Below are 72,089 nucleotides of genomic sequence, written 5' to 3' on the forward strand. Positions count from 1 at the left end.
AGAAATCTTGAGGAGTCCAGTGAATGATTCATCTCAACGAGGTCTTCAAGAGAAGTCATTCTTGTATGTAGAGAGCAGAAGTTGGATATGTCATCAGCTGATAAAGTTGGAGTGTCCTGAATAGAATTGAGCTTTGGTATTACAGTGGTCTTTAGATCTGAGATGTCATTCCTTATGATTGCAAGCTGATTGTTGACAGAGGTGGAAGAAGAAGACCGTTCAACCACTTGTGCTTTGAATGCTTGAGCTTCAGCTTGGCTTTTAGCAAGTTCTTCTTTTAGGGCAGCAATCTGAGCTAACAGGTTTACAGTATCAGTGTTTGTGTGTGCTCTCACCTGAATTTCACTCGTGTTTGGTTCACTCACCTCACGTGCATGTGTTTCTCTCAATATAATTGCTCGTGAGGAGTCTTCCTGTTGCTGTTCTTCTGTACCTGCATTAAAAATCACCTTAGCCTCTTCAAGAGAGGTCAGTGGTGGTGCAATGGGAATTCGCGAGTCCCGATCCTCAGTCAATACTATCAAATCTTTTGGAATAGATGTCTGAATTGCTTCAGGGATAGATTGACCGAGTTGCCCTCCACTTTCTCCAGATAAATCTGCGAGTGGAGAATCCCATACGGGAGCCAGAGGTGTTGGATCTGGGAGGGGAGAAAATGACTCTATTAAAGATGGCGGAGAGTCAGATTTTCCCTCTGAAGCATGTGACTGCTCTTCTGCCGTAACTATGGCAGGCACTGTAACCGACTCTACGTGCAATCCTCGCTGTGTGTCTTGAGTATGATCTGGGGAAGTGTATGGTTCCATTGTGAGTAATGGAATTGTGCTTGACTCAGTACAAGATGCCATGGCCCTGTGGCGAATTTCAATAGATGCATCCTGTTGAGAGAATGCCTCTAGTAACTGTTCATTGGCCATTTCAAAGTCCATGTCCTGTTGGGAGGACAAGGATGGGCTTTCAGATGCCTCAGAATATGTTCTTCTTTTCTTAGGAGGAGGCAGAGCTGAGGGTTCACTCATATTTAACAATGTACTACTTCCTAGTAATCTCCTGGGTAACATTTTAGACAGTGGGGGAGAGGTTGAGATAGAATGAGACTCTGTGTTTGGCTCTATGACCTGGGATTGAAGCTGTGGTTCTACAACTTCATGGTCAGCCCTATCAACCACTGGGGGTCTTTCAACAGAAGTAGGAAGAGAGTGAGAGTGAGGAATTACTACCTGTAATGGAAGAGCCTGGGTGGCTTGAACCACTGGAGGTTGAGGTTGCTGTTCATGGCCGGGAAGATTGAAAATAGGTAAAGGAATATAAGTGGCCATGAAAGCAGATACAAGTACCGGAACTTGCATGAATTTGAAGGTTGTGTCTTGGCGAGTGTAAATCTTTTTGCTAACTGGAGGGGGTTCGGTTACCGCAGAGTTAGCAAAAAGGGCTTTGTATTCAGGTGAGAGAAGATGATCTGCTATAAGCATGAGAAAACGAGCATAGTAACATGATACCCTACGATTTGTAGAATGATCACGTAAAGCAGAAGTTAGACCTCTCAAGAGAATGGGAAAAAGTAGTTTGCCAAAATTGATCCTTTGATTGAAAACAACCGCAAGACCAATATACTGCAGAGTGGAAGTGATGTTATGAAAATTGGATTTTGTGCAGTTGGCAAACACTTTGGAAAGTGTATCGAAGAAAATATCCCATTCAGACACCAAATTTGATTTAGAAAGTTTGGTTAAATTGATCACCCCCTGATAGTGAATAGCATGGAAAAAATTTGTGATATCATTTTCAGAGGATAAATTACAGAAATTGTCAAGTGGAAAATTTAGCGCACGATTGACGACTGTTTCATCAACTACATACTGTGTGTTTGCCACGGTGAATGAAAAAGATTTTGAATCATCGGCCACAGTAGAGGTTGTGCAAATCAGTCTAAGAAGATCGATATTTAAAATCACATTTGATTTAATAGCAGAGCTAACAATCGAATGGTCATTTAAAAATCTAATCCAAGGCTTAAATTTTTCAACATCACATTTTTCCGGATTAAAATAACCAACCTGATTATGCGCGACAAGTTGGAAATTGAGAGCCATTTTAAAATAATAATAAGACACACACTTTCAGAATTTTAAGAATAATATTAAGAAAATTCGAATTAATTAAATTAATTTAATAATTCGAATTAAATTAATTATAATCGAATAATTTAGACAGGAATGTATCTCGTTAAAATCTATAACTCACAAATCCAGATGACACAAGCCAAACGACACAAATCAGAAATAAAAATAAAACAAAAAAAGTTTCAAAATCAACCAACACAAATGGAATTTGAAGGGGCAAACTGATTAATCACAGATTTTGAAAATTTGGACAGCACTCCTGTATGTATATATATGTAAGTATATATCACAGGAGTGAAGATTAAGTTTGCTGAGTAAAAACTCGAGCAAGAAAAGGGACAGGTCTATTGATTTGGTTCGAAGAGAGAGAAGAGAGAAAGTGAAGAGAGACTGATTGTTTGAATGGGAAAAAAAATTGAACTGCTTAAATGGAATTAACTGCTGAAACAAAACAAACGCCTTTATATATAACAGCTGGTATGACAATCCGGGATTGTCATACCGATTGTCATACCAGTATAAAATGAAATAGAATATATATATACATATTGTTTATAACTGGCAAGACAATTGATAGTCATACCGATTGTCTTGCCAGTATAAACTATACCGACATATACAAACATATACTGAAATGACTTTCAGCAAGACAATTCAATTGTCTTGCCGATTGTCATTGCTGTAGAAAATAAAATAAAATAAAAAAGAACAGACTTCTATATATGTACTGAAACTATATTACAAAATAGTAAAACTGAAATAAAAACTTATAATTTTTACAGAAACAAAGACAATATATCAGAATTTATTATTTTTATTCCAAAAATAGATTTCTATTGAATTTTAGCAAATAAAATTCATAGAAAAATATTTTTAGAGGAAATAAAATATTCTGAGGTATTTTAAATTAACAAGTAGGGAAAATAAAAATAGATAAGATAATATATATTACATAGAAATAAGCAAGAAATATGATAAAATGATAAAATAAATTTGCAAATGAATTTTTCATTTATGAAAAATTCATTTGTAAATTCATTCAAGAACAGATCTCAGATATTAACTAAATTAATCACTAAAACTATTCAACATGCCCAATTTACCAACTAATCTGGTAAATGTGGATTCGTCAAGTGGTTTAGTGAAAATATATGCTATTTGTTCTTCTGTTGGAACAAAAAATAGTTCAACAGTACCATTCATGACGTGCTCTCTAATAAAATGATACCTGATGTCAATGTGCTTTGTCCTCGAGTGCTGCACAGGGTTGTTGGTGATGGCTATTGCACTTGTATTGTCACATAAAATAGGAATCTTGTTCAATACAGAGCCATAGTCTCGTAGTTGGTTCCTAATCCACAAGATCTGAGCACAGCAGCTTCCAGCAGCAATGTATTCAGCCTCGGCCGTTGAGTTGGAAACTGTTTGTTGTTTCTTGCTGTACCATGAGACTAGTCTACTGCCTAGGAATTGACAACTCCCTGAGGTGCTTTTCCTATCAACAACACTTCCTGCATAATCTGAATCTGTATATCCGACAAGGTTAAACCCAGATTCTTTAGGGTACCAAATACCTAGATTTGGTGTTCCCTTAAGATATCTTAAGATTCGTTTAACAGCAACGAGATGAATATCTCTAGGATCCGCTTGGAACCTTGCACATAAGCATGTAGCATACATAATATCTGGTCTACTTGCAGTAAGATAGAGTAACGAGCCAATCATACCTCTGTAGCTTGTGACATCTACCTTAATGGAGTTTTCACATGGTCCAAGCTTGACAGCTGTAGTTGATGGAGTCCTTGCTGATGCAGAATCCTCTAGATTGTACTTTTTGAGGAGTTCCTTGAGATACTTGGATTGACAAATAAATATTCCATCTAACCTTTGATTTACTTGTAATCCAAGAAAGAACTTTAGCTCTCCCATCATGCTCATTTCAAACTTGCTGTGCATTAACTTAGCAAATCTCTTACAGAGATTATCATTAGTAGACCCAAATATTATATCATCCACATAGACTTGGACTAATATAGTATCATTCTTATGTTTTTTAGAAAAGAGAGTTTTGTCTATGACACCTCTAATAAAGCTATTTTCAATAAGAAATTCAGAGAGAGTGTCATACCATTTTCTTGGAGACTGTTTTAGCCCATAGATAGCCTTGAAAAGAAAGAAGACAAAATCCAAATGATCTGGATCTTCAAAACCAGGAGGTTGCTCTACATATACCTCTTCATCCAGCTTTCCATTCAGAAAGGCGCTCTTGACATCCATTTGATAAACTTTAAAGTTTGAAAATGCTGCGAATGCCAGAAATATCCTGATGGCCTCAAGTCTAGCCACTGGAGCATAGGTTTCATCATAATCAATGCCTTCAGCTTGAGAATACCCTTTAGCTACCAGTCTTGCCTTGTTTCTTGTAACCACACCATCTTCATCTAGTTTATTCCTGAATACCCACCTAGTACCAACAGCTTTCTTGTGTACAGACCTAGGTACCAGTTTCCAGACTTGTTGACTTTCAAACTGATTGAGTTCATCTTGCATAGCAATCACCCAATCTGGATCAGTCAGTGCTTCTTCAATTTTCTTAGGTTCCATCTCAGAAAGAAATCCTGAGAACAGACACTCATTTTGAGTAGCACGTCTAGTTCTGACTCCAACATCTGGATCACCAATAATCAACTCAAAAGGGTGAGCTTTATTCCAGACAGTCTGTCTTGGAAGATTTGATCTTGATGATTCGCCTTGAAATTCATTGTGATGTTGTGTCCTACTAGATGATCCTTCAGCATCTCCCCCTGAGTTGTTGCCATGTTGACTTGAAGATTCTCCGTCAGTAGCAGTGGTATCTCCATTGTTGCCAAAGTTTCCATCACTATTACCTTGAGTATCATCAGGATTAACAGGATCTTCACCAGCAACAACCTCAGGTTCTTGACCATGTTTTGATTCTGAATCTGACGTATCATCAAACTTCAGTTTCTCAGAAGGATCTTCAGTTTGGATACTAGGGAGTTTAGTGTCATCAAATGTAACATTGACACTTTCAGTTACTTTGTGTTGATCAATGATATACAGTCTATATGATCTTCTTCCATATCCAACAAAAATACCCTCATATGCCTTTGCCTCGAACTTACCACGACGATCATCTCCATCCTTGAGCACGAAGCATCTGGCACCAAATACATGAAAGTATTTGATAGAAGGTTTCTGTTCATTCAAAATCTCATAAGGAGTTTTCATGAAGTCTTTGTTGATTAGAGTTCGATTCTGAGTATAACATGCAGTATTGACAGCTTCAGCCCAAAAGTACATTGGAAGACCTGATTCATTTAACATCGTTCTTGTAGCTTCAATCAATGTACGATTCTTCCTTTCTACCACTCCATTTTGCTGAGGGGTTCTAGGAGCTGAAAATTGTCTGGTAATCCCTTTGTCTGTACAGAATCCATTGAGAAGTGTATTCTTGAATTCTGTCCCATTATCTGACCTTATTGCTCTAACAGGGACGTTAGAATCTAACTCAATCATCTTGATATGATCAATCACAACTTGTGGTGTTTCATCCTTAGAGTGAAGAAATAAAACCCACGTATACTTGGAATAGTCATCAACTATCACAAGACAGTAACACTTCTTTGACATAGAAAGGATATTAACTGGACCAAATAAATCCATGTGCAATAATTGCAGAACACCAGTTATGGAAGATGTGTCAGTGCCTTTGTGACTTGCTTTCTTTGACTTTTCTTTCTGGCAAGCCTCACATAGTCCTTCTGGAGAGAATTCCAGCTGAGGCAGACCTCTTACCAATTCTCTTTTGACAAGAGAATTCATTGTTTTGAAATTGAGATGGGAAAGTCTCTTGTGCCATAGCCAACTCTCATCTGACGATGCCTTTGCATAGAAACAATTGACTTCAAGATTGCTTCCAGAGTTCATGTCAGCTACGAACAGATTTCCTTTCCGGATTCCCATTAAGGAGGGTTTTTCACTTTTCTTGTGCAGAATCTGACAGTTCAGCTTGTCGAATAAAACATTGTAGCCGTTGTCACAGAACTGACTAATGCTAAGCAGATTGTGTTCAAGTCCTTGCACAACATATACATTTTCAATGATAACATTTCCAGCTTGCAAACAGCCATATCCCTCCGTTAAACCTTTGCTGTTATCTCCAAAGGTAACCACTGGGCCAGCTTTCTCAACCACATTTGATAGCAGGGCTCTATCTCCGGTCATATGTCTTGACGATCCGCTGTCAAGAATCCACACTACCGGTTGTACCTGTTTAATGCCCTGCAATACAAATGGATTAGAACTTCTTCGGAACCCAAGCTTGGCTGGGTGCGGCATACTTGTAAAATTGGCCTTTATCAGGCAAAACAACATTCTTAATTTCAATATTCTCAACGTTCTCAATGACTGAACATTTGACCTTGTGAACAGCCTTGACAAATTTCTGGTTAGGCTTAGGCACAAATGTCTCCTTTCTAGCTTTAGGAGGACTAGCAGTCTTAGACCTATCATGCTTTCTATTATTCACATGCTGACGAGGAGTAGTCTTATCATTAGAAACATGCTTACCATTAAAATAAGCAAACAACAGATTAAAAGCACAAGACATACAATCAGGAACACCACATGCTTTATGAGAAGGATTAACAATAGGCAACTTATGCATGGTAGACATGGCATTTGTGTTATCCAACTCATGTGTGTCTGAGTTAGTCTCAGTTGCTTTCACAACCTTGACTGGAACTTTTGACACACTTGACTTGGAGACAGCTTTCCCATTAGCATTATCTTCAGCACGGATTTCTTCTTGAATAATAAAAGAGGTCTCATCAAATGGTTCAGCAATTGATTCTTTATAGAGGGGTTCATCAACACCCTTAAGCACATGTGGTACTTCCCTGCCTTTAGCACATACATGAGGAGGGGAGTTTATGCCTAATTTTCCAATAGCAGCATTGTAATCATAACCTATTCCATGTGTTTGATTAACAGCTTGCTTATTGTAAAACTCTTTGGACTTCGAACAAGAATTAAAGTAAGCTATAACCTTAGCCTCAAGACCGGTGATCTTGTCTTTGAGAATAGTTTCGAGTTGTCTATAACAGTCAACTCTAGTCTCTAGAAAAGATACTTGTTCTTTTAGTTTATCTTGATTAATGTGCACAAGTCTTAATTCATTGACCTCTTTCTCAAGGTCTTTGATTTGTTGATTTAACAATTCATTATCACGACGAGCACAATCTAAGGAACCTCCTAGATGATAAACTAATTCAGCATCAGTAAATTTTACCTCTTTTCTTGACGATGAGGTGCTTGCATTACTAGCCATGAGAGCAAGATTCCCAACTTCTTCATCTTCACTGTCAGTATCATCCCAGCTTCTTCCCTTTGCCAGGTACGCCCTTTCAGATTTACTCTTTTGATTAGAATCGTAAGAGTTCTTCCTAGCTTGTTTTGGCTTCCTGCATTCTGTGGCAAAGTGTCCCAACTCATTACAGTTGAAGCATCGAATGGTGCTTCGATCAACCATCCCTGTTTTATACCCACCACTGTTGGTGTTAGAGGATGAAGATCCACCTTTCTGGAATCTGTTGTAGTTGGACTTGTACTTGAACTTGGGATTCCTTTTGAATCTGACATTTGAGAATCTCTTGACAATCAGGGCCATTGACTCATCCTCCAATTGCTCCAGTTCTTCCAAGGAATAATAATCATCTCCTGATTGATTTGTAGTAGGAGAATCAAATTCTGCTACTATCACATTATCTTCAACCTTGGAAGACTGTACCATTCTTTCTGACTATTGAGATTGTTGTTGATATTGTGGTTGTTGTTGTTGTTCATCAGCTACTAGAGCAGTAGACATGCTGACCACTCTTCCTTTCCCATAAACTTCCTTCTGCTGAATCTGCTCCAACTCATAAGTCTTTAACACACCATAGAGCCTTTCCAAAGAAATCTCACTCAGATCTCTTGCTTCTCTTATGGCAGTGATTCTATGTTCGAGATGAGTTGGCAGTGTTAAAAGGAACTTTTTGTTGACCTCCCTGATGGAATAGTATTTACCATTAATGTTCAGGTTGTTGATCAATGCATTGTACCTCTCAAACACTTCAGTGATTCCTTCTCCTGGATTGGATTTAAAGTATTCATACTCAGAGGTTAGGATTTCTAGTTTTTTCTCCCTAACTTCCTCTGTGCCTTCATTAATAATCTCAATAGTTTCCCAGATATGTTTGGAATCTTTACAATTCATCACATGTCTATTCATCAGGGGATTAAGGGAATCTACTAAGATTAATTGAAGGCTAGCATCCAGGGAAGCTTCTTCTATTTCAGCAGGAGAGAAGTCCTCAGGATCCTTCACATAAGTTCTCGCTTTGGTGATCACCACATCATTTTCTATTACCTCTGGTTCCATAACCATAGGAATTTTTGGACCCTTCTTCAACACTTGCAAATATTTGGGATTAGCAACCTGTAAAAACAGTAGCATCTTCTTCTTCCACATAACATAATTTTCTTTATCGAAAAGTGGAATTTTAACGGTTCCAACTTTTTGTGTAGTCATTATGAATTTTTTGAGTGAATAAAAAATTCAAGAAGTGAAAGAAACACAAAAGTCTAGGATCTAGATTTGTACGTTAATCAGAAGGCTCTGATACCAATTGTTAGGTCCCAATTTGTTTGTAGAAGGGGGGGTTGAATGCAAACAATACCGTTTAATAGAGAATAAAATGCGGAATAAAATTGTGAAACAAAATTCAAGTTAAATAAAACTTTTATTAAACTTGAAAGGTGTTACAACTACGGTATCGGTTACATGGGATTAATCTCAAATCAATTATTATAAATCTAGAATAAATTCGACATGAACTTTTTCTATTTTTGTAATTAAAAGATCAAATGCTAAATGCGATTTGAGATTAAGTTCTAGGGATTTTAATCCGCTAGATAGATACACAAGAACAAGATAAGTATTTCTAGTTGATTGGATTTAACTTTACAATCTAGAAATTGATCTTGAAGTTGCAGATGAGATGTAATGTTTTTCTGCTGCTTTTATCTTTTGTTCTTGTATTGTGTTCTGTTAGATTGGTTTTTGTAAGTGAGAATGAATTGGATGCTTCTGCTTCTTTTAATCAACACAGCCGAGATTAATGAACTGGTATGACAATCCTTTGTCCAATAAGACTTTCGGTGTGACAATCTTTAGAGCTAGCAAGACAATTAAAATGAACTAGCAAGACTTTCGGTATGACAATCAATTCTCATACCGATTGTCATAGTAGTACAAATGAAATTGTCTTACTGAATTAATAAGTGATTTTAATCTAAATAATAATTCCATCAAGACAGTCAACTGAATTAGCATGACTTTCGGTATGACTATCAATTGTCATACCGATTGTCATACTAGTACAATTAGTTGTCTTTTTAGAATTAAAACAGATTTTAACCAATTAAAATTCTGTAAATCCTTAATATTAATTCTAAATTAATTAATCAATTTAATTCAATTAATCAATAAATTAATCCTTGCAGATATAATTTATTTTCTTAATTAAATTATATGACTTAATTAATTAATAGAGAATTAATACTAACCCTGAGCAGCATCCATTCTTCTGACAATCTTCTGAAAGTCACTGAGACTTATGAATCAATTCCGCCACTTCAATGCTGACACTCGATGTACTGTCTGGTTCATGAGTGACTAACTTTGGTGACGTTTCTTCATGTCTTGACTTTGATATTCTGATTGAATCCTTGTAATAAATGATACCTTGACGAGATCTCTGTCACTTGATTAAATCCACGATCTTGATTTATATCACTGAGGCATGATCAAATTCTTGAACTTCTTCCAGTGAATCTTCAAGTCTGCAGATGAACAATGTTTCTTTATTCTTTGACAGATGTTACTTTGTGAGATCTCTCTGATGATTAATCCACTATTTACTTATTACATTCTTATTTGAGTTGAGTTAAATACTCGAATAAACGAGTAGGCTATGACATATGCCTTTCACATCCTTACTCAAATTGAGGTCAATCCATATGGCCTCCAAAAGATAACAATGGTTATCCGCTTGTCTTGCCTAATTTGGTAACGATAACAAGGATGTTCTGGAAGATATTGGTCGTGTTCAACGTGAACTTCTTCTTAATAATTCCTTATTTACTTTTGTTGCTTATCTCAACAGTCACCTCAATGTTGGGATATCTTTCATACCTGGCGTCTCCCTTTCTGGGTATCAAGCCACCGGTCTTACATTTCACCTTCTTGAAGGTCACTTCCTTCATCCAATTTTTCCTAATTTCTTACTTCCTTATCCCCTTAGTCTATCCGCGTCTCATTATTTATCCTTTCTCTTATCATTATTTCATGAACCAACACAACATAAGCATTGATTTCAAACATCCCGTCATTCTGGATTCGTGCCCTTAGAACGAATCTTGACAACTTTTACAACTTAAATTCACAATTCATCATACTCGTCTGCCTTTGTTCTGGCTCTAAAGCTTTTACACTCTCTCCATAACCTTGGGAATTACTTTCCCGAAAACAATTGGCTGAACTTTAATCAGTTTATCATAATCTCTTGCTTCGTGCCTTCCTTGGCCTTTCACCGGCGGGTGGCCTCTCTCTTAGGAGGGTAAGTGACAAAAACAGTCTTTTGTGATTCGTCAATCATTTAGAATCTCAAATAATTCCTATATTTCCTTTAGCCAGGCTCTTGCCTCGACTGGGTCAACCTGTTCCTTGGAACTCTGAGAGCTTAGCGACTTAAAGGTCATGAAAGAATTTCCTACCGCATTGTTTCCTCAAGGTGGTGGTTGGGAATAAAATATAAGTTCTGTTTAGACAGGTTCATGAATTTCCGTATAGGAGTACCGTCTCGGGTCTCCTTATTTCGCTCGACTTCTGCTGTCTTAGTCTAAATATTTCTTCCTACTCCCCACAATTGGGGTCATCTTTTAATTTAAAATCTTCATTTTTCACTTTATTATATTATGGGTTCCTTCTATCTTGATGGCGTCCTCCCTGACTATCACATTCAGGGTTTGCCCTTAATCTTATTCCTTGAACTATGACTTTCATCTAAGATCTCATCTTTAAGCTCTTGAACATTTGGAATCCAAATTCTATAGGAATACCTCATTATTCCCTTATCATCTTTCTCGGTATTAATCTTATATCTATTTGTTGGCTCTCTGCCTTCATTCATCACCTTTCTCTGGCACCGTATGCTCTTTTCCAATAATTCGGTCTCTATTGCAATCTCAAACAGCTTTTCGGTACCGGCTCCGGTTACCTTCACTAATATTTCCAAAATCTCTTATAAACTCTCCCAAAGACATTATCATCTTGAGTCTCTCCTTTTTACTAAGGGCATCAGCCACCACATTGGCTTTCCCTCGAATGATAAAGAATCTCATAATCGTAGTCCTTGATTAGTTCTAACCATCTCCTCTGGCGCATGTTGAGCTTTTTCTTCGGGAAAATATACTAGAGCACTTATGGCTTGTGCAAATCTCGCACTTCTCTCCATACAAGTAGTGCCTCAAATCTTTTAGGGCAAAACTATTGCCACGAGCCCAAGCTCATGGGTGGGGATATCAATTTCATATTACCTTAATTGTCCTGACGCAGACGCGATTATCTTGCTGTGCTAAGAAGCACCCTAATTCCTTATACGAAGCGTCAATACAAATCACAAAATCTTATTTTCCATCCGGCGATGCCATCATAGGGGCCGTCACAAATCTTTGCTTCAGTTCTTGAAAGCTGTTCTCGCATTTCTCTGTCCATTCGAACTTCTCAGTCTTACGAGTAAGCCGCGTTAAAGGGGGCTACTATCTTTACAAACTTGAACGAACCTCTGGTAGTGACCGGCCAATCCTACCTCTGGTAGTTGCCCTAACCATGGTCATTAATTCCTCAGTGGTCCTTTATTCATTCTTGTCAGGATCTTCCATGGGATCCTCCTCAGCAACTATCCCTTCTAGGACAACATCCTCAACCGCTATATCCTCAATATGAACATCATCTGATCCCGCGTTAGGACGCTCTATCGGATCCATAATCTGATCTCTAATAAGTAATAAACATCATCGCATTGTTGCTCCTCAACCTCAGGGTTCGGAATCCCGCTACCATATACGATAACAAACTACGCTACTATCACGATATTTATAAGGGTTCCCATAAGGGTTTTAACTGTCAGTACTACGTTAGGTAGCCCGACTATGAACTTGGCAAGAGTTGTTATTATCTTAGTGAACTTATTATCTTAACGTCACATCATCTCTGAGGTTTATAACGCTTAGCTCTGATACCATTTCTGTAACACCCCCAAATCCGGGGTCGGGGATCCGGGTTGTCACGAGTTCCATTTCCCTTAACAACACCCAATCCTAATAAATAATCAACTACTCTGTACTGTGACCCCACAATAAACACACACACCACAAGTTATAGTCTCAGAGATGAATATCCAAAAATAATCACAAGTCATTTTATTCCACAATTATATGCCAATACACCTTAAACAGGTTTCTGAATAAATTTACATTTCTTTTCCATTATTACAATTCATAAATATACATAATCTGATACATCAAAAGTTGAAAGCCTAGCCTATTGGTAGTTCCTACCTCAGCTATGGCGGCATCAGTGCTTCTAGAAAACTGCGGAACGTCTCCTAACCTCTTGCGAATCGGGAGATTGGTCCGGTTCATCTTGTCTATCTAATGTTGTGTGATGAAAGAAGAACGCAAGGGTGAGCAGCAAGCCCACCAAAATAATATGTATAATGATTAACAATATATGAGCCTTCTCATAGTACTCATGAAAGTCTTGGTCAAAAGAAATGAACCAAGTTGATATCTTAATGCGATGAAGTCGCAAAATATTCAGTATATATATATACGTATATACTTTTCAAAATATTGGAAGTCCTCTTCCATGCATAATACACACAGAGTTCCAGTGTATAACTGTATAAAAATACCGTTGCAAGGTGATCTCATATATCTAACCTTGTCTCAACGTTTTTCTGAAAATCTTTGTCATGCATAAGATAATCATTTACTAGATATAAGTTTAAAAAAAAATGAAGTTACAAGATACTCCAATATACTTTATATCCAAATACTACTTGAACTACCACCGTTCAAGTTATAATCAGTTTCAAAGTTCATCACCCAGATGAGACTACATGATAAGACTTGAATAGATTCAATCTTTGAAATATCATTATAAATAATGAAGTTACGAGATACTTCATTAAGTCCTGATATATATATCCATATATATATATATATCTCATACATTTCCTGAAAATCTCTGTCTTGTAAAGTATGAACAGAGTTATAATATCCAATGAATTTTGGAAAGGAAAAGAATTTTGGCATAAAACAGATATCTTGTTGATCAGGCAAAGATACCAATAAGTAACCTTTTCTACTGTAGATGGATGAATTCCTCACCGGTCATCACCCTGGCCGCATTAGGACCTCGCGCTAGACCGTTACCCGGCCACTCACGCGTTGATGGACTGCCACCCAGCCACTTACACTTTGATAGACCGTACCCCGGCCTGTCGCTTATGCCGACTCAATTAGATGGGCTTACTTCCCGAACATTGGGCAAGTAATCAATTCATTTATCAAAACAGCAACCTTGTTGCGAATATAAAATACACCATAGAGCCGGATCCCTCAGGTTTTGAACGAGTATTTAAATCCCCTTTAAAAGGAAGATCTTAAATATAAAAATGAGTTTTGGGATCCGCTCTAACTTTTAAAAATCATTTTGAAGACTCGAAAACACTTTATAGAGTGTTTGGAGTAATGCTGATTTAATGAAATAAATCAGTCCCAATATATTAGAAAATATCTGAATATTATTATTTAAATAATATTCCCATAAAGAATAATCTTTATAAAAATAATTGAAGTAGAAGTTTTAAAACTTATACTTGAAATGAGTATTAAATAACCAAAGATATACTTATACGAAAGTACTATCTTTATTTGAATAATCAAAGATAAGTTTGATTATCGACACCTTATTCTTTAATAAAATAAAGAATATATCTCAGAAAATAATCGGAGTCATAGATCCTCAAATGAATATTCAAATAATATTCAATAATAATATAAACTGAGTCATAAGCCCTCGAATGAATATTCAAATAATATTCAAATAATAAAATAAACTTAAAGTTATCGAATAAACCTTATTCGATTAATAGTTTTGAAAACTATAACCATATATATATAAATATATATATATATAAATATATATATAAATATATATATATATAAATATATATATATATATATCCATATCCATATATACAAAATCTACTCGGGATCCTCGACTCCCGGTTTTAGAAAATATTTTCACCTTTGGGTCCCTATACTAAGGGTATATGCAAGTTACCGCTATCCTCTAGCATAGGTATTATGCAACTATAAGCATTTGAACCAACAGATATATAACTCAAGAATATGAGACATGCATGCATATATACCATATCACATGCTACAATATAACGCAAGAATTTGCTAATAACCAATATGCATTTATCGCAAGATCATGCAAATACATATATACATCACAACAACAGTATAACGGGTAGAAAACTTGCCTGAGCGACTTGGGGTGATAAAAGGCTCGGGACGAGTCTGGTAACCTATAAACAACAAGTAAGTTAGAATTAAACCAAAGTCACTTGTAAATCTATACTTTAACTAACTTAGACTCTAACACTTGTTTTGCGCTTACTGATTTGCTTAAGTCACCTGGGTACCCTCGGCTCCACCATTTTTAATAATTTAATCCTTTACGAGTTTTAAGGCGATTCCTTCGCGAGTGTCTTACCAACTGCCTAACACACTTACCATAAATGTTTCACGCATTAATTAACCCTTTTTGGTCTTTAACCTATGTTTCAAAGTAAGGCGAGGGGAAAAGTTTCGTTCGCGAAACGCCGTTACTTGAAACGGTCGTTTCTCCTAAACCGTGCATCGGAATCGAACGAACTATATATCAAAACGAAGCTCGTAACATGAGCTATCTAAACATGGCAGTGGTCATAATCTAGCAGGGGGTTCTCGGGTCCTAATGCTATGCACAAAAACAGTCCAAAGAAAATCGGACGTTACGACGGCTATGTTTACGCGATTTCCAATATTTTAAACCATTCAAAACCCTCCCAATTCAACCTCAAATCCAACATACAACCAACATCCATCCTTATCACATCATAACAACCTCAACCAATTCAATTTTAACATTCATACTTATGCCTAAGCTTAACTTTAACCATACTTAAGTTCTTTTAATCAAAACCACAACATTTACCATTCCATTTCACTACCATTCCAATTCCCAAACTCTAATCACAACAACAACCTACAATATCATTCTACTAATCAAAATCATCTTATAATACATAGGAATCTAGGGTTTGGAGATGGTATACCTTCCTTGAAGTGGTGGGAGGAGCTAGGAAGCCTTAAGAAGCTTTGAGAAGTCTTAGGAATGCTTGGATTTTCAAGGAAAACAAGAAAAACTTCAAGTTAAAAACTTGAAAACACTATTCATAGCCTTCTTCTTTGATTAAATGGAGAAGATGGAGAAGGAATTGATGGCTTAAACTCATGATATAGCCCTAACTAAGCATGAAGATGATTAGGGAATTAACTCACCAATTTAGGAAGTTTGGATCTTTGATTTTGAATTTCTTGCTCTTTTGAATAGTAAAAAGCCGAGAGCTTCTTCAAGAACAAGCCTTGGTTCTTTTTGATTTTGATGAAAATGATTTTACTTGGCTTGGTTGCTTTGTTTTTGTGTTTGATTTAGTCAATTACCTTGTTGCCCTTGAATTTGTGTGGTTCTCATTCAACCACACCTCCTTCCTTCCCATGTCATGCTTGTGTCATCCTCATGATGTCATCCTCCCCTCCTTGTCCTCTTTCTATTGGTTGGATGACATCATCCCCACTAATCCCCTTGATTAACTTCCTAATCGTTTGCCTAATGACCGTTGATCTGTTATACGGTTCGCTTAACTTTCGTTTTCGTTTATCGTTTGAGGGATCATACCCGGGATCTTATTACTTAGGTTCCCTTAACCTTTCTCAATATATTGTATTCCTTTTATGATCCTCTCTTATAATCCTTTAATTTAAATCCTTTTTATCCTGTTACCTTATACTCAATTCTTTCCGTATCTATTGGATTTCCGGGAAAATCAAAGTGTTCGGAATTGGATTCTGACGATCTTTACATACACTTATATACCACATAGAGTACTAATAATATTCCATAAGATCAATAACAGAACCCCTACATAGCGTGGCATGAAAATTTTTCTCATTCAGCAAAAACACTATTCATAAGGGTTTCAAAAATTTCCAAAAATTGGGGTTATTACACCAAGTCTCCTATACCAAGTCCAATTCAAGGACTCTCAACATCTATATAAGGGGTCTCGCCCCACAAATCAGAACTACGTTTTTTGGCTTGATTCTCTAATTGACAGAGATACGTAGGCATCTCGTAAAGGCAGAATTAAGCTACGAAACACGAGAGCAGCCATTAAAGGCCTTGAGCTCCCGAATCTTAGTAATAAATACAGCAAATAATAACCTTAGTTTTTTATCCTTAACATTTGGCGCCGTCTGTGGGAAGTGAATAACAACCATGGCGAGAACACGGAGAACAACTAGCGCTCTGGAGGAGGGAACACCATCAGGGACAACTCAGGTGATTTCGTCAACCGTGGAGATTCCTCCCCACTCAACTTATGCATCTACTCAAGCGGAAACCCAGATAGGGGCAACTCAATCTCAGCCACAAGGGACGACTCCCCCGACTATTCAAGGTACGAATCCTCAAGTTCAACAAGTACATATACCTGTGAATTCTCGACCCGTCGAGTATGAATATTCAACTGTTGTTACCACTAACCCCCCTTATGGGATGCCCCTTTACCCCGAGGTTGGAGGAAGTGGATATGCTGGGCGAAGTGAAGCACGAGGGCAATCGCCCCCTTATATACGAGGTTTGGCTCCTATCCCCGAGGATCGGGAATTTTCTGGTCCTTACACTGAGATAGATTCCGAATCTTCGGATGATGAAGTGGCCCCAAGAAAGAGACGTCCAGGCAAGGAGCCGATGGCCGATGGAAGGCAACGTCCTCGAAGCACCCAAGGGGCGAATCCCCAGGAAGTGCAGGAAAGGATAAGGGCTCATGAGGCTGAGATCCAAAGGCTGAGGTGTGATTTGGAAGCTCTCCAGGCCACCAGACCCCAGATGCCTCCTAGGGGGAGAAATCCTCCTCCCGTCATAGACCTGGATGGTCTGGTACGAAGAAGGGTTGTCTTCCCAAGAACTGATCCAAGCAATCTCCTTCCCCTTGGAGACCCTGATGATCCAACTCCACCCTTCACAGAAGAAATAATGAATGCCCATATCTCAAGGAAATTTAAGATGCCCACTATCAAAGCCTATGATGGCACCGGAGATCCCGCTAACCATGTCAGGACATTCTCTAATGCACTACTGCTGCAACCCATGAATGACGCTATTAAGTGTCGGGCCTTCCCTCAAACCCTATCGGGTATGGCTCAAAGATGGTACAGTCGCTTACCCCCAAACTCTATTGGATCGTTCAGAGAGTTAAGTCAGGCTTTTATTAAGCAATTCATCAGTGGGAGAGTCCATGAGAAAAGTTCAGCATCTCTTATGAGTATTGTGCAGGGAGCTAAGGAATCCTTGAGAGATTACCTGAATCGTTTCACAAAAGAGGCTTTAAAAGTCCCGGACCTTGATGATAAGGTAGCCATGATAGCACTGCAACAAGGAACTAGGGACAAATTTTTTAAGATGTCCTTGGCCAAACGTCCCCCTGAAAGCATGTTGCAGCTCCAAGAGAGGGCAGAGAAGTATATCAAGGTTGAAGAAAGTATGAGGAAGACCGTAATAAGTAATGAGCCCCTGGAGGCAAGAAGCGGAAAACTGATCTAGAATATATTGCAAAGGACAAATATCCTAGAACCGAACAAAACCCTGATTCAACCCCCAAGAAGGGAGGACCCGGGCAAAAGTTCACTGAATACGCTAAGCTGAATGCTCCTAGAAGTCAAATTTTGATGGAGATTGAGAAAGATAGAGATATTCGCTGGCCTAAGCCTTTGAAGGCTGATCCCGCCAAGCTAGATAAGAGCAAGTATTGCAGGTTTCACAAGGATGTTGGCCATGACACCGATGAGTGTAGGCAATTGAAAGATGAAATTGAGTTTTCGATTCGAAAAGGAAGATTGAACAAGTATACTGGAGATGGAGGGGACATAAATAATAGTGGAAGGAAGAATTTTTAAGATCGTAGGAGGGACCAAGGCGATCAGGGGCGGAATCCCCAACCTAGAGGGCCGGTTATAAATGCAATTTTTGGAGGACCACGACGCCCTCGAGGACCTGTGATAAACACGATCTTTGGAGGTCCGAGTGCTGCTGGATTGTCCAAAAATTCAAGAAAGGCATATACTAGAGAGGTTATGCATATTGTTGGAGAAGCCCCGAAGAGGGCCAGGACAGAAGTAATATTGGCTTTTGATGATTCTGACCTAGAGGGCGTAAAGTTTCCTCATGACGACCCGTTGGTCATAACACCAATAATAGGAAATAGCCCGGTTAAGAGGGTTCTTGTGGATAATGGTGCTTCTATGGATATATTGCTCCACGACGCCTTTCTAAGGATGGGGTATAACAATTCCCAGTTGACACCAACCGACATGCTGATATATGGATTTGCTGGAGTAAAATGTCCTGTGGAAGGAATAATCAAACTGCCAACCACCATAGGTACGGAACCAAGACAAGCAACGCAGATGTTGGATTTCATGGTAGTAAAGGCTAGTTCAACTTATAATGCTATCATGGGGAGAACAGGGATACATGCCTTTAAGGCAGTCCCCTCTTCCTACCATTTAGTTATGAAGTTTCCCACCCGAAACGGGATTGGAGAAGAGAAAGGAGATCAAAAAATGGCTAGAAGCTGTTATGTGGCCTCTTTGAGGGAAGATGGAGTCGGAGGGCAGGTTCTTCCTATTGAAGATATGGATGTCTGAGAAAATGACGAGAAGAGAAGAAAGCCAGCAGAAGACTTGGTTTCGGTTCCTTTAGACCCCAAGAATCCTGAGAAGATGACTTTCATTGGAGCCACACTAGAGGAGCCCCTTAGAGGGAAGTTGGTGAAATTTTTGCAAGAAATAGTGATGTATTTGCATGGTCAGCAGCTGATATGCCAGGCATAGACCCGGAGTTGATTACTCACAAGCTAAACATGGATCCAAGCCGGAAGACAGTGAAACAAAAGAAAAGAAATTTTTCCCCAGAAAGATAAGAGGCTATAAAACAGGAAGTAGAGAAGCTCCTAGAGGCTGGTTTCATTGAGGAGATTCAATTTCCGGAGTGGTTAGCAAACCCTGTAATGGTGAAGAAGGCTAATGGAAAGTGGAGGATGTGTATAGACTTCACTGATCAGAATGATGCATGCCCTAAAGACTGTTTTCCATTGCCAAGGATTGATACTTTGATTGATGCCACTGCTGGGCATGAGATGCTGAGTTTCATGGATGGATTTAGTGGATATAATCAGATTAAGATGCACAAGGATGACATTCCAAAGGTATCATTTATCACTGACTTTGGTGTTTATTGTTATCTTGTTATGGCGTTTGGTCTTAAGAATGCGGGAGCCACCTACCAAAGGTTGGTAAATAAAATTTTTAAGGATCTTATTGGTAAGACTATGGAAGTCTATGTTGATGACATGTTAGTCAAGAGTCTAGTAAAGACTGATCATATAACCCATTTGAGGGAAGCTTTTGAGATCTTGAGGTACCACAAGATGATGTTGAATCCTACGAAGTGCGCTTTCGGAGTAGGATCTGGAAAATTCTTGGGATTAATGGTCTCAAAGAGAGGAATTGAGGCTAACCCTGATAAAATAAAGGCAATCCTGGACATGGAACCACCAAAAACTATCAAGGATGTTCAGAAGTTCACAGGAAGGGTTGCTGCGCTAGGACGATTCATCTCCAAGTCAGGAGATAAGTGTTTGTCATTCTTCAAGTCACTAAAGAATATCAAAGACTTTGTATGGAATGAGGAAAGCCAGAAGGCATTCGAAGAGTTAAAGAAGTATATGGCTCAGGCCCCGTTGTTGGCCAAACCATCTTGGAATGAAGTTTTATTCTTATACTTGGCCATTTCAGAGAGCGCCTTGAGCGCGATGTTGGTTAAGGAGGAGCTAAAAGTCCAGAAACCCGTATATTATGTCAGCAAAATTCTGCATGGTGCTGAATTGAATTATTCAACTATTGAGAAATTTGCTCTAGCCTTGGTAATGGCTTCGAGAAAACTGTGTCCTTACTTTCAGGCTCATCAGATTGAGGTGCTAACGAATCAGCCACTGAGAAATATCATTCACAGTCCCAAGGCAAGTGGGAGATTGATTAAGTGGGCAATAGAGTTGGGAGAGTTCGATCTCAAGTATAAGCCACGTACGGCCATAAAAGCCCAGGCACTAGCTGACTTCGTGGTGGAATGTACCATACCCAACCAAGAAGTCGGGGGGCAGGAAGGTACCATACCTCAAGACAAGGGAGTCGACAATGGGGACAGAGAGAAGGATGATAAGGAGAAAGAATATTGGGTTCTCTATTTTGATGGAGCATCAAAAACAAATTCCAATGGAGCAGGGTTGGTTTTGCAAAGCCCTGATGGATTCTTAATTGAGTATGCTATGAAGCTAGACTTCCCAACCACAAACAATGAGGCAGAGTATGAAGCCCTGATTGCTGGCCTTGGTCTAGCTGGGACACTTAAAGTCAAAAACTTAAAGGTCCTTGGAGACTCGAAACTGATCATATCCCAGGTAAAGGGAGAATTTGAGGCAAGGGATGATACGATGGCTAAGTATGTCCGCCTAGTAAGGGCTGTGATGACCCAATTTAATGAATGCCATGTTGAACACATTCCAAGGGAAGAAAATGCTAAGGCAGATGCACTATCAAAGTTTGCTTCATCTGAGATAGAAGAAAGTTCGGGAAGTGTGTACTTCCGTGTTTTGAAGACACGAAGCATAGATGTTAAGCTTGTGGCTAGGCCTGGGGACGTCATGGATTGATCCTATCAAGGCTCACATTCAAATCGGTTGGTTGCCAAGTGATGCAACTGAAGCACGGAAGTTAACTGTTCGAGCACTAAGGTACTCTTTGATAGATGGAATTCTTCACAAAAGATCTTTCGTGGTTCCCTACTTGAGGTGTCTCAGGCCCGATGAGGCACGCTTGGCTCTTGAAGAAGTACATAAAGGTGTTTGTGGACAACACTTGGGGGGCAGGGCCCTGGCTCATAAGATAACTCGTCTAGGCTTTTATTGGCCGGAAATGATGGCTGATGCCAAAGAATATATGAAGAAGTGCGACCGCTGTCAGAAGCATGCACCTGTTGTTAGACAACCTCCCGAGATGCTGACATCTATCAACTCGCCTATTCCCTTTGCTATGTGGGGAATGGATATTCTAGGGCCTTTCCCTATGGCCACGGCACAAAGGAAGTTCCTGATTGTAGCCATTGATTATTTCACTAAGTGGATTGAAGCCAAACCCTTGGCCAAAATCACAACTAAACAAGTTGCACAATTCTTGTGGGAAAACATTATGTGCCGATATGGAATTCCCCGTGTCCTAGTCACCGACAATGGACCGCAGTTTAACAACGAGGAATTCAAGAAGTATTGTGAAGAAAATGAAATTGAGTTACGGTTCACCTCTGTGGCTCACCCACAAGCCAATGGGCAAGCAGAAGTAGCAAATCGAATAATCCTGGATGGACTAAAGAAGAGGATCGTGAAGTCAAGAAATAATTGGGTGGATGAGATACTTCCCATATTGTGGGCCTATAGGACTACTTGTAGAGTCACGACAGGAGCAACTCCCTTCATGTTAGCGTATGGGGCAGAAGCAGTAGTTCCAGTGGAGATATCACATTCCTCTCCAAGGATTCAGGCTTTCAATGCCGAGGAAAATGAGGAAGGACAAAGGTTGGCTCTAGACTTAATCGATGAAGTGCGAGATGAAGCACACGCAAAGATAGTAGAGTATCAGAAGAAAGCTTCATTCTACTACAACTTAAGGGTTAAAGAAAAGTTCTTTAAACAAGGTGACCTAGTCTTGAGGAAGATAGAAGCTTCTGGGGTAGGACAGAAAGGGAAATTTGCCCCAAATTGGGAAGGGCCGTACAAAGTCAAGAGTGTTCAGGGTAGAGGAACCTACAAGCTGGAGACTATGGATGGTTTTGAAGTCCCGAGAACCTGGCACGCACAAAACCTGAAGGTTTACTACGTGTAAGATAGTCGAAGTACGATTCTCACTTGTCATTGTGACAAGTACGTTTAAAAGCACCTTGAAGCTTTGTTTGCATAGGATTTTTATTTTCTAGCTATTATTGATCAGGGTCGAACCCATATTATGTAAGGTTTTGGAAAACCAGACTTGAAATTGAAGAGTTCGAAATTATTTCAACCTATGGATGTTTGAGTTGTGATAATACTTGTGTGGCCCATTAAGCCAAGTTTGAATATTAAAGTATCGGAAAAATAAAGGAGAGAATGCGAATACAGGAAAGTAGCATATAAAATAGCCCCGGAGGGTAATAAGTTTTAATACAAACAAAAGTCCAGACATAAGTTAAGGATAAAATTACAGAATAGAAAAACTACTCCTCCATGCGGGAGCCTTCATTCTCTTGCTCCTTATCAGCGCCTTCAGCATCCTTCGCAGGAGAAGCGGGAGGAGAAGCAGTGTTAGGATCCAAGATGCGATCATCTGGCTGAGGGGAGTTGAAGAGGGCGTCTATGCTGTCCTCCGACTCAGCCTGCTCGGGACTTATAAAGTCCTTAGGGTCGACTAAGCCCGGGTGCTTCTCAGAAACCGCCTTTACGGCCGCATCCCATCCCTGAGTAAACTGTAGGGAATAAAGACCCTCATCATGAATCTCCATGAGATTCTTAAACTTGTCAGAATCCATGTAGTCATCAATGAGCTTATCCTTATCGCTCCTAAGTTTCACCAGCTCAGAATGAGCCTTAGCCAGCTCCTCTTTCTTCGTGTCCAGCTTCTTCTCCAGGACCTTGGCTCTCTCTTCCCATTTCTTCATCTCCTTCTCAAACCCATCTGAGTTACCCTTCCAGGACCTAGCCTGGTGTAGGGCCTCCTGGAAGTAGGTATTACACTGCAAAGAAATATGTATGAGTTAGCACAAGTTCGTTGAAATACGAGAAAGTTGGGATTCAAAGAAAAAGATAAAAAAAGAAAGTTACCGCAGCTTGGGCTTGAGAACCCAGAAGCTCAATAGTCTCGATATCACTCCCCGTAATAATGTCAGTAAAGTCATGGGGAGTGATGGAATGGTATGACCAATCCTTAGCATGTTTGGTGGATCCAACCACTATATCGCTCCTCCTGAAGCCCCAGTTAGGCCTGAAAGAATGTGCCTTAAGTGGAGGATCCACATCATCCCCCAACTCGACCACCGGGACGTGGGGCTTAAGAAAAGAAGGACCGTCAGGTTTGCTCCTGGGGTCCTTGTTTAGCTTGGCCCTCTTCTGGCGGCCTGACTCCCCTTCCTTGGACCTGTTGACATTATTGATGGCCTCGCAAGCTGAAAAAGAAAGATAGAAAGAATATTAAATTGCAGGAGAGATAAAACATTGTAATTAAAGGGAAGGAAAAATGGTTATCAAGTTATAAATTTACCCTTATCACTGGCCTGAGAGAGACCGACTTTTTTCAAGGAAAACTCCTCTAAGAGGGACCAGGTGTCTGTTTTCCCATCATCTGAAATTAAGGCTTGGTAGGCCACCTCCTCCTCATCAGATAATCTGATGCTACCTGGACTCCCATCTGACACTTTGCAAAAGGGCCTACGAAAGAGTGTGGCCCAATCACCCCCAGCCCAGGTCAGCCTCACAAACTCGTCCCTACATTTGGGGTTGTTCTCAACTATGGAATTACTATCAAAGATATGAGGGATTTTGGGCCGTTGACGAATTAAAACCCAACCTGGTTGACTCATGGTGCTTCATAAGTGGCATTTTATACCACTTAGAACGTCTTAAAATGGCTTAAATTGGTGTCTTGAAATCAAGTATTTTGTGTATTTGATGCGTTTTTCTAGTGTTTATGCATTTCAGGGTATTAGTTGCATTTCGGAGGAGGAATCATCAAGAATAAGCCTTGGCATGTGTTCACCATTGCGAGAGGAAAAAAACGGGCAGATTACGGCGAAGAAATGGAGCAAACCTGGAATTTTTCCATTAGGGTCCTGCGCGCCCGCGCAGCAATGCTGAGCGGCCGCGCAGCAGCCTTGCGCGCCCGCGCAGAAATGCTGAGCGGCCGCGCAGGGTCGGGGAAAAAGCTGAATTATTTTAGACTTCTACTTCTGTTTGGCTTCCAACTTCTATGTAATCTGAGTTTTATGGGACTATTATATAAGTAGATTTGAGACGTTTTCATAGAGAATAATAAGGAGATTATGTTTTAGATTGTGTTTTGCGCAAGAAGCGAAGGAGATAAGGAAGAAGACCGATTTAGCACACCGCAACGAAGAGGAAGCATATATTCTTGTGATTCTTGTTTCGTTGTAACGTTGGATGCTAGTTTTCTTGCTTTGACTTATTTACTCTTGTGACGTACTCTGTTTTAATATAATTAGGTTAGTTATTATTTTCTTTTGTTGTTTATCATGATTTCATGTGAACCCATGATGGCGATAAGTTCTATTATGGGCTAATCGTGATCTTGGGGTTGCAACAGATTTATTATGGAATTCTTTAGTTAATTGTTTAATACTTTAGTGTGTGATGATTGCATGATATCTAGTATTGGTTGTGCGTATTCGTCTTATGTGCGTCACAAACATATAAGATAGGGTGTTAATCTCTTGTGAAGCGACAGTGGATCTTGAGATTTAGAACTTGCCATGCTAGCATAGGTTCATGTACGTTGTGCATGATTAGTGGGTAACTCTAACAGTTTTATTTGCCCTATGTAATCAAAAGGAATAACTTGTGCTTAAATCGTTGTGTTGTCAATTTCTGTAGACATATAGGAACTCAACATAATTGATGACTATTCAACTTCTATCTTAATTGTGGATGTTTGGTAGAATGGTATTAGTACAATGAAAGTTGGCTTTTATCAGTTTCGTGTTATTCGATTAATGTCATCACTGTCACATGCTAAAGGTAATAACAATGGCTATAGAAGGAAGTAATAATGAAGTTGTGATCTCATGAGTGTTTTATTATTGATAAATTGAAGTGTTAGTTAAGTGGTTAATTAAGTAGTTAATATTTAATCAACAATTTTAAGTGTTACCTTAACATTGAGAAGTAATCATACATTGGTGAGTGAGTTTAATTAGACAATAACTTAGTCTGAGTCTCTGAGGGAACGAACTAGAAAGTATTCTATATTACTTGTGAACGCGTATACTTGCGTGAATATTAGTGCATGTTTTCGCCCTAACAAGTTTTTGGCGCCGCTGCCGGGGACTCGGCGTATTTGTTTAATTTATGTACTTACCATCATTGGTCATTAGGACTCAGTGATTAGGACGTAGTAGTTAATTACTCTTTTCGGTTGTGTTTCAGGTACTTTAGCAAGCGTTTATGCAAACTCGTTCTCGTGCTCGCAAGAGGACCTTAGATACAGCTGAGGAGAAAGACGAAGTTCTTGATACTCCGGAGAAGTTAGATTTTGAGGATTCGGATTCAGGAACTGAGCAGAAAGAACCAGTAAACATGGGAGATCGTATTGTTCAAGCTGATCCAGCTCTTATGGATTTTTCTCGGCCTAAAATTGATGACATTCAGTCAAGCATCCTTCATCCGGCTATTCAAGCTAACACATTTGAAATCAAGCCGGGCACTATTCAGATGGTGCAGAATTCTGTTTCTTTTGGAGGAGCGGCAACTGAAGACCCCAACATGCACATAAGGAATTTTGTCGAGATCTGTAGCACTTTTAAGTATAATGGCGTGACTGATGAGGCTATCAAGTTGAGGCTTTTCCCATTCTCACTGAGGGATAAGGCTAAAGACTGGTTACATTCTGAACCAGCTGGGTCCATCACTACGTGGCAAGATCTTGCGCAAAAGTTTCTGGTGAAGTTTTATCCAATGGCAAAGACTGCTGCTATGAGGAGTGCTCTTACTCAGTTTGCGTAGCAACCTACAGAATCTATGTGCGAGGCTTGGGAACGCTACAAGGAAATGTTGAGAAAATGTCCACATCATGGAATGCCGGATTGGATGGTAATCACTGGTTTTTATAATGGTTTGGGGGCCCAATCTCGGGCCATGCTCGATGCAGCAGCTGGAGGCGCCTTATGGGCTAAAAGCTATACTGAGACATATAATCTTATCGAGACGATGGCTGCAAATGAGCATCAAAACCCAACTCAGAGGATGACGTCAGGCAAGGTAGCAGGTATTCTGGAAGTTGATGCAGCCACCGCTATTGCAGCCCAGCTCCAAGCGCTATCAATGAAGGTTGATTCTTTGGCTACGTATGGAGTTAATCAAATAGCTATGGTTTGTGAGCTTTGTGCAGGTTCTCATGCTACGGATCAGTGTTCTCTTGTCAACGAATCTGTTCAGTATGTGAATAATTATCAGCGACAACAGCAGCCTGTGCCAGCGACCTATCATCCTAACAACAGAAATCATCCAAATTTTAGCTGGGGGAATAATCAGAATGCTATTCAGCCAACATATCAGCAAGGAGTAAGTAAACAGTTTAACCCACCTGGATTCCTGCAACCACAGCAGTATGCTACAAGGCAATCATATCCTCAACAGGGAAGTGCAGCTGCACCTACTAGTGCAGATTTTGAGGAACTTAAGCTGTTGTGCAAGAGTCAGGCGGTTTCTATCAAGACCTTGGAAAATCAAATCGGTCAATTAGCCAATGCAGTGCTCAATCGTCAACCTGGCACTCTTCCCAGTGACATGGAAGTACCAGTCAGGAAGGAAGCTAAAGAGCAAGTCAAGGCTATTACCTTAAGGTCTGGAAAAGTAGCTGATGCTGAAAAGGCAAAAGAAGTCGAAGCTGAAGTTAGAGATGAAGAATCTAAGCAAAAGGAGAAAGCGGCGGAACCAAAGAAGATTACTGTTGAACACACTCTGCCTGAGGCTAATACAGGGGAGAAACAGATCTATCCTCCACCACCTTTTCCTAAGAGATTGCAGCAACAAAAGCTGGATAGACAGTTCGGGAAGTTTCTGGAGGTGTTCAAGAAACTTCACATCAATATACCTTTCGCTGAGGCGCTGGAACAAATGCCTAGTTATGCGAAGTTTATGAAGACTATTCTTTCAAGGAAGGTGAAACTGGATGACCTTGAAACCATTGCTCTCACGGAAGAATGCAGCGCGGTTCTGCAACAAAAGTTACCACCAAAACTGAAAGATCCAGGAAGCTTCACCATTCCTTGCACCATTGGAAATCTAACTTTTGACAAGTGCCTTTGTGATTTGGGAGCAAGCATTAATCTGATGCCGTTGTCGATCTTTAAAAAGCTGGATCTGCCTGATCCAAAACCCACATACATGTCGCTACAATTGGCAGACCGTTCCATTACTTACCCAAGGGGCATAGTTGAGGATGTGCTCGTCAAGGTGGATAAGCTCTTCTTTCCTGCAGATTTTGTTATTCTGGATTTTGAGGAAGATAAGAAGATTCCCATAATCTTGGGGAGGCCTTTCTTGGCTACTGGCCGTACCTTGATATATGTGCAAAAAGGGGAACTTACTATGCGGGTCCAAGATTAGGATGTGACCTTCAACGTATTCAAGGCAATGAAATTCCCTACAGAAGATGAGGAGTGCTTAAAAGTGGATGTGATTGATTCTGCGGTTACTTCGGAACTCGATCACATGCTAATGTCTGATGCATTGGAAAAGGCCTTAGTGGGGGATTTTGACAGCGATGATGAAGATAGCAACGAGCAATTACAATATCTGAACGCTTCTCCATGGAAGCGAAAGCTCGACATACCATTTGAATCTCTTGGTACTTCTGACCTTAAGAATGCTGAAGGGAAGCTCAAACCATCAATAGAGGAAGCACCTACCTTGGAGCTCAAACCATTACCTGAACACTTGAGGTATGCTTTTTTAGGTGATTCATCTACGTTACCTGTTATTATTTCAGCTGACCTTTCAGGTAGTGAGGAAGACAAGCTCTTAAGGATTTTGAGAGAATTCAAATCGGCTATAGGATGGACCATAGCAGACATCAAGGGGATAAGTCCTTTATATTTTATGCATAAAATTCTGTTAGAGGAAGGTAGTAAGCCAACTGTGGAACAGCAGCGAAGACTGAACCCGATCATGAAGGAGGTGGTGAAGAAAGAAATTCTGAAATGGCTAGATGCAGGAATCATTTATCCTATTTCTGACAGCTCGTGGGTGAGCCCCGTGCAATGTGTACCTAAGAAAGGAGGTATCACTGTGGTCGCAAATGAAAAGAATGAGCTCATCCCTACTCGAACAGTTACAGGATGGAGAGTATGCATGGATTATAGAAAATTGAACAAAGCCACAAGGAAGGATCACTTCCCTCTCCCATTCATTGATCAAATGCTTGACAGATTGGCGGGACATGAGTATTTTTGTCTTCTGGATGGTTATTCCGGGTATAATCAGATTTGTATTGCACCAGAGGATCAGGAAAAGACTACCTTCACTTGTCCATTTGGCACATTTGCTTTTCGTAGAGTTTCGTTTGGGTTATGTGGCGCCCCGGCCACCTTTCAGAGATGTATGATGGCTATATTCTCTGACATGATTGGAAATAACGTCGAAGTGTTCATGGATGACTTCTCCGTCTTTGGGCACTCATATGATGAATGTTTGAATAATCTGCGCGTCGTACTCAAAAGATGCGTGGAAACTAATTTGGTGCTTAATTGGGAGAAATGTCATTTTATGGTGCGTGAAGGCATTATCCTTGGGCATAAGGTCTCTAGCAAAGGTCTGGAGGTGGACAAGGCCAAGGTGGGAGTCATTGAAAATCTTCCCCCACCTAATTCGGTGAAAGGAATCCGTAGTTTTCTCGGTCATGCGGGTTTTTATCGGCGATTCATCAAGGACTTTTCAAAGATATCTAAGCCGTTGTGCAATTTACTTGAGAAAGATGTGCCTTTCAAATTTGATGATGAATGTTTGGCAGCATTCGAGACTCTCAAGGAGAGTTTGATCACGGCACCAGTTATTACAACACCAGATTGGACAGAACCGTTTGAGATGATGTGTGATGCGAGTGACTATGCGGTAGGTGCAGTTCTGGGACAACGCAAGAAAAATCTCTTCCATGTGGTCTACTATGCGAGTAAGACTTTAAATGGGGCCCAATTGAACTACACCACTACTGAGAAGGAGCTTTTGGCTATAGTCTTTGGCTTTGAGAAATTTCGATCTTATCTGCTTGGTACGAAAGTGACAGTATTCACTGATCATGCAGCTATTCGCTATCTGGTTTCTAAGAAGGATTCGAAGCCGAGACTCATTCGTTGGGTGCTTTTACTTCAGGAATTTGAGTTAGAGATCAAAGATAGAAAAGGTACCGAGAATCAAGTAGCTGACCATCTCTCTAGGTTGGAGAATCCCGATTCTACTTCACAAGATAGGACGTTAATCAATGAATCTTTTCTGGATGAGCAGTTGTTTGCAATTCAGGAGGAAGAACCATGGTTTGCAGATATTGTAAACTATCTTGTCAGCAATATAATGCCGCTTAATTTGACATCCGCTCAAAAGAAGAAGTTTCTGCATGAGGTGAAGTGGTATATGTGGGATGAACCATTTTTGTTTAGACAGGGAGTTGATCAGATCATCAGGAGATGTATCCCGTTCTGTGAGATGAAGGGGATATTACGAGCCTGCCATTCCACGGTTTATGGTGGACACTATGGAGGTGAGAAGACGGTAGCTCGTATTCTGCAAGCAGGTTTTTTCTGGCCTACTTTGTTCAAGGATGCTCATCAGTTTGTTTTAAGGTGTGATCGTTGCCAAAGAGTGGGAAATTTGTCAAGGAAGGATGAGATGCCATTAAATGTGATGCTTGAAGTCGAGGTCTTTGATGTGTGGGGAATCGATTTCATGGGGCCTTTTATCTCGTCTTGCAATAATCAGTACATCTTGCTGGCAGTCGATTATGTCTCAAAATGGGTCGAAGTTAAAGCTTTACCGACAAATGATGCAAAGGCAGTGCTAAATTTTCTTCATAAGCAAATTTTCACAAGGTTTGGAACGCCTCGGGTAATCATAAGTGATGAAGGATCGCATTTTTGCAACCGTAAGTTCACTTCTATGATGCAGCGTTATAATGTGAATCATCGAGTAGCTACTGCCTATCATCCGCAAACAAATGGTCAAGCGGAAATGTCTAACAGAGAGATAAAGCGCATTCTAGAGAAGGTTGTTTGTCCGTCAAGGAAGGATTGGTCTTTAAAGCTCGATGAAGTTTTTTGGGCTTACAGAACAGCATACAAAACTCCACTTGGGATGTCACCATTTCAGTTGGTGTACGGTAAGGGATGTCATCTACCGGCGGAGCTTGAGCATAAGGCCTACTGGGCATTGAAGAAATTGAACCTGGATTTAGATGCAGCTGGTAAGAAAAGAATGCTTCAGCTTAATGAACTTGATGAATTTCGACTGCAAGCGTATGAGAATAACAAAATGTATAAGGAAAAGGTGAAGAGGTGGCACGATAGGAAGCTACATCCTAAGTTATTTGTGCCAGGGCAACAAGTTCTGTTATTCAACTCTCGGCTCCGACTTTTTCCTGGGAAGTTGAAATCAAGGTGGTCTGGACCTTTTATTGTCAAAACTGTGTTTTCACATGGAGCGGTGGAAATTTTTGAGAATGATTCGGACCAAGCATTCAAGGTTAACGGTCAGCGGTTGAAGCACTACTATGGGGACATGGCAAACCGAGAGGTGGTTAGTGCCATTTTGTTGACTACTTGAGAAAGGTACGGAACGTCAAGCTAATGACGAAAAAGAAGCGCTACGTGGGAGGCAACCCATGAATTGTTGTTACAGGAACCCTTAGAAGTTAATAACCTATCCAAAAACACAAAAAAAATCAGAAAAAAGGGGCTGAAATTTTTTTTTTTCCAGAGACCCTCTGCGCGCCCGCGCAGCTTGCTGCGCGCCCGCGCAGCTTGCTGCGCGCCCGCGCAGAAATGCTGAGCGGCCGCGCAGGGGTCGAGTTCCAGAAAATTTTTTACAGTTCAGAAAAAAAAAAAAAAAAAAAAAAAACACAAAAACCCATCACAGCCCATAAACCCACGAATTCTTTTCCCATTACCCCATGATTTTATCCCTCAACCCCACTCCTAATCTAATTTAACCTACTCCACACACTATATATACATACACCTATCCTACATATCTCCCACAAACTTCCTACACTTAAACCCTCTCATAAACATCAAAAATCAGTTCTTACACACTTTTATTCACAAATCAATGGCACCCAAGAGAGCACGCACTATTGACAGCAGCAGCACAGTTCCTACTGCTGATTCATCAAGGGGTACTGCTGCAAGGCCTCGGTTAACTGACAGAGCTGCGGAGGAGGAGTACACTAGGCTGTTGGGGAAGCCGATTCTGAAGGAGAGGGGGTTTTACCATCAGGGAGGGATGGTGAGTTGTTGCCCATGATTGCAGAGAAGGGGTGGATAGCTTTTTGTGAGTCACCCGAAGCAGTACCGATGAGTGTTGTTCGCGAGTTCTACGTGAACGCGAAGGCTGAAAAGAATGGGTTTTCTGTAGTTCGTGGGCTGACGGTTGATTATCATCCTGCGGCGATTCGCCGTGTGATTGGACAGCGAGAGAGAAAGCCCGAGAAGGAGAACTGAAATGAAAAGAATGCTGAGGATTTTGACTTGGATTTGATTTGTGCGACTCTCTGTCGACCGGGCACAGTTTGGAACCGCAGTCCAGCCAATAATGAGTATCGTCACTTTCCGGCGATCGCCATGAACAGGTATGCCCGTGCATGGAATGCATTTATATGTGCTAATATTTTGCCTTCTTCACATGCACACGAGGTCACAGTTGAGAGAGCACAGTTGTTGTGGGGAATTCTGAATGAGGAATACTATGTGGACCTTGGTGAGTTTATCTACCAAGGAATTCTGAAGTTTTTGAGGGGAGCAAAGCATATGAACATCCCTTATGCATCCACGGTTACGAAGCTATGCCGAGCAGTAGGAGTGAACTGGCCGGCTCATGAGCAGTTGCAGTTGCCAGCAGCTCCGATAGATTCTTGCACTCTGAATGGGATGCAGAAGTGGACCGGTGGTGAGCCTGAGGAGCATGGGCTGGGTTATCGTCTTCCAGGAGGTCGTCCAGCACGAGGTGCTACTATGGCTAGGCCAGGGTGTGGTGAGGCTGGTTCTTCGAGAGCTCAGGAGGGTGCTGGGATGGGTGATGCCCAGTATAGGAGGCTTTCACGGCGGATGGATGCCATGTATGAGACGCAGAGCAGGTTTGCTCAGGAGCTCACCCTTGCGTTAGGGACTGCTTTTTGAGGCCTTGGAGCTGATATCCAGTGGCCAGTTTTTGGTGAGGACTCTGCATACCCGCCGCCTGATACTCCACCCACTGAGGGTGATGATGATGATGACTCCGAGTAGGTATACTCTGTGTTCCTTTCTACTACCTTCACTGGGGACAGTGAAGATTTTAAGTTTGGGGTGGTAGTTAAGGAATATTTTGTGTGTGTCATATAGCTGCATATTTATGATAGTTAGTTCATATAGTTGCATAATTTTTGCCATATAGTTTTTTTTATATAGCTTTATTTGTTTGTCATATCATATAGCTCATGCATATACCATGATCCCTTTTGCAATAATTTATCGACTGAATTGTGATATTGATGCGAGTGTAGTGATAGCATTAAAGTGATATTAAGTTGTGTAGGTTGATATGCATGCTAGAAGCACTTGTATTTTCACTAAGTCTTAGAGAATGCTTAAGGGCTAGATTGTTGTTATGATCTGATTATTTTCGAGGATAATCTATTTATTATGCTTAGAATTTGATAATAGGTTTTTAGTGGTAAAGGCATGAAAAAGAAAAAAAAATGGAGTAAAAATGGAATTTGTTGCTAGTTGTGGCTAGGCGTCAAATGGCTAGTAGCCGGCTCGCATGTTATGCGAGTAGTCTAGGGTTGAGCAAGATGGAGCGAAACGCACTTGCTCAGAGAAAAAAAAAATTGCATAATTGATCAAGAGTGGGCTCTTTGGTATTCGAGTTATTAAGTTCTTAGGGGACTTTGTGCCTAGTGACCTAAGGCTTTTAGAGTCTGGGATCCGCTAACCTAACGCTCGTTACATGGATACCATTGTATAAGTCTTTTGTGGACCTCACTCATTGCACGGTCAAATAAGCATTTGAGTTGTAAATAAAAAGCACGATTCCGTAGTAAGCTCCAAAGTTCTTGCAGTGTTGTATATCACTTTGTGCCTAGAATTTTTATTCTTTGTATAATCGTAGGATTGCCTTGAGGATAGTCTAGTCATAAGTAATTGGTCTAGTTCCGAAGCATATCTGTTAAGCATTTGCACACACCACGTTTCTGGCTGTATGTCCGTTTGCATGAGTTTATTGATCTTTAGTGTCTAACTGCATTCGTTGAGACGTGACAATTTGGTTGGTTAATTGTAGTAAGGGGGATCGTTGCATTTTCATATAGATTGCATTCATGCATATTTTTATTTGTTTTGAGTCTGTGACGCTTGAGGACAAGCATCGATTTAAGTTTGGGGGTGTGATAAGTGGCATTTTATACCACTTAGAACGTCTTAAAATGGCTTAAATTGGTGTCTTGAAATCAAGTATTTTGTGTATTTGATGCGTTTTTCTAGTGTTTATGCATTTCAGGGTATTAGTTGCATTTCGGAGGAGGAATCATCAAGAATAAGCCTTGGCATGTGTTCACCATTGCGAGAGGAAAAGAACGGGCAGATTACGGCGAAGAAACGGAGCAAACCTGGAATTTTTCCAGTAGGGTCCTGCGTGCCCGCATAGCAATGCTGAGCGGCCGCGCAGCAGCCTTGCGCAGCAGCCTTGCGCGCCTGCGCAGAAATGCTGAGCGGCCGCGCAGGGTCGGGGAAAAAGCTGAATTATTTTAGACTTCTACTTCTGTTTGGCTTCCAACTTCTATGTAATCTGAGTTTTATGGGACTATTATATAAGTAGATTTGAGACGTTTTCATAGAGAATAATAAGGAGATTATGTTTTAGATTGTGTTTTGCGCAAGAAGCGAAGGAGATAAGGAAGAAGACCGATTTAGCACACTGCAACGAAGAGGAAGCATATATTCTTGTGATTCTTGTTTCGTTGTAACGTTGGATGCTAGTTTTCTTGCTTTGACTTATTTACTCTTGTGACGTACTCTGTTTTAATATAATTAGTTTAGTTATTATTTTCTTTTGTTGTTTATCATGATTTCATATGAACCCATGATGGCGATAAGTTCTATTATGGGCTAATCGTGATCATGGGGTTGCAACGGATTTATTATGGAATTCTTTAGTTAATGGTTTAATACTTTAGTGTGTGATGATTGCATGATATCTAGTATTGGTTGTGCGTATTCGTCTTATGTGCGTCGCGAACATATAAGATAGGGTGTTAATCTCTTGTGAAGCGACAGTGGATCTTGAGATTTAGAACTTGCCATGCTAGCATAGGTTCATGTACGTTGTGCATGATTAGTGGGTAACTCTAACAGTTTTATTTGCCCTATGTAATCAAAAGGAATAACTTGTGCTTAAATCGTTGTGTTGTCAATTTCTGTAGACATATAGGAACTCAACATAATTGATGACTATTCAACTTCTATCTTAATTGTGGATGTTTGGTAGAATGGTATTAGTACAATGAAAGTTGGCTTTTATCAGTTTCGTGTTATTCGATTAATGTCATCACTGTCACATGCTAAAGGTAATAACAATGGCTATAAAAGGAAGTAATAATGAAGTTGTGATCTCATGAGTGTTTTATTATTGATAAATTGAAGTGTTAGTTAAGTGGTTAATTAAGTAGTTAATATTTAATCAACAATTTTAAGTGTTACTTTAACATTGAGAAGTAATCATACATTGGTGAGTGAGTTTAATTAGACAATAACTTAGTCTGAGTCTCTGAGGGAACGAACTAGAAAGTATTCTATATTACTTGCGAACGCGTATACTTGCGTGAATATTAGTGCATGTTTTCGCCCTAACAGCGCTATTATAGAATTGGAAAACTTTCCTAAAGACAGCTACAGAAAGAGGAAAATTGTTTCTAAGACAAAGGACCATAAAACAGATAATGTTCCTCCAAGCGTTAGGAGGGAGTTGACAAGGGTTAATTTGTACATCGGCAAGCAAGCGAGGAATAAATTCATGGAATGGGAACCTAAGACCCGTGGTCAGGACTCCTCGATAGATAAACAAAGTATCCCCCTCCCAATTACAAGTCCTATCCCCGGGGGCGGCTGGAGTGATCCTAAGGTGGGGTGGAAGTCTGTATAGGGTGTTCATGGACTCTATCCTACCATCTAACTCATGAAAGGTGTTACCATGGTTATACGAATCTAACTCAGATAGAGAGGGATATTCATCACCTCTCGAGTTAATCATATCAAGTAGGGAAGTATATGGAGATTGAATTTGAATGTTTGTACCTCTCTTAGAGACATTCATCTTCTGCAAACGAGCCAAGTCACGATCCGCCATTGATATGCTTCGATTGAAGGCTTGAAACCCAGAAAAACCTGAGAAAGGTGGAGCTGCGGTGGCTGAGGACGCCGGAAATCGCCTTCTCAAAGGAAGAACTCTAGAGAGATTTATGAGAGAAAATGAGAAATGTGAAGTGAAGTGAGGATTCTCACTTCACACTACACTTATATAGGAGAAAAGCTCGGAATATGAGGCGTTTCTAGGCCCATTTAGCCAGGCCCAACCTAAAAGCCCATCTACCAGAAATATCAGGAATAATCTAGAAGCTATTGTGGAAAATGAAGGGTCGAAAATCAACCAGAATTTTAAAATGGTTCGATCAGAGTCCTAATCGACAAAGAAAAAATCCTAATCGATACTTCAATCGATCAAGAGGAAAGAAATCCCCTAAGTTCGATCAGAGTCCTGATCGACGCCCAACAGAATCCTGATCGATACTTTATTTGAACAGAAGGAAAGAAATCCCCTAAGTTCGATCAGAGTCCTGATCGACCCCAAAAAGGATCCTGATCGATATCTCATTCGAGCAAGAAGGAAGAAAAACACTAAGATCGATCAGAGTCCTGATCGACACAGAAGAGAATCCAGATCGATATTTCATTCGATCAGAATGGTAGAAAGCCACCTAGTTCGATCAGAATCCTGATCGAAATCGATCAGGAATTCTGGTCGATTAAGCCCATGCTTCAGTCGACGAAAGTGTCACTTTGAAGGCCAGTTCGATCAGAGTCCTGATCGAAATTGATCAGGAATCTTGGTCGATTCCGTATAGATCCTGATCGAAGATCACGTCGACCAGAATGTTAGTTCCTGGGCTAGTTCGATCAGGATCCTGATCAAAATCGGTCAGGAATCCTGATCGATTTTTTATACATCCTGATCGATTTTAAGGCAGAAAATTAGGGAAAAGTCCAGAAATTAAGGATAAATCCCAAAAATTAAGGATAAATCCCAGAAAATTAGGGAAAAATGCAGAAAATTAGGGAAAAATCCAGAAATTAAGGATAAATCCCAGAAAATTAGGGAAAAATCCAGAAATTAAGGATAAATCCCAGAAAATTAGTGAAAAATCCAGAAAATTAGGGAAAAATCCAGAAATTAAGGATAAATCCCAGAAAATTAGGGAAAAATCCAGAAAATTAGGGAAAATCCAGAAATTAAGGATAAATCCCAGAAAACCAGGGAAAAACCCAGAAATTAAGGGAAAAATCCATAAAATTAGGGAAAAATTCCTGGAAATTAAGATAATTCCTGAATTAAAGGAAAAGTCGTTGTAAATGTGTAGGTCACTCCACACTTTACGCAAAAACGAAACCCTGTAAGGAAATGAATAGACTTAACTTCTGCGAAACCTAATCAATGTTTCCCAAAAGTTGGGGGGCAAATGATACGGATAAATAAATCCTGATTATATAATTAGATATTGCAAGGTGTAGGGTTGTTAGGCCCAATAAGAAGATGTATGACATTCAGACCAAGAAGGTCAACACATTGATCAGGCCTGATGGACCAGATCAGGCCTGATGGAACAAAGAAGGCCCAAAAGCCCTGATTATTTATTAATTTCATAATTAATAAATAAAGGAGGAAAACAGCTATTAAGATAAGTCCTAGTGGGGATATAAATCCTTGTAGATTGGCCTCAAGGGGACCTAAAAGGATAAGGAATCAGTTTCCTACTATCTAGGACTCCAAAGTCCATTCTAATTATGAGACTTGCCCACCAAGTCTCCTATACCAAGTCCAATTCAAGGACTCTCAACATCTATATAAGGGGTCTCGCCGCACAAATCAGAATTACATTTTTTGGCTTAATTCTCTAATTCACAGAGATACGTAGGCATCTCGTAAAGGCGGAATTAAGCTACGAAACACGAGAGCAGCCATTAAAGGCCTTGAGCTCCCGAATCTTACTAATAAATATAGCAAATAATAACCTTAGTTTTTTATCCATAACAACGAGTTACTCATAAAATTAACTAATTATGGGATTATTAATCATATTATTTAATCCTTATTTATTAATTAATTACCTAATTATTAATTAATTACCTAATTATTAATTAATTAGATAACTAATAAATAATTAGATAAATAATTAAATAATTAATTACATAATTAAATATGAATTTATAATTTAATAAAATAATTTATAAATTAAAAATACTATTTTTCAGAATTTAAAACTAATTTTTAATTAATTATTAGAATTATTAAAACTGATTTTCTGATTTTAGAAAATATAATAAAGAAATAATATATTAAAAATATATTTCAGGGTTTCAGATTAGGGTTTTTAGGATCAAACCCAGGTCGAAACCGGGTTGCAAACCGAGTCGAACCCGGGTCGCGAAGAACACCCATGGCTGCCCAGAAACCCGACGCCGGCGGGGATTTTCTGGCGATTCGAACGATGAACCACCAACACAATCCCAAGCTCGTTCTGCTCCGTTTTCGTTCAACAATCAAGCCCAACACCTTCCCTTGTCCTTCTCCTTCTTCTTTCGTCAGCAACATCACTAGAAAATGAAGAACACCGCCATGGCGGCGGTTCTCCGACGAGTACGCGAACCACAACCAAAATCTACGAAACCGGTACGAATCGATAGGAAACTCGACGATCTACTCATCTCTAACAACAATAACATCAAACAACAACTAGAAATTCAAACCCGAATTCAAAATTAAAACCCGAAAATACCAATCAAAAATCAACTCAATAATCAATGAAAATAAGTACATGAACAGAAAGTACAGATCACAAGCTTCAAAACGAGTACTCACACGTTCGATTTGGATGCCGGAATCACGATCAAAATCGACTTTGATTCTCCTGCCCTGTTCTTCACTCAAACCCTAATCCCTTTTCTTTTTCTTTTTTTCTGATTTTTAATAGTAATTAACTGAATAATTAATTATATTTCTGGTATTTATATTTATGAAAATAATATCCCTAAATAAAATTAAGGGGCTAATTACACTCCTAATAAAAATATTTGGTCCCAATTTTTATAATTTTTGGGTATCAATAATGAATTTTAAAATATCCAATAAATACAAAATTAATGCTAAAAATTCCCAAAAATTGTGAATATTACAAAAATGCAAAGAAAAATGATGTATGATAATTTCATGATCATATAAAAATAAAAATGTGATTTTTGTGGGGTTTTTGGTACCCGAAAGGGTCCAGAAAAGTCGTTTTTCGCGAAAAAGGTAAATTTTTAAAACGTCTAGGGGTTCAGAATAGCGATATGATATAGGGCATTTTTGACAAAATAGGGCCAATGATTTTATTTGAAATAGGAGCTTTTAAAACATGGTTTTGAGCTGTACGGGTTTTGATATAAAATATATAAATTACGATAAAACACTCAATAAATATCCAAAACACGTTTGGATCAAAACAGACAACACGTAACACATAGCAGTTAGGGTTTAATGACTCAACACATTTAATCACATAATAATACACATAATTTATCTTTATTATGATATAATACAAGTGTAATTTCTCGGTCGTTACATTCTCCCCCCTATAAGGATTCTGTCCTCAGAATCATACTATGCAAACAACTGAGGATACTTTTCTAACATTTCACTCTCGAGATCCCGTGTTGATTCTTCAACCACTGGGTTTCTCCATAAAACTCTCACTAGTGACACAGACTTATTTCTTAATACCCTCTTTTGCCGATCTAGAATTCTTATCGGCTGTTCTATATACGACAAATCTGCCTGAAGTTCTACTGGTTCATACTCTATTACATGTCTTGTATCAGGGTTGTACTTCTTAAGCATAGATACATGAAATACGTTGTGAATATGCTGCATATGGGGTGGTAAAGCTAACTCGTACGCAACCTTCCCAATTTTCTTCAAAATTTCAAATGGTCCGACGTAGCGAGGTTTCAATTTGCCTTTATTGCCAAACCTAGTTAATCCCTTCCATGGTGATACCTTCAGCAATACATGCTCTCCTTCCTAGTAGTCCATATCCTTTCTAGATAAATATGCGTATTTACACTGTCGATTCTGGGCCGCTTCAAGTCGCTTGCGAATCAGTTCTACTTTTTCCTTGGTCTGTTGAATCAGTTCTGGACCTAGAATTTTACATTCTCCCACTTCATCCCAACAGATAGGTGATCTGCATTTTCTTCCATATAGAGCTTCATAAGGTGGCATCCCAATACTTGCTTGATAACTGTTATTGTAAGAAAATTCCACTAGCGGTAAATGCTCGTCCCAATTGCCTTCAAAGTCTATTGCGCATACACGTAGCATATCTTCGATTGTTTGAATTGTGCTTTCGCTTTGCCCGTCCGTTTGTGGATGATAGGATGTACTCATGTTCAACTTCGTTCCTAGACATTCTTGGAATTGTCTCGAAAATCTTGAATTGAAACGAGGATCTCGATCCGATACAATCGATACTGGTACTCCATGACGCATTACAATTTCCTTGAGATATAAGTGCACTAACTTGTCCAGTGAAAATCTTTCGTTAATCGGAAGAAAATGTGCTGATTTCGTCAATCGATCAACAATAACCCAAATTGCATCATGATTTACTTTCATCCTTGGAAATCCCACTACAAAATCCATAGCTAAGTGCTCCCATTTCCATTCGGGAATGTCTAGTGGCTGTAGTACTCTGCTCGGGCGTTGATGTTCAGCTTTCACTCTTTGGCACGTATAACACTTGCTGACCCATTCCGCTATTTCTTTCTTCATATTCGGCCACCAAAAATTTTCCTTCAGGTCTCTGTACATCTTTGTGCTTCCGGGATGGATTGAATATCTTGAACTATGAGCATCTTACAAAATTTCTGCTTTCAGTTCCGGTACGTTAGGTATCCAGATCCTTGAAGCAACGCGAAAAATTCCTTTAGCATCCTTCTGACTGGTAATCTCTTCTCCTGTTAAATTATCGATATCCTGGTCCATTACTTCTTCCTGACATCTTCTTATTTTCTCCAATAGTTCTGGCTGAAAAGTCATACCGTAAATCATTTCGGTAGAATTTTCTGGTACACGAACTTCAATTTCCAATTTATCGAATTCCTTGATTAAGTCCTCTGAAGACGTTAACAGGTTCAATCGTTCCTTTCGACTTAACGCATCTGCTACTATATTGGCCTTGCCTGGATGATAATTGATTGAAATGTCGTAATCCTTAATTAACTCTAGCCAACGTCGCTGTCGCATGTTAAGTTCCTTCTGGGTAAAAATATACTTCAAGCTTTTATGGTCCGTGTAAATCTCACATCTTTTATTGTACATATAATGTCTCCAAAGCTTCAGTGCGAACACAATTGCTGCTAGTTCAAGATCGTGCGTCGGATATTTTTGTTCATGCGGCTTTAGCTGTCTAGAAGCATATGCGATCACATTTCCATGCTGCATCAAAACGCATCCAAGTCCTCGATACGAAGCATCACTGTATATGACAAAGTCTCCTTGATCATCAGGTAACACAAGCACAGGTGCAGTTACGAGTCAATTCTTCAATTCTTGGAAACTTGCTTCTCATTTCTCGTTCCATTCGAACTTTTCATTCTTTCGTGTCAACTTCGTCAATGGTGTGGCTATCTTTACAAAATCTTTAACGAATCTTCTGTAATAACCGGCTAATCCCAAGAAACTTCTGACTTCAGTTAGCGTCTTTGGTCTTTCCCAATTTAAAATAGCTTCAATCTTCGCTAGGTCCACTTGAATTCCTTTAATACTGATAATGTGTCCTAGAAACTGCACTTCCTTCAACCAAAATTCACATTTTGAAAATTTCGCATAAAGTTGCTCCTTTCGTAATATCTCCAGTGTTGTTCTTAAGTGCGCTGCATGTTCTTCTTCGTCTTTGAATAAATCAAGATGTCATCAATAAATATAATGATAAACTTATCCAGATACTTCTTGAATACTCGATTCATCAAATCCATAAATGCTGCAGGTGCATTTGTCAATCCAAAAGCCATCACAAGAAATTCATAGTGTCCGTATCTCGTTCTGAACGCCGTCTTTGGAATATCTTCTGCCTTGATCTTTAACTGATGATAGCCTGATCGTAAATCGATTTTCGAAAACCATGCTGCTCCTTTTAGTTGATCAAATAAGTCATCGATGCGAGGTAAAGGATATTTATTCTTGATAGTTAACTTGTTCAGCTCACGATAATCAATACACAGTCGCATACAACCGTCCTTCTTTTGGACGAACAATAATGGTGCGCCCCATGGGGATACACTTGGCCTTATGATTCCTTTGTCGAGAAGTTCTTGCAACTGCTTTGCTAATTCCTTCATTTCAACAGGTGCCATTCGATATGGAGCTTTTGAAATTGGTTCAGTCCCTGGCGTCAAGTCAATAGTGAACTCGATTTCTCGATCCGGTGGAAGTCATGGAAGTTCATCTGGAAAAACATCAAGAAACTCACATACTACAGGTATATCTTCAATCTTCGGATTACCCTTGTCGGTATCCAATATATAGGTTGGTTCTTCATAAAGCGAGGAAAATATTTCTCCAAGAAAATATCAGTGAATCTATCCCAGGTCACCACACCTTCTTCTTCCAAAGCTTTCTTCGATTCCCACCAGTAATTAGCTTCGCCTGTTAGAAAGTAGCTTGCAAAATCCATCTTCTATACTTCCTCAACTTTTACCAACGAAAAAGCTTTTTCTATCTCTTTCAGCCAAGCTCTCACCTTTGTAGGATCTGTGGAACCCGTAAATTCCGGAGGCTTTACCGACTGAAATTGCTTGAAATTGACCATAGGTGCTGCTGGTGGTACTTGATGTCCTGTATGAGCGGCTTGCTGTAACATCTGTTATTGGAACTGCTGCTGTTGCTGCTGCGTTTGTTGTTGCATCATCAACATCTGATGTTGCATGAGATTAAACATCTGATCCATCTGGTTATTATTATTTTGGCCCTCGGTATTTCCATTTGATGAGTCGGGTCGTGCTTTTCTTTTAGGTTCCATCTTTCTGGTAATAAAACAATGGTTCTCTTAACAACAGTATATTAAACATGTGTTATGGAATGGAAATAGTCTTTATAATATTAAAATAGTGTTAAAACAATTGATATGGGAAAATTAAACAATTTAGTAAATATTTAAATAAATAAAACAGTATGATGTGTAAATAAATCCCTTTTTAAAATACTTTAAAATTTTTGAAAACATAAAGGGTACAACATGATCGTAAATAAAGAAACATTTGTAAATATGCCATGATAAAATAATGAAATAAATGTAAATGCTTAATTGACTGGAAATAAAATAAAGAAAATGTGAAAAAGTCCATCTCATATATATATGGGTAGAACACCAGCTACAGGTGTCAGTGCTTGATATAAAAGCCTATGATATATCAGTCGTACTGCTACTACTATCAGTTAAAGTTAGTAGCTATACTCATACAAACTAGTCATACAATACTATGTTGCCTCTATCTACAAAAATGTACATGATACAACACTCCTCTATCTGCTAGTCTCAGAATCCTGGTGGCACGTGACTCAACTCCTCCTGCAATGCCTCTAGCACTGCCTCGGTAAGTCCCAACGCTCTACGATATGCTGTCTCTGCACTAATATCCTGATGTCTCAGATCCGTAAGCTGCTGAGAACTAACTCGGTGAATCTGATGTAACCTCTCCCTCAATATGTAATCCGATCATAATGCTCGGACGGGACCATCTGGCTGCGTCTCAAACAATCCAAGGATCTCTCTACACTGGTTTCTCCATCGAATTCTCTCCTCTCTCTCCGCCTGAAAATGATGATAAGTAACTGTATGATTCTCACGAAGATCAGTGCTAGAACCTCGAGAAGGTAACGGCCCATCTACTACTATCTCATCCATGAACTCTGGCTGTGGAAACTGATATACTCCAGGAACAGGGGCATAAATAGCTAATGGGGCAGGAAATAAGACAGGCTGCTCCATAGGTGCATATATTGGTGGCTCTGCCTCTGGCTCCATCTGTGGAATATCTGGAATCTCAGGCTACGGTACTGGAATTTGCTGCTCTAGGTCATCCCACTGTGGAAGATCAATCAGGAACATCAAACATCGGTAACTCCAAAGGTGGAAAGTCAGGCATCTCCGGCTCAAAATAAGGAAAATAATCAACAAAGTCTGGTACCTCTGGTGGAGGTGGTATCTCTGGTGATGGTCCAGGTGGCAATGGTGGAGGTGGTGGTAATGGAGGAAACATCTGCACTGATACTGGGGCTTGTACTGGTGCTGCTACTGGGTCTGACTCAGTCCGCTCTGACAAAGAAGCCATCTAATACCAATAACAATAATAACACAAAAACAAATCAAACCACATTCCTAAAATCATAACCTCTAATCATATAAACAGACAATCCTAACACTCTTACTTCTATCCTATCTAATTTTCCTATCTTATCTTAATCCTAACGTTCTTGTTTTCAAGGGTCAATCCTAAGCTCTGATGCCAACTCTAACACCCTCCAAATCCGGGATATAGATTTGGGGCATTATTAATAACAACTACAAACTAAACCTGCACAAGCGGAATATAAAAATAATAATTACCCCAAACTATTACTACTCAGGATCTTTTAAGGGTTGAGTTGAAAATAAGAACCACATACTACACTTTATTACAAACCCAAATAAAATAATCTGTCTTAAGAACACTCTTTGTTACAAAACTTTATTCTATCTACATTCTCACCATACAACTTTTATTCAAACTACATAAAACTTTTATTCAACCCAACATTACTACTTATCCTGCTACACCTGATCTGGTAATTCAAAGCTCTCTTCGGGAATAGAAAGGAACACTCTTGGTATAAGAGGGTCCCGCTGCTTGACTCATTTCTTGACCACGCGGGTCCTGATGGGGTTCATTCTCTACCTTAACTATAAAATAATATGAATAACAATAAAAAGGGATGAGCCAAAATTGCTCAACAAGCCTGCAAAAATATATATAGTATAAAGAGAGAGAAATAAGTGAACCAATAAGCTGCTAGTTTGAACAACCATCTGAACCTGTATAGGATAATAATTTGCCGACACTGGCGAGTACCAATGAGCAAGACTGGAAACAAGAACCAACATATGCCCTATAACCCGCTGATCAGTCAGGATACAGTGCGGATCTATACCCAACTGCATAGACCCAACCAACATAAAGAGTACTCAGGCAACTATGGCCTATTAAATAATGGTCTGGGTAAAGCCCAGCCCGTATAGTAACCATCCAGTCCAAGGTATAGCATCCGGAACAATCGGAATGCTTTTTATAATATCCCAACACCAGGACATACCAGAGTGTATATAACAAGGGTAAAAGTATTGGAATATGAATAGAGGATTCAATAAATTGGGAGAAATCAAGAATCAAAATGAAATAGAAACAAGCATTAATAATTGGGTAATGGTGTATATGAACAATAATTATCAAAGGTAACTGATATGAGAAAAAGAATTATAATTCACTATTCTGAATTTAGAATAGGGGAAAAACTTGCCTTGCGCGTACTTAACCTGGTTCAACTCACCGCCTTCTATCCCTAGCTTGCTCTGTCTTGCTAACACTGAACCAATCATAGAAAGATAGTCATTTAAATAACTTACTATATACGTGTATCTCGATTTGATACCACGTAACCTTATCAGTCTACCCATGCATTTCTATCTGACTCGCATATATACACATATAAATATATAATACATAAGGTTCACATAATCACATAAAGCACATAGCACATAAAGCACATAATTAATTTTTTTTATACTTATAATTATTTTTAAAATCGTTCTAGACTCATATTTATGATAACTAACCCTATATGATTTTATTACAATTTTTTGGGATTTATTCGATTCGATTCTACCCTTAATAGGGCCTATGAATAATTAATTATCACAAAACCACTCTCTTCCGGAATAAATTATAACTTACAACTATTTTTATTGGATTCGTTTCATTTTTCTGAGTCTAGGGGTCTTCGTTTCGCTCAAATCGGACTAACGGTTTAATTATTATGAATTAAACAAGATTTAATTAATTAATAATTAATTATAAATAATTAATTATAATTAAATAATCCTTAATTACATTTTTAAATAATTATCTAATAATTATTGTATTTTAAAATAATTAATCCCTAATTATTAGGATTAATTACTATTTATTACAATTATTTACAAATTAATAACACTTACTCGATCGGATCGATTATTTACAAATAATCAATCGATTCAATTAACTGATACGCTATTTATCAAATAACTACTAATTACTCGAATTATAATCTACTCAACGATTAACTACTCGTATAAATACGAGCTACTCGCAATCCTCACATAATTATCGAACCATTACATTATTATTATTGTAACTTATACGATTCGTTAATTAATTATCAATATTTAGTTATACAATACAAATAATTATTACGAAATTCTTCGAATAACTATCGCTCGAATAATAATTCTAATTATCGAATCACTACTCGTATGAATACGAGTTACTCATAATATTAACTAATTATGGGATTATTAATCGTATTATTTAATCCTTATTTATTAATTAATTACCTAATTATTAATTAATTACCTAATTATTAATTAATTAGATAACTAATAAATAATTAGATAAATAAATAAATAAACAATTACATAATTAAATTGGAATTTATAATTTAATAAAATAATTTAGAAATTAAAAATACTATTTTTCAGAATTTAAAACTAATTTTTAATTAATTATTAGAATTATTAAAACTGATTTTCTGATTTTAGAAAATATAATAAAGAAATAATATATCAGAAACATATTTCAGGGTTTCAGATTAGGGTTTTTAGGATCAAACCCGGGTCGAAACTGGGTTGCAAACCGGGTCGAACCCGGGTCGCGAAGAACACCCATGGCTGCCCAGAAACCCGACGCCGACGGAGATTTTCCGGCGATTCGAACGGCGAACTTCCAACACAATCCCAAGCTCGTTCTGCTCCGTTTTCATTCAACAATCAAGCCCAGCACCTTCCCTTGTCCTTCTCCTTCTTCGTTCGTCGGCAACATCACCAGAAAACGAAGAACACCGCCATGGCGGCGGTTCTCCGACGCGTACGCGAACCACAACCAAAATCTATGAAACCGGTATGAATCGATAGGAAACTCGACGATCTACCCATCTCTAACAACAGTAACATCAAACAACAACTAGAAATTCAATCCCGAATTCAAAATTAAAACCCGAAAATACCAATAAAAAATCAACTCAATAATCAATGAAAATAAGTACATTAACAGAAAGTACAGATCACAAGCTTCAAAAAGAGTACTCACACGTTCGATTTGGATGCCGGAATCACGATCAAAATCGACTTTGATTCTCCTGCCCTGTTCTTCACTCAAACCCTACTCCCTTTTCTTTTTATTTTTTTCTGATTTTTAATATTAATTAAATGAATAATTAATTATAATTCTGGTATTTATATTTATGAAAATAATACCCCTAAATAAAATTAAGGGGCTAATTACACTCCTAATAAAAATATTTGGCCCCAATTTTTATAATTTTTGGGTATTAATAATGAATATTTAAATATCTAATAAATACAAAATTAATGCTAAAAATTCCCAAAAATTATGAATATTACAAAAATGCAAAGAAAAATGATGTATGATAATTTCATGATCATATAAAAATAAAAATGTGATTTTTGTGGGGTTTTTTTGTACTCGAAGGGGTCCAGAAAAGTCGTTTTTCGCGAAAAAGGTAAATTTGTAAAACGTCCAGGGGTTCAGAATAGCGATATGATATAGGGCATTTTTGACAAAATATGGCCAATGATTTTGTTTGAAATACGAGCTTTTAAAACATGGTTTTGAGCTGTACAGGTTTTGATATAAAATATATAACTTACGATAAAACACTCAATAAATATCCAAAACACGTTTGGATCAAAACAGACAACACGTAACACATAGCAGTTAGGGTTTAATGACTCAACACATTTAATCACATAATAATACACATAATTTATCTTTATTATGATATAATACAAGCGTAATTTCTCGGTCGTTACACAGGACAGATGGAATGATCAGCCTATGAATGTCAATTTCAGTACTTAATCCTGAATCTTCAACTTGAACATTTTCTTTGATTGGAGAGACATGAGGTGTGATCATTGTGTCTGAAACAGTGTCTTTAGCTTGAGGTGGAGGTGGCAAAGCTTCAATCACTATTGGTCCTATTGAGATCAGAGATTCCTGATCCCCTTCCTCAGCTTCTTGAGCATCCTCAGATTGAGGTTGTTCCATATGCCTTCCTGCTCTCGTTTTCTTAGATCTCCTGGATGGTGGAGGAGTTGCTTGAGCAGCATCAGAACTTGAAGTTCTTTTCCTCTTTAAAATATCAGAACCCTCAGCTTTAGTCTATTTCTGAGGAACTGACTCTTCAGCTTCTACTTCCTTCTGAAAAATTATATTTTCAGCTGCTACCTCTACAGGTTTTGATGTGGGAACCTGTGCCTGCTCATCTTCATCTAATTCATCCCTAAGAATCATCCTTCTTCTCCTTGGTGGAGATTTAGGAACATATTTTGCTCTTGAAGGTTTAGATCTAGATATTGTAGCAGATGGTTGTGGTTGAGAAGATTGTGCAGGTTGGAAATAAGTTCTGATGGTAGGTTGTGGTTGAGGTTGAGAGGATTAAGCTGGTTGTGTATTGGTTGTAGGTACTGATTGAGGTTGAGCTGGTTGTACATCAGGATATATGGTACTGTATGTGAGAGGATCAGAATTTACTAAGAATTGTTTGACTGATTGAGGAATTTGGAGGGGTCTTAGTATTATCTTCTTATTATCAGTAGATAATAAGTCTGTGAAGGCCCTTTTAGCAAGCTTAAAGGGTTGAATTGTCTCACTATAGTTTTGAGGCTTATCAGGACAACAAAAATTGTAAATTAATTGAAAAAATCTAGCAAAGTACACAGTATTTGGGTCTTCATTCATTCTATCCCTAATAAAACCAACAAATAGTAGTAGCATAATCAAAGTGAGTTTGATTTAGAAGCGCATACCCTATTTGCTGACTGAGAATGGGAATGGCATCAAAGTATGAGCATTTGTTGGCAAAAGCTCCGGTGATGCAGTAAAAGAAGAAACTCCACTCCCTTCTAATGTATGGCCTCTTCAGTTGCCCCAGCTTGGACAAACCTTTCTCATAGCCAAGATTAGCCATCATACCCTGTAGAAGTGGCTCCTCTATCTGAGCATTGAAAGTGCAATTTTCTGGTAAGTGCAAAGCATGTCGAACTGTTGACAATGTTACCAGATGCTCTTCTTCCCCTGTTGTGAAAATGATACTTGGGGACCCAGCCTCACCACCATTATCATAAACACCAGTCCTCCAAAACTTCAGTATTTGAGTTCCTGAGAATAATTGTGGTTGGGTCAGAGCATACCCAATCTCACTTCGAGCCAGAAAGTCTTGAACAAAATGAAGATCTGATGGAGCATCATTCTTGCTAAGAATAGCCATGTAGTTGTTGGGGACGAACTTGGCTCCATTAAAGATGATGTCCTTGGGTGCCATTTCTGTAAGAAATTAAGTGAAAGTTGTGTGTACGAAAGGTATTTGATAAAATGCCTGTATGAAAAAGCTTAAGAGAATATTAGAGAGTGAGAGAGAGAATAAGAGAGTTTAGAAAATAATAAATAGTAGGTAAAAGATTGTAAAATCTTTTAACTCTCTTATTTATACACTCCACGTGACAATGGTCAATTTTGTGAAGCAGAACAGACCTTTTACACCTGGCAGCATGAAAACAGTCAAAAAAGTAATAAGTGGGCACGGTAAACGTGCAGTAATTATTGCTCACATGTTGGTACCAAAATAAACATGCAACCCATTAACCAAATGATTATCACTGTTTTTATCTCACTTAATTATTTTCTGATAAAATATAACTGTTACAGTAATACTAAAAAATAAGCCAAGCAATTAACTAATGCCACATAAGCATCAGAGTTTCCATCAGGATTTGTATCAGAACTTGACTATTATCAGAATTTAACGGTCATCAGAACATGGCTTCTGTACTCAAAAAGTGAATGATTGTATCTGTGATTCTTCACACAAATACTAATTGGTTTCTTCAGAGTTTAATCATCAGAACTTGTCCTCAGAATTTATGCAAATAATACTTAACTGTTTTTCAAAAACAACTTATTCAACATAGTAATTTTCATCATTCATATGGAGTGAGAGTGTGTGCATTTGCAAATGATCAGATAAAGATTAAAGTCTGATAAACTTCAGTATATCTTAGAAATAAGGAATAACTAAAAAAAGTGCTTAAAATATGTCTTTAATTTTGAAGTCTACTATAGAATAAATTTATGCAAGAGTCCACCTTAACTATTTGTGCTGATTTTATGCATCTTTTGACATTCTTTTTACAGTGGCTTCTCAGTGTAAATGAGTTACAACTGCTATCAGAATTTATGCTATTATCAGAGTATTTCTCCACTAATCAGAGAATGTGAAAAATCACCAAGAAAAATTTATTTGGTTTTCTAATGCATATAACTTAATACCAGTAATGCACTTGGGTCTTCCCTTTCACATATTTACTCTAGATCTCAAAGGAGTACCTGACTTCAATTTTCTTTTCTTTTGTTTTCTTCAGATAAGTGAGGCTTATCAAGAATGTAGTTCATCCTTAAGATTTACTAACATCAGAATTTGACTGATAAGAAACCAAAATCTAGTTTGTGACTTAGTAATAAGATACACAAAGTAAATTTGACTAAGATCAAAATCATAGTTTAATTGTGTTATGGATTTCCACATAAATAACTAATTCAAACATGGGATACATAGTTTGTTAAAGACTACTAAGTCAGCATCTAACAATTAATCCTCATTGGAGTGAATAGTCACAGAATATTTAAAACACTATCAGAGTATATAGAATCACATCAGATAACAATCGGTATTTAATATATTACAATTTAAGCACAAATTACATGGAGATAATACAATCTATAAACACTGATCATAAAGTCTGATGCATGAGAACAAAAACTAAACAGATTTTGAGAAAGAACCTGAAACCATTCCAAGTTCATTTACTAGTCTTGTAAAAGTAGCTTCACATAGTGGTTTTGTGAAGATATCTGCTAGTAGTTGATTTGTTGGAACAAAATGCAATTCCACTGTACCTTCCATCACATGTTCCCTTATGAAATGGTACCTAATACTGATGTGCTTTGTCATTGAGTGTTGAACTGGATTACCTGTCATACAATAGCACTTTGATTATCACAGTAAATGGGTATTTTAGAAAATTCTAACCCATAATCCAGTAACTGATTCTTCATCCAAAGAATCTGTTCACAACAGCTTCCTACAGTAATATATTCTGCTTTTGCAGTTGATGTGAAAATTGATTTCTATTTCTTGCTAAACCAAGAAACCAATTTGCCTCCAAGAAATTGGCAGCTTCCACTAGTGCTTTTCCTGTCTATTTTGCATCCTGCAAAATCTGCATCTGAGTAACCTGTTAGCTTAAAATCTGATTCTCTAGGATACCACAATCCTAGATCAGCTGTACCCTTGAGGTACTTGAAAATTCTTTTCACAGCTATTAGATGAGGTTCTCTTGGATCAGCCTGAAATCTTGCACAAAGACAGGTAGCACACATGATATCAGGTCTACTTGCAGTTAAATAGAGTAAAGAGCCAATTATACCTCTGTAGTTACTAATATCTACTGATGCTCCAGTATCTTTATCTAACTTGGTTGCAGTGGCCATGGGAGTGGATGCAGTTGAACAGTCTTGCATTCCAAATTTCTTGAGTAAATTTCTGGTGTAATTGGATTGATTTATGAAAGTACCTTCTTCATTTTGCTTGACTTGAAGTCCTAGAAAATATCTTAGTTCTCTCATCATACTCATTTGATATTTTGACTGCATTAGCTTTGCAAACCTTTTACAGAGTTTTGCATTTATAGAACCAAAGATGATATCATCAACATATATCTGTACCAAAAGTAAGTCCTTTCCATGGTTGAGGTAGAACAGAGTTTTATCAATTGTGCCTCTGTTAAATCCACTTTCCAGAAGGAATTGAGCTAAAGTCTCAAACTATGCTCTTGGAGCATGCTTAAGGCCATAAAGTGCTTTGTCAAGCCTGTAGACATGATTAGGAAATTTTGGATCTGCAAAGCCTGGAGGTTGTTCAACATATACCTCTTCTTCCAATTCTCCATTGAGAAAAGCACTTTTTACATCCATTTGAAAGACTTTAAACTTCTTGTGAGCAACATAAGCCAAAAAGATTCTTATGGCTTCCAATCTAACAACTGGAGCAAATGTTTCATCATAGTCAATACCCTCCTGTTGAGAGCAACCTTTAGCAACCAGCCTTGCTTTGTTTCTTGTAATTATGCCATCACTGTCAGTTTTGTTTTTAAACACCCATTTTGTGCCAACAATGGATCTGTTCTTTGGTCTTGGCACTAGGGTCCAAACTTTATTTCTTTCAAATTCATTTAACTCTTCCTGCATTGCTTGCACCCAATCAGCATCCTGAAGAGCTTCTTCCATTTTTTTTGGTTCAGTTTGAGATAGAAAGGAATGATAGGGACATTCAATTGATGTTGTTGTTCTAGTTCTAACACATGCTTCAGGATCTCCCATTATTAAGTCAGGTGTATGTGCTTTAGTCCACTTCCTTGCAGATGGAAGTTGATCTCTAGAACTGGATCCTCCCCCATGATCCATGCCATCTCCATCAACATTTTCTGATGCTTCCCCTGAAGTTATGCTCTCTAAAATTTTAGAATTTGAGTTTGATCCTTCAAGAATTAAAGAATCAGAGTTTCCAGAATTATCAGAATTTTGCTCATCAGAACTTGAAGAACCAGTGAATGCTTCTTGAGATTCTTGAGATATGGTAGGGTCATTAGATTGCTCCCCCTGAACAGGTGCATTTTCTCTTGGAGTAGTTACCACAGTTTCAATGACATCATAGTTTAACCCGTCAGAATTTACAGAATCAGGATTTAGGTCATTAGAATTTACAGAATCAGAATTTAAATATTCATTTTCAAATCTCAGCTGATCATGATCATTGAAATCTTCATGTCCAATTATCTTTTTATCATCAAAAGATACATTGATAGATTCCATGACAACCCTTGTTCTTAAATTGTAGACTCTGAAGGCTTTTGTGGAAAGTGGATATCCAACAAAAATTCCTTCATCAGCTTTTAGATCAAATTTTGACAGTTGTTCAGGATGAGTCTTAAGAACAAAACACTTGCATCCAAATACATGAAAGTATTTCAGGTTTGGCTTCTTTTTCTTCAGCATCTCATATGATGTTTTTCCATGCTTGTTTATGAGTGTAGCATTCTGTGTAAAACAAGCAGTCTACACAGCTTCAGCCCAAAAGTAGGTTGGTAGCTTTGCTTCATCAAGCATAGTTCGTGCAGCTTCAATGAGAGACCTGTTCTTTCTTTCTACAACTCCATTTTGCTGTGGAGTTCCAGGTGCATAAAATTCTTGCTTTATTCCATGCTCTTTGCAAGACTCTTCCATAATTGAATTCTTGAACTCAGTGACATTATCACTTCTTATTATTTTAACAGAATCTTTGACCGACTTATTCAGCTGTCCGACATGATTAGTTAGAGTAGATGCAGTTTCATTCTTCTTGTGCAAGAAATACACCCAAGTGTATCTTGTGAACTCATCCGCTATAACCATAACATATTTCTTCTTTGTAATGGACATGACATTGACTGGACCAAATAGATAAACATGCAGTAAGTGATAAGTCTCGAGAATTGAGGATTCAGTTTTGCTCTTGAATGAAGATTTTCTTTATTTTTCCTTTTGACATGAATCACAAAGGCCATCAAGAGCAAATACTGATTTTGGCAGTCCTCTCATAAGATCTTTCTTTACTAGCTCATTTATGTTGTTGAAATTTAAATGAGAGAGTCTCTTGTGCCAATTCCAGCTTTTTTCAATTGATGCTCTACTTAACAGACAGATTGCAGAACCATCAGAGTTTGTTGAAAGTCTAGCTTCATATATGTTACCATGTCTGTAACCTTTCAGAACCACTTTTCCTGTAGAATTACTTACAACTTCAAAGTGTTCTTCAAAGAAATCCACATGATAACCTCTGTCACAGAGTTGACTCACACTTAGCAGATTGTGTTTAAGTCCTGAGACAAGAGCTACTGATTCAATTATGACATTCCCAAGATTGATATTGCCATATCCCAGAGTCTTTCCCGTGTTGCCATCTCCATAAGAAACTCCTGGGCCAGCTTTCTCCACAAAGTCTGATAGCAGGGCTTTATTTCCAGTCATATGTCCTAAACATCCACTGTTCAGAATTAGGATGTTTTTCATGTTACCCTGCAATCACAAAGACCACTATTGGTTAGTTTTAAGGTCCCAGACTTGCTTGGATACATTGGCCTTTTTAATTTTGTTAGCAGTTGCAGCGGATTTAGTTTCAGAGTTTATATCAGACTTTGCAACAGAATTTACACTAGAAGGAATTACACTAACTTTTTTCAAAGAAGGTTTTATTTGATAATAATCATAGTACAAACTATGATATTCCTTACAAGTATAAATACAATGCCATAAACTACCACAATGAAAACAAGGATTTTGTGGTTTAAACCTAACAGACTGACTCTTAACTCCTGATCTAGGAGGTAAAGAGTTTATATCTTTATTTTTCATGTAAAAAGAAGCAAGATGGTTAGAGTTTCCATACTTATAGCATTTCTTTCTAGGAGCATTAGGAACAGGCATATAATTATTGATTTTATTCATTCCTTCCTTCCTATTCCTATTTTTCCAAGCTTCCTTTACCTTTTTCACATTTCTAATCTCTTTCAGCTTATGCTTAAGCTGCTTCTTTGTCATTAAACCTATGTTTACTGAAGCTGGTTTGTCCTGTTTCAATTTGTCATAAGTTGACTTTTCTTTGACTTCTATTTTAGAATCATTCATCTTTTCAGATTTTGACATATCAGTTTTTGCTACAAATTTAACAGGATTAACTTTAGTCTTTTCAGCTTTCTTGGTAAAGTTTGGTTTATATGACACAGTTTCCTTTTCTTCTTTATCATCTAGGTAACCTAGACCTTCTTTCTAATTTCCATTTTCTAAGATTTTCTGAGTTATTCTTCCAGAGTTAGTCCAAGTTATGATTATCTCCTTTTCCTTTTCCAGTTCAGATTTAAGAGATTTATTCAATTTTAGCACTTCATCTCTAACATACAAAGCCTCATCTCTTTCTTTCTGAGTTTGATGGAACATAACTAACTCTTTTTCTAAGTAGTCATTTCTGTTTCTAAGAGCAAGACTTTCAGATGTCAATCTTTCATTTGTTAAAGTCCGATCTCTAAAACTAATGAACATGGTTTTCAGATATAATCTTACCTCACAAATATCATTTGGATGAAAAGCAAGAGTTTAATGAGGTACCTTCAACTCAGTAGCATCAGAACTGCTATAAGCATTTGCAATTAAGGCGTAGTTCACCTCATCTTCAGAATCTGAAGTGTCTGCCCAGTTTTTCTTCTTTGTGATAAGTGCCTGGCCTTCATCACCTTTTCCTTTCTTACAGTCAGGAGAGATGTGGCCTCTTTCACCATAATTGTAGCATTTGATATTTGAGTTGTCTCCTATGTTAGACTTTCCTCCTTTGCCTTCAGACTTTCTGAACCCTTTCTATTCAGAACTTCCACCTTTCCTTGAAAACTTCTTGCCCTTTCTAAATTTGTTGTAGGCTATCTTTGTGATAACTTTCCCCATAAGAGCACACAGTTGCATCATCTCTGCATATACATCCACTTCAGATAAATTTTCAGATTCTGAATCATCATCATCAGGATATGATGACTCTGAATCAGATTGTATGATGAGAGCCTTTCCTTTGCCCCTCTTTGAGATAAAAACTTTAGGAGATTCCTCCTCAGCTTTAAGAGCAACTTTCTTTGACTTTCTTCCATGCCTTTTGCTCCTTTGATCCATCTCAAGTTCATGAGTCTTGAGCATACCATAAATTTCATGAAGAGTAGTTTCAGCAAGGTCATAGTTGTCTCTTATGGTAGTAGACTTCAAATCCCAATTTTCAGGAAGAGCTAAAAGGCATTTTAGATTTGAATCTTCAAGATCATATTCCTTGTCCATTAGTGACAGATCATTCAAGAGTTTGGCAAACCTTTCATATAAATCAGTTAATGACTCATCAGCTTTTGAGTCACAAGTGCTCATACTCTTGAGTGAGTATAGTGTTCCTGCTCTTTTTTATTGCATCAATTCCCTGGCATCTTGTCTCCAAAGCATCCCATATCTCCTTTACAAACTTGCATCCAATTACCCTGTTTGACATGACATTGTCAATTGTACTATGAAACAGATGCCTTACCCTTGCATCCTTGGCAATGGATGAGATGTCTTCAGTTGTGTACTCACTTTTCTCCTTTGGTATCATCTTTGCAGGTTGATCAGCAACTGCAACAGAAAGCTTGGTAGGCTTATATGGTCCATCATTGATTCTATCAATTTATTTTGGATCTGTGGCTTCCAGAAACATAGCCATCTTTACCTTCCATATAGGATACTCAGATGCTCTCAGTATGGGAACCCTAATACTCTCATATCGACTGTGAGTTTGATTGTTTTGAGTATCTTAAGTTTTGGTGGGCTTAGGTGGGGTTTGTGTTTCTTCAGACATGATTGTAAACTGTATCTCACTGTTTGTAAATCAACAGAGAGGCTCTGATACCACTTGTTAAGTCACATAACACTGTAGAAGGGGGTTGAATATAATGTTTATACAATCAAATCGATTTCGAACACAAGTATGTAACAGTTTTCAGGTATACTCAATATAATAAACTCTGTTACAATAAAATAGTTGTTCTCTCTCAGTGATGAACAATATCACTAAGAGCTGCTAGGTTACAATGTATAATCTTTCTCGTGAATGATAACACATATAGTATAAACCCTAAGCTGTGTTTACATAATACACAGTTACAAGATATCTTCTAATTGATATGGAATATAATTCTGTCTCCTAAAATACATCAATCAAATATTATCTTTTACAAGTATTCCAGTCTTCTAACTCTTCATGCATATCTTCTATTGTTTTAGTCACGATCATTTCCTGTAAATTAGCTGCTTTCCTTATCTGAAGTACCCGCACTTAAGTCCTAATATAAATCCTGACGGCCTTAAGTTCTGATATAAGCTCTGACTTCAGTAAGTTCTGATTTCCAGTAAGTCCTAATATTAAGTTCTGAAACTAAACACAACAGATTAGACATGACATCACAAATATATCTAACACATACACTTACACACAATCATGTCCACCATACTTTTCAATTCTCAAACCTAAATCTCTCTTTTACACTTCTCTTTTCTCAACTTATTCAAATCCAATGGCACCAAAGAGAGCAAGGACTCAAGTTAGCAGCAGCAGCAGGAAGTAGAGGACAGTGCTGGTTTTGGTTCAGCGCAGTATAGGTGCTTGACGAGGCGGATGGATGTGATGTATGACATCCATAACAGGTTTGCACAGGATCTTACCTAGGCGTTGGGAACAACTTTTAGAGCCACGAGAGTTGACATCTAGTGGCCAAATTTCGATGAGGATTCTGTGTACCCGCCTCCTGGCACTCCACCCGTGGAGGGTCATGACCATCCTGATTCCGAGTAGGTATGCCTTTATTCCTTACTATTAAATTCACTGAGGATAATGAAAATTTTAAGTTTGTGGGTGGTAGTGAAGGAATATGTTTATGTGAGTCCATATAGATGCATATTCATGATACTTTAGTTCATATAGTTGCATATTTGTCATGTAGTTATTTGTTTTCATTTTTTTTATATTTGTTTATTTGTTATCATGTTAGTATGTTGCATATAGTTGCATTTACATTTTATCATAATCTCTGATGTTACTGTTTCGATTAATTTGTGATATTGATTCGAGTGTAGTGATGTCATATAGAGGAATGTTAACTCTTAATGAATTGATTTGCATGCTAGAAACAAGAAATTTTTTCACTAAGTCTTATAGGTTGCTTGAGTGCTAGATCATGGTCATGGCTTGTTTGTTGTTAGAGGTTTAATCACTTGTTTATGTCTAGAATTTAGGATATTCTCTTAGTGGCAAAGTAACATGGATTTTTTAAGATTGGAGAAAAACATTGGATTTTATTGCTAGTTGTTAGGTCACACAACACTATAGAAGGGGGTTGAATATAGTGTTTATACAATCAAATCGATTTCGAACACAAGTATGTAACAGTAATCAAGTATATTCAATATAATAAACTCTGTTACAATAGAAGAGTTATTCTCTCTCAGTGATGAACAATATCACTATGAGCTGCTAGGTTACAATGTATAATCTTTCTCGTGAATGGTAAAACACATAGTGTAAACCCTAAGCTGTGTTTATATAGTACACAGTTACAAGATATCTTCTAATTGATATGGAATATAATTCTGTCTCCTAAAATATATCAATCAGATATTATCTTCTACAAGTCTTCTAGTCTTCTAACTCTCCATGCATATCTTCTATTGTTTTAGTCACGATCCTTTCCTGTAAATCAGCTGCATTCCTTATCTGAAGCATCCGCACTTAAGTCCTGATATAAATCCTGACGGCCTTAAGTTCTGATATAAGTTCTGGCTTCAGTAAGTTCTGATTTCCAGTAAGTCCTGATATTAAGTTCTGAAACTAAACACAACAGATTAGACATGACATCTCAAATATATCTAACAATCTCCCCTAACTTGTAAATTATGAAAAATATACAAGTTAATAGATTTGATGATGTCAAAAACATTTAAGTACAAATGCAATGAGAGTTTATTTAGACAATTAACTATAACTTATAGTCCTTGTAACTTTTACCAATTTTACTGAGTCAATCTGAATTCAAAGTGATTCTTGACAAAGTTTGATATCAGCTTCTCTTCTTCATTCCTTAGGACTTGAGCTAGTGTAGCTTTGACTTGCTTCATTTCTTCATCTTGAATTCCAATCTGGTAGATTGCAGTCCTAAGTGCTGAGATATAATTTCTTTCTAAACCATCACCAAGTCTAATTAATCTTGGGTGAGATGAGTCTTCATTATAGCACATACATTTCTCTTTCAGAATGACCTCAAATTTAGTAGAATCCTTCTTAATTGGAATTTCACTTCCATCATCTTCAACTATATTTGGAATGAATTATGTAACCCTTGATCCAGAAATTCTTGCTTTATCCCTTATGGTCTTCGTAATGAAATTTGACCATCTCCTAGTAATCTCATACTTTATCTCCAAAACTAAATGAAAGACTTGAAGTTCTTTCAGAGATTTATTTAGCACATCTGATTATGATATCCTGTATGTTCTTCCATCTTCAAGAAATAGAATCAGCTTTTCTTTGACATTACTTTTATCATGAGCATCCAGTACCACTTGAACAAATATAACCTTATCAAGGTTTTTCTGTGTAACTTCTTTAATAGGTTTGTCAATCAATAAAAATGGATCTCTAGTAAGTACTTGAACTCCTGTCTTGATCTTGGGTTCTTCAGAACCTAATCCAGCTCTGTCTCTTACTTCTCTGGCTTTCAATCCAACAGTCATGAAATCAGATAACAGTTGACTTTTCTTAGGATCTGATGGATTAACATTCTTTCGTAGGAGTTTTCTCTTATCAGTAACTATCAATTTGTTCAAATCAACTTGAGCACTGTTAGAGGTTGATGTCTTGATGACTTGATCAAAATTTGTTGTTTCTTCTGTAGCTTGCTGTTCTTCACTCTGAACAACTTGAGAGGTGTCAGAGGTTGTCTTGGATTCTTCAGTTATCTTCCTTCTTTTCAGAGTTTCAACAGTTTCATCTTCAGCAGCTATATCATCATAAACTTGAACCATTTTGTACACTGGTTTCATCAGGATTTGAGGAATCTTTATCTCCTGTGGCTTTGTTGGTTCATCAATCTTTCCTTTCCCTTTATCCTTGGATCAACTTGTGATCTTGTCTTCGGCTTTGAAGCCTTAGAAATTGACATTTCCTTGATCGCAATGCCTTTTACCTTAGGCCTTGGAGGTTTCTTTGCATCAGAAGCTTTAGACTTAAGATTTGTCTTCTCAGCTGCAAATCTAGCTTCTTCCTCCTTTAATGTCTCTAAATCCATTCCAGGATTATGTTTGAGAAATAGTCTTCTAGAAATTTCTTCATCAAGTGTTTGAATCTTGGGACTTTATAATAGACTGTAGTCTCTCTTCCCATCAGCTTTAGAGTTTGCAAAAACTTCTGAGAGTCTTGACTATCACCTTGAATGAAAAGATCAGAACTTGATATCAGATTTTGATTATCAGAACTTGCTATCAGAGCTTGAGCGTCTACAGCTTCAGAACTTGTCTTCTTCTGTGTAGAAGATTTGCTAGAGTCAGAAATTAGTTTCCTTGAAGAAACTTTACTGCTTTGCCCTTGACCCTGACCCTTGCTTGGGTTTCCCTGGTCATCTTCCTTATCATCCTTCTTCTTCAGTACTTGACTAGTTGAGCATTTGGACTTCATTACCTTCTCCCCCTTTTTGGCATCATCTGGTAGGAGTAAAGATAGAAGAAGTTATACTGAAGATTGAATTTCATTCAGTTGAGCTTGTTGAGAGGCTTGATTCTGCAGGACCTCAGTCAGTTGGGCCTGTTGCTTTTCTTGAACCTTCTCAATAGCCTCTACTTTCTCATGAATAGGTCTGATAAACCTGTTCTTATCTAGCTTGATCATCAGATCCAGCTTATCAGCATTTTCCTGTAGCTTATCAACCTTGGCATGAGTAATGGAGTGTTGACCTTGAAGGCTTTTAGTATTGACAGCTGTGACTTTAAGTTGAGCTTAAAAGTCAGAGTTTGTCATCAACTCATCAGCTTTAGCAATATATTCTAATAGAACTTTGGAACTTGGAACAAAATCAGATTCATTCCACTTCTTGGTCCATTCAACTCCTCTATGAGTTTCTTCCCATGGAACGGGAGCATCTTGTTCAAAAAACTTTTCAATCAATGCCTCATTTCCTAGAACTTGAGCTGGTGTGTTAACTGGAGCTGACTCTCCAGAACTTGCAAGAAACTCTTCATCTTCTGACAACACAAGTGTGTGTGTGGTTGTTGGAGATTCTGGTACAACTTGATCTGTTTCCACATCCAGAATGGGAGTATTTGGAACTTCAGCATGTAGTGGAGAAACAGGTGGAGTTGTCACTTATCCTTATGGAGCTTCCAGAAACAGGACAGATGGAATGATCAGCCTATGAAGGTCAATTTCAGGACTTAATCCTGAATCTTCAACTTGAATATGTTCTTAATAGGAGAGACAAGAGGTGTGATCACTGTGTCTGGAACAGTGTCTTTATATTATGGTGGAGGTGGCAAGGCTTCAATTACTATTGGTCCTGTTGAGATCAGAAATTCATGATCCCCTTCCTCAGCTTCTTGAGCATCCTCAGATAGAGGTTGTGCCATATTTCTTCCTTCTCTCTTCTTCTTTGATCTTTTGGATGGTGGAGGAGTTGCTTGAACAACATCAGAACTTGAAGTTCTTTTCCTCTTTGCAATACTAGAACCCCCAGCTTTAGTGTCCTTCTGAGAAATATCTTTTTCAGTTGCTACCTCCTTCTGAAAAATTACATTTTCAGCTTCTACTGTCATAGGTTCTGTTGCATGAACCTGGACTTGCTCCTCTTCTTCATCAGATTCATCCCTTAGAATCATCCTTCTTCTCCTTGGTGGAGATTTAGGAATAGATTTTACCCTTGTAGGTTTGGGTCTTGATGTTGTAGCAGATGGTTGTGGGTGAGAGGATTGTGCAGGTTGGAAATAAGTTCTGATGGTAGGCTGTGGTTGAGGTTGAAAGGATTGAGCTGGTTGTGTATTGGTTGTAGGTGCTGATGGAGGTTGAGATGGTGCTACATCAAGATATATGGTACTGTATGTATAAGGATCAACATTTACTAAGAATTGTTTAACTGATTGAGGAATTTGGAGGGGTCTTAGTACATTCTTCTTATTATCAGTAGATAATAAGTCAGTGAAAGCCCTTTTGTGAAGTTTAAAGGGTTCTATTGTCTCACTAAAGTTTTGTGATGTATCAGGACAACAGAAATTATAAATAAGTTGACAAAATCTAACAAAATAGACTATATTGCTATCTTCTTTCATCTTATCACCAATAAACCTTAAAAGAGCACTTGCATAATTAAAATGTGTTTGATTCAAAAGGGCATACCCGATTTGCTGACTCATTATGGGTATAACATCAAAGTTTGAGCACTTGTTGGCAAAAGCTTTTGTAATACAGTCAAAGAAAAAACTCCAATCCCTCCTGATGTGGGGTCTCTTCAATTGTCCCAGCTTTGCCAAAGACTTTTCATAGCCTAGATTTGCCATCATTTGTTGAAGAGCTGGCTCCTCAACTGATGAATTGAAGGTGCAATCTTCTGAAAATGTAGTGCTTGTCTAACAGTTGACAAGATCACCACATGCTCATCCTCCCCTGTTGTAAAGATAATACTTGGGGACCCAGCTTTTCCACCATCATCATAAATAACAGTCCTCTGAAACTCCAGTATTTACTTGCCTGAGGGAACCCGGGGTTGGGTCAGTGCATAGCCTATTTCACTTCGAGCAAGAAAGTCTTGGACGAAATGAAGTTCTGAAGGAGCCTCGTCCTTAGAAAGAATAGCCATGTAGTTATTAGGAATAAACTTGGCTCCATCATAGATTAGATCTTTGGGTGCCATTTTTTTAAAGAAATAAGTGAGCAAATGTGTGTTCACAAGGTGTTTGTTAAAATGTCTGTAAGAAAAAGCTTCAGAGAATATTAGGGAGTGAGATAGAGAATAAGAGAGTTTAGAAAATAAAAAATAGTAGGTAAAAGATTGTAAAATCTTTTAACTCTCTTATTTATTCACACCACGTGACAACATTCAATTTTGTGAAGCAGAACAGTCTTTTTACACCTAGCAGCATGGAAACAGTCAAAAAGTAATAAGTGGGCACGGTAAACGTGCAGTAATTATTGCTCACATGCTGTTATCAAAACACACACGCAACTTATAAACAAAATAATTATCACTGTTTTTATCTCACTTAATTATTTTCTGACAAAATATAACCGTTACAGTAAATACTAAAAATAAGCCAAGTAATTAACTAATGCCACGTAAGCATCAGAGTTTCCATCAGGATTTGCATCAGAACTTGGCTATTATAAGAATTTAACGGTCATCTAAACATGGCTTCTGTACTCAAAAAGTGAATGACTGTATATGTGATTCTTCACACAAATACTGACTGGTTTCTTCAGAGTTTAATCATCAGAACTTTCATCAGAACTTATCCTCAGAATTTATGCAAATAATACATAACTATTTGTCAAAAAAAAACTTAATCACCACAGTAATTTTCATCATTCATATAGAGTGAGACTGTGTGCATTTGCAAATGATCAGAAAATGATTAAAGTTTGATAAACTTCAGTATATCTTAGAAATAAGGCATAACTAAGAAAAATGCTTAAAATCTCTCTTTAATTTTGAAGTTTACTATAGAATAAATTTATGCAAGAGTCCACCTCAACTGTTTGTTCTCATTTTATGCATCTTTTGACATTCTTTTTACAGTGGCTTCTCGGTGTAAATGAGTCACAACTGCTATCAGAATTTATGCTATTATCAGAGTATTTTTTCAGTAATAAGAGAATTTGAAAAGTGAGGCTTTATTTTTCGCCAAGAAAAATTTATTTGCTTTTCTGATGCATATAACTTAATACCAGCAATGCACTTGGGTCTTCCCTTTCACATATTTACTCTAGATCTTAAAGGAGTACCTGATTTCAATTTTTCTTTTCTTTTGCTTTCTTCAGATAAGTGAGGCTTATCAAGCATGTAGTTCATCCTTGAGATTTACTGACATCGGAATTTGACCAATGAGAAGCAATAATCTAGTCTGTGACTTAGTAATAAGATACACAAAGAAAATTTAACTAAGATCAAAATCATAGTTTGCTTGTGTTATGGATTTCCACATAAATAACTAATTCAAACATGGGATACACAGTTTGTTAAAGACTACAAGTCAGCATTTAATAAATAATCCTCATTGGATTGAATAGTCAATGAACATTCAAAACACTATCAGAGTATATATAATCACATCAGATAACAATCAGTATTTAATATCATACATTTTAAGAACGTATTACATAGAGATAAGACAATCTGTAAACACTGATCATAAAGTCTGATACATGAGAACAAAAACTAAGCAGATTTTGAGAAAGAACCTGAAACCATTCCAAGTTCGTTTACTAGTCTTGTAAAGGTAGCTTCACATAGTGGTTTTGTGAAGATATCTTCTAGTTGTTGCTCAGTTGGGACAAAGTGCAATTCCACTGTACCTTCCATCACATGTTCCCTTAAGAAATGGTACCTAATGCTGATGTGGTTTGTCATTGAGTGTTGAACTGGATTACCTGTCACAACAATAGCACTTTGATTATCATAGTAAATGGGTATTTTACAATATTATAACCCATAGTCAAGTAACTAATTCTTCATCCAAAGAATCTGTGCACAATAGCCTCCTGCATCGATAAATTCTGCTTCTGCAGTTGATGTGGAAATTGATCTATGTTTCTTGCTAAACCAAGAAACCAATCTGCCTCCAAGAAATTGGCAGCTTCCACTAGTATTTTTCCTGTCTATTTTGCATCCTGCAAAATCTGTATCTAGGTAACCTATTAGCTTAAAATTTGATTCCCTAGGATACCACAATCCTAGATCAGCTGTACCATTTAGGTACCTGAAAATTCTTTTCACAGCTATTAGATAGGTTCTCTTGGATCAGCCTGAAATCTTGCACAAAGACAGGTAGCATACATGATATCAGATCTACTTGCAGTTAAATAGAGTAAAGAGCCAATTATACCTCTGTAGTTAGTAATATCTACTGATGCTCCAGTATCTTTATCTAACTTGGTTGCAGTGGCCATGGGAGTGGATGCAGTTGAACAGTCTTGCATTCCAAATTTCTTGAGTAAATTTCTGGTATACTTGGATTGATTTATGAAAGTACCTTCTTCATTTTGCTTGACTTGAAGTCCCAGAAAATAACTAAGTTCTCCAATCATACTCATTTCATATCTTGACTGCATTAGATTTTAAACCTTTCACAGAGTTTGGCATTTATAGAACCAAAGATGATATCATCAACATATATTTGTACCAAAAGTAATTCCTTTCCATGGTTGAGGTAGAAAAATGTTTTATCAATTGTGCCTCTGTTAAATCCATTTTCCAGAAGGAATTGAGCTAAAGTCTCATACTATGCTCTTGAAGCTTGATTAAGGCCATAAAGTGCTTTGTCAAAGTCTGTAGACATGATTTGGAAATTTTGGATCTACAAAGCCTGGAGGTTGTTCAACATATACCTCTTCTTCTAATTCTCCATTGAGAAAATCACTTTTTATATCCATTTGAAAGACTTTAAACTTCTTGTGAGCAACATAAGCCAAAACGATTCTAATGGCTTCCAATATAGCAACTGGAGCAAATATTTCATCATAATCAATACCCTCCTGTTGAGAGTAACCTTTAGCAACCAGCCTTGCATTGTTTCTTGTAATTATGCCATCACTGTCAGTTTTTTTTCTGAACACCCATTTTGTGCCAACAATGGATCTGTTCTTTGGACTTGGCACTAGGGTCCAGAATTTATTTCTTTCAAATTCATTTAACTCTTCCTGCATTGCTTGCACCCAATCAGCATCTTGAAGAGCTTCTTCCACTTTCTTTGGTTCAGAATGAGATAAAAATGAATGATAGAGACATTCATTTGATGTTGATGTTCTAGTTCTGGCACCTGCTTTAGGATCTCCAATTATTAAGTCAGGTGTGTATGATTTGGTCAACTTCCTTGTAGATGGAAGATAGGTATGTCAGAAAAAAGGCGTAAAACTTACATATACATAACTTGGAACCCCGTGGGGTTATTACTCACACATCATAATAGACTCTAAAGGATGTATACAGTGATTTATGCTCTGTATTTTTTCGATCCCCTTATTGAAAATTAACTCTCTTTTTAAAGAATAAGGAAGAGGGTTAGTACAGAAATAAAATCGTCATTACTTACGATTTTCTGCACCTTTATTAAAGTAGATACCCTACTGATAGTAGATGTTATATTTTTATAAAGTAAATGCTCTCCACTTTAATCCTCCATCACTTCTTTTCCAACTGCTTTGCTAGTGGTGGGGCTGTAATATGGACATTCAAGCTGGATGCCAAACTTTTTTGTCTCTTTTTGTTTTTTCTTACAAAAAATCTCTTGGTGTGATCCAACAACATTCTTGTGTAATAATTGTTTTCTGAAGGCTACAATCTTGCTTTAATCTTCTCCACTCATTCCTTTATGAGAATAGGAAGTCATTAAGGCATGAGTTGTTGCTAAATTGACTTTTAGCTTATCTTCTTTCTAAATTCTAAATAATTTATTGATTAGAATCAATAACTTATTTTCCGCAAGCTCCCTTAAATCATTTTTCTCCAAAGTGGGTTCCATAGCTTGACTGGGAGAATAGATCTTTTCTTTGGCAGAACCAACCTGAACATAATGAAATGGCTGATTTGATGGACAATCATATTCTTCTTCATTTTCCCATCATATAATTGTGCTAGAAGTTTTGACAAAGATGTCAATTTCTTGTCCTCTAAGACAATTTTTTTTGAATGTCTTAATGGCTTTTCTAAATTCCTTGGGGAACTTAGATATTTCTAAGAGGTTATTAGCAGGATAGATTTGTGCTAATAATCCATAATGATATGCCTCATAAACCATGTATGGATCGGCATTTGGGTAGAAGTTGAAATAACTAACATTTTTCTTGTCTGAAGTGAAAAAGTGTTCACAAACAAACTCATTTTCTGTGGCCATTCTCCCGAATTGATAGAGATAGTTGAACCCAGAATAATAGGTTTCAAAAGTATCTTCTTCTGTTTATGTCAAAAATTGTTGAGTTTTTGGAATATATCCTAGAACACTTTTGCTCGAGGATTCCTTTTTCTGGGTTATTGCTCATGCATAAGTTGGATGTAATGCTTCTACAGAGTTGATTAACTGAAGAGGAGGTTTCAGTTCTTGAGTAGTGTAAAATATTTGCTACAACTTTTGCTTCAGCAAATGATTTATACTTTTTATGTTTGATGCCTGAGAATCCTTTTACTGTTTTCTCACCTATCTCCAAAGTGGTGTATATTCCTGCATTAGAACTATTAAACACTACATAATAGGCTTTGGGGGCCCTATATCCGATAGGGATTGCTGAAGTTTGATCTTCAGTATTTTTAGGGATTGGAATTCCCCCGTTAGGCCTCAGATTTAAATCAGAGGGTTTTACTAACGTTATGGAGGTCTGAACCTCAGTCTTGCTTTCTGGCAAAGCAACAGCCTTTAACGGATTTGTTGGTTCTTTACCTGGAGCCGTTTGCTCAGGAATAGCCTCATCTTTGTTCATTTCTGAAGAAGGTGATGAAATGACCTTTTCTATTTTACTTTTTAGGAAAGCAACAGCCTTTAACGGATTTGTTAATTCTTTACCTGGAGTCGTTTGCTCAGGAATAGCGTCATCTTTGTTCATTTATAAAGAAGGTGATGAAATAACCTTTTGTTGTTCAGGATGAGAATACTTCCTTACATATTCCATTTCTGCAAGGATGATGTGTCTCTCATCGATTAGCAGCTGAATTCTTTTTTGTAAAATAGCTTCTTTTAAAGCTAGTTGTTCGTAACTATTTTCTAAGGAATGATCCATGAAATCTCAAAGAAAGAGATAAAAAAATTTTAAGGCAAAGAAGCCTTTTGTTTCTTTTGAGAGAAACTAGTTTGTTTATGAGGATGAATTCATTTTTGTTTGTGGTTTCTTCATTCCTCCTTTCTGTATTTATAGGCATTTCAAAGCTTGACATGCCTGCAAAAAGCAACTAAATGATGCATCTAGTGATGTCATTAGTAGTATTATTGTTGATATTATCTTGTCAGGAAATCTGCCAAACAGTTCTTGACCCCTGCGATGTGTTCTACATCAAAGTTGTATCGACTTAACCATTGTTGCCATCGGACAAGTCTTCCTTGCTTGTTATCTCCCTGTAACTTAATACGAAGAAAATAAGTGAAGTTTCTGTTGTCTATTCTAACCAAAAATTTAATTGGGATTAGATATATAGAAAATTTAACGATAACTCTAATAACCGCAAGATATTCCTTTTCATTAGAATGGTAATTCTTTTCAGCATCCTTAAAGCTACCAGAAGCGTATCTGCAAATTAATTCTTTTTCAGAATTAACTTCTTTAAGGATCCCTCCCTAATATTCTCCTGAAGTAGCTGTCTCAATGATAAGCTTGTCATTTGGATCTGGATGAAAGAGTTTTGGAAACCCCTTGAGATTCTTTTTTAACTTACAGATGTAGTCGGTGTCTGAATCCTTCCATTCCCATTGAATATCCTTTTTAAGCTTAACCTGTAAAGGTGTACGAATAGATGCAAGTTTTGGAATATAATCAAATGCATAAGTTAATATACCTAAAAACCTTTGCAACTGCTTCTTGTTTTCAAGTTTATCTAGGAATTTCTTAATATGTTCCAGAATATAAGCTTGTTGACAATAAGTTCACTGATCAATTTCTAATCCTAAGAAATTAATCTTTGTTTTGAAGAGCTGTGCTTTCTTCTTGGATAATATTATACCAAGATGCTGGCATCTTTTTAGTACTACTGCTAGATGTCTCAAATGATCCTGTTCATTATCACTAAAGATAAGGTGTCATCAATATAAATGCAACAAAATAATTTAAAAGATCTAAATGCATTCTGCATGTGTCTTTGAAAGATGGAGGGTGCCTGTTTAAGACCAAATGGAACCACAATCCATTGATAATGTCCTTGAGGACAAGTAAATGCCGTAAGTAGTTAGGATTCTTCGTCTACCAAAACCTGCCAAAAACCAGATTTACAGTCTAGTGAGCTAAATATTTTTTTACCTCTGATAAGGGTGAGAAGTTCATCCTTATTAGGGAGATTATGGATGTCTCCTATTGTAGCATCGTTGATTGCTTTATAGTTGACTACCATTATTTTATTTCCTCTTCTTTTTTCCCCTTCATTTTCTACAAGAAATGCTGGCAACATATGAGGTGATTTACTGGGAATAATTGTTACGACCGGTATTTTGTGTAATATTATTTGTGAACTCGGTATAATAATTGAGTCAATTATAAATATACTTATTGATCGTACATATGTGTGAATGGAATTTGCTGCGTTATAAATTGCTTTACTCAGAATATGAATTTTTCAAAGCGATAGTTTTATTAATTGCTCCTATATTTGATTTATAAAGAATATTCTTTACCATGGAAAATTATCTTTTAAAAATTATTTCATTCGCAAATTTCAAAAGTGATCTCATAAAATTTCTAAAAATCCAAGTTATTTTATGGTATAAATTTTATAATTTTTGAACTTTTATTTTATTTTATAAAAATAGATCTTTGAAAATTAGTTGTTAAGTAATTTGAAAATTACATGAATATCCTTGCATGCAAATACACTCCCATTCAACTAAAGGGCTAAAAAGACAATTCCAACCCCACTCACTCTCATTCTACTAGCCAATTTACCACTTTGTCCTTGCATGCAAATTTACCTAACTTTAGCAAGAAGGTTACTTTTGTCATTTACTAAATTCACTCACATTTAATCAAAACAAAGGCATAAAAACAAACACAAGTATCATAACACTTCATTTTTTTTCACTCCACCATTCCACCCACTCCTTCCTCCTCCCCTCCCTCTCGGCTCAACCCTCCCTCTCGGCCATCACATAGCCGAGGCCCCCCATCCCCTTCTTTTCTTCATTCTTTCACTCAAACAATCATGTTATATTCAAGTAATCTTACTCCCTAAATTTTGTTCTTATATATTTCAAAAAATTTAGAGTGAGAAGTTTATGTTTTGATCTTGCATGTCATAGTTTTAGTTGGAACTCAAAGTACAATCTTGATTCTCATGGATTTAAGGTTGTATTATTGAGGGAACTACAAGGAATGGTGAAATGCCAAGTCAAGAGAGTGAAGCTCTTGTTTTTAATGTCCATTTCCCTTCCATTTAATTTGGCCATGACCATAAGGGAGGCGAATGAATGGTTCTTAGTGATGTCTTGTTGCCTTGTTCAATTCTTGTATGTTTTTGTGATAATGGCATGAATTTTGTAGTGAAAACTTGATAAAACCCTTTGCATGCTAAGTGATCATTTAGTTATAGCTTATGCTAGGATTGCATGTTGATTTTATGATAAAATTATTATGGAAATCATATGATTTTGACTTGTAAGATTCGAAGGCATGTATGCATGTAAACAACTCATAATTTTCAGAAGTTATGATCATTTGGGTTAATAATTGTTATTAGGCTTTAATTTAAGTTGAGTTAAGATGATGATCTTTATTTGTGATCCTTGATATGTGATGTTAATTCGTATATATTTATAAAGAAGATATAACTTGTTATTTTCAAAAACTTGATGACTTGTAATTAGTGTAGTATGTTAACTTTTGTTTTGCTATGTTGCACCTTAGGTAAGGATGATCTCCACTAAGTAAATATTGAGTGTAAGAGAGTTAGTTCATTAGATCACCTTAGTTAAGGTTTGGTTTGGGTTTTCGGTTGTTATTGGTTGTGTTTGTCAAGTAAGAATCTTGGTGAAAGGAGAGTATTAGTTTCTGCAGAAAATCAGTTTGGTACCCTGAGGTTTAGAGTGAGATTTGACCTTGTCATTATTGTGCACTTTGAGGCCCAAGTCACCAGAAACTAGCACTAGGAGTATACAATAGGTTTTAGGTGTTTGTTGGAGGTTTGCAAGACGTTTGGTTAGGTGCACGAGTGGAAATACAAAATTTGTCCAACAGGGGACATTTTTGTTGCAACTTCGAATTGGGAAGTTTTGACCATATCATAGGTAGACCCTCATTAGGCCCTGTTGGGACTTAGTTATAGGGAGTGTCAGAGGAGTTTTTCCAGCCATAGTTCATAGGATTTGAGTTAGAATTATGTGTCATAAGTTAGTTCAAATCAGGACCCTTTTCTGCCCAGAAAAACTGGGGAAGCGTAGACTTAATGCTTAGGCCTAGGGAGGCCCAAGATAGGCCCTTGAGCCACATCAGGTTTGGGAGTTGGCTTATGATCAGGAGAGTCTAGTGTAAATGTTTTGGAGGTAAACTTGAAGTGTAAGAGTGTCAAATGCACCCAAGAAACCTTAGATGTCATTCTGAAATTTACCATAATGAGCACATTCACTTACCTCATAGTTTTAGAGCACTTAGGAGTAAAGTTTTGGTTGACCACCATAGTTTCAAGATAGCATAAAGTCAGTAGAGTGAAAGGCCCAAGTTAGGGTCAATAGGAATTGGATGGTTTAGTAAAGGCACATCGAGTTAGGAGGACAAAATTTGGTGATTTTTTCTAGTTTAGCGACCAACTGACTTAAGTAAGTGGAGCGAGATCATCCAAGCCTGGTGTTGCAATATGGTGTTTGCGATATTATTTGGTACTTAAATATGGTATGTGAGCATATGTGGCTATCTGTACTATTATGATTATAAGGTGATTGTAAATTGTGTGAATATAGGCCTAAGTGCCATTTTGTTTAAATTTTGGGTTTACAAGTAGGTTGAGTTGGTAAGAATATATTATAATGAGGTTATTATTATTTGTGTAGGATCTCGAGATGAGGGTAAACTTTCCATTAAGGTCGAGTAAAGATTTTAGTTGCTCCTACCTGACAGTCAAGTCCAGCCTTTCTCAAGGCAAGTGATTCAACCTGTCTTTTTCGATTACACTGCAAATGTG

The 72,089-nt window shown here is 37.7% G+C and overlaps 1 non-coding gene across 1 annotated transcript; it reads right to left on the reverse strand.

Moving 5' to 3' along the window:
- Positions 1-26,434: 26,434 nt before the first annotated feature.
- Positions 26,435-26,541, reverse strand: LOC141694343 (small nucleolar RNA R71). The gene has a single exon (XR_012563658.1). It is a non-coding gene; the product is annotated as a small nucleolar RNA R71 (small nucleolar RNA).
- Between the last annotated feature and the right edge of the window lie 45,548 nt (positions 26,542-72,089).

This window comes from Apium graveolens, chromosome 10 (genome assembly GCF_009905375.1).
Source record: "Apium graveolens cultivar Ventura chromosome 10, ASM990537v1, whole genome shotgun sequence".
Taxonomy (NCBI): Eukaryota; Viridiplantae; Streptophyta; class Magnoliopsida; order Apiales; family Apiaceae; genus Apium; species Apium graveolens.